This window comes from Bufo gargarizans, chromosome 4, assembly GCF_014858855.1.
Source record: "Bufo gargarizans isolate SCDJY-AF-19 chromosome 4, ASM1485885v1, whole genome shotgun sequence".
Lineage (NCBI taxonomy): Eukaryota > Metazoa > Chordata > Amphibia > Anura > Bufonidae > Bufo > Bufo gargarizans.
In genome coordinates, this window is record NC_058083.1 from 3,367,475 (window position 1) to 3,439,563 (window position 72,089).

At 47.9% G+C, this 72,089-nt stretch overlaps 1 protein-coding gene and 1 long non-coding RNA gene across 2 annotated transcripts; both read left to right on the forward strand.

Annotated features, from left to right (window-relative positions):
* Window positions 1-14,746: 14,746 nt before the first annotated feature.
* LOC122936077 lies at window positions 14,747-32,569 on the forward strand. The gene is made up of 3 exons (XR_006388877.1): window positions 14,747-14,839; window positions 32,317-32,411; window positions 32,491-32,569. It is a non-coding gene; the product is annotated as an uncharacterized LOC122936077 (long non-coding RNA).
* Window positions 32,570-32,957: 388 nt separating this feature from the next.
* LOC122934409 (gastrula zinc finger protein XlCGF26.1-like) lies at window positions 32,958-54,919 on the forward strand. The gene is made up of 2 exons (XM_044289845.1): window positions 32,958-33,014; window positions 53,223-54,919. The coding sequence occupies exon 2, from the start codon at window positions 53,255-53,257 to the stop codon at window positions 54,695-54,697; it is 1,443 nt and encodes a 480-aa protein (XP_044145780.1). The 5' UTR covers window positions 32,958-33,014; window positions 53,223-53,254; the 3' UTR covers window positions 54,698-54,919.
* Window positions 54,920-72,089: the final 17,170 nt, after the last annotated feature.

Below are 72,089 nucleotides of genomic sequence, written 5' to 3' on the forward strand. Positions count from 1 at the left end.
ATACCTCTACACTGTGCCCCACAATATACAGTATACCTCTACACTGTGCCCCACAATATACAGTATACCTCTACACTGTGCCCCTCAATATACAGTATACCTCTACACTGTGCCACACAATATACAGTATACCTCTACACTGTGCCACACAATATACAGTATACCGCTACACTGTGCCACACAATATACAGTATACCGCTACACTGTGCCACACAATATGCAGTTTCTTCTGTATGAACGTCCACAAATTAAATCTCCAGAGTCAATACGGGACGTTAAAGTCAGCAAGTGTCGGGGAGGGGCCCCTTATTGTTTTTCGCCCCTGGGCCCCATTTCACCTAGAACCGACCCTGATCTCTGTACTTTCCTTGTATGGATTATACTTACCTGCTCAGTGGCGCCTGCGTCGCTGCGGATTTCTGTATGGCCACTGCTGCATCTCCATGTCGTTCGGATCAAAACATCCAGTGACGGGGGAGCAGCCAATAGCAGGCCGCAACGGTGACCAGACCCAAGGGGGCCTGCTATTGCCTGCTCTCCCTGTTGCCAGATATTTTTATCCGAGTGACGGGGAGATGCAGCGGCGGCCATGCAGGGATCGGGAGCGACGTGGGTGTCCTGAGCACGTATAATCCATACAAGGGGCCCGGGCATTGGCGGAGATATTTTCGATATCAGATAACCCCTTTAACATTATTTGTTTAAAAAACAAATTAGAAATTTCCTATATACTCAAAAGGACCTTTTCCATTTATTTTGTACTAGGGAGGACTCATACTGCCGAGGTCCTTTTCAGGGATAGGATTTATCCGACTCACACTGAAGTGACTATTTCCCGTACCCCAAAAGGACCTTTTACCTGTATTATGGAGTATGGAGGACTCATACTGCTGTGGTTCTTTTCAAGGATAGGATTTAGCCGACTCACACTGAAGTGACTATTTCCCGTACCTTAAAAGGACCTTTTCCCTCCATCATGTACTAGGGAGGAGTCATACTGCCGAGGTCCTTTTCAAGGATAGGATTTAGGCTCCATTCACATGTCTGCGAAAAGAGTCCGCAATTTTGTGGAACGGGTGCGGACCCATTAATTTCCAATGGGAACGGAAAAGATGCAGTCAGCACACTATGTGCTGTCCGCATCCACACTTCCGTTTCCGCAAAAAAAAAAACATATTACTTACCGGTAATTGTCTATTCTTGAATCCTCCATGACGGCACACCATGAGAGATGACCGGCCTCCAACCAGGTAGGGACAGGAAGAAAAAAGGACCCTCCTCCGGCTCCTCCTCAGTGTCTTTCTGAACCGACAGCCTAGAGGTTTTTTTCCTTTTTTATTTTTTGCACTCACACCAATGTTTTTCCACACCTATATATACCAAATATCAGATTTATTTATTTTTTTCGAGGGGGGAACCCGTGCCATCATGGAGGATTCATGAAAAGGAAATTACCAGTAAGTAATATGGTTTTTGCCTTTGATCCTCCATGACGGCATACCATGATATAACCGATTAACCCTTTAGGGAGGGAGTATAGCCTGAAAAACTCGTAGTATCCACTCTGTAATGTCTGGGAAATGTGTGAGGACTTGACCATGTTGCAGCCCTACAGATTTGTTCTATGGAGGCATTTGCTTTTTCCGTAGACCCTGATCTTGTAGAATGGGCTGTTAGATTTCCTGGTGGGGTCTCACTCGGGGTATTGTAGGACTCAGATATAGGTATTTTTATCCATCTGGACAAGGAATTTGTTGTGGATTTATGACCCATATAAGTCCCTAGGAACTGCACAAATAGGTAGTCTGATCTCCTGAAGGGTTTTGTGGCTTCTAGATAAGCCGGGATGGCTCTCCGTACATCCAGTTGGGTTTTGTGGCTTCTAGATAAGCCGGGATGGCTCTCCGTACCTCCAGTTGGGTTTTGTGGCTTCTAGATAAGCCGGGATGGCTCTCCGTACATCCAGTAGGGTTTTGTGGCTTCTAGATAAGCCGGGATGGCTCTCCGTACATCCAGTAGGGTTTTGTGGCTTCTAGATAAGCCGGGATGGCTCTCCGTACATCCAGTAGGGTTTTGTGGCTTCTAGATAAGCCGGGATGGCTCTCCGTACATCCAGTAGGGTTTTGTGGCTTCTAGATAAGCCGGGATGGCTCTCCGTACATCCAGTAGGGTTTTGTGGCTTCTAGATAAGCCGGGATGGCTCTCCGTACATCCAGTAGGGTTTTGTGGCTTCTAGATAAGCCGGGATGGCTCTCCGTACATCCAGTAGGGTTTTGTGGCTTCTAGATAAGCCGGGATGGCTCTCCGTACATCCAGTAGGGTTTTGTGGCTTCTAGATAAGCCGGGATGGCTCTCCGTACATCCAGTAGGGTTTTGTGGCTTCTAGATAAGCCGGGATGGCTCTCCGTACATCCAGTTCTCCCGTCATGAAGAATGAAAGGGGAAAATAGAACATGTCCTATTCTTGTCTGCAATTGCGGACAAGATTAGGCATTTTCTATTATAGTGTCGGCGATGTGCAGTCCGCAGACTGCTGCACCCTGCGGATCCGCAAAACACTTACGAACATGTGAATGGACCCTTAGCCGACTCACACTGAAGGGACTATTTCCCATAGCCCAAAAGGACCTTTTCCCTTTATTATGGAGGATTCATACTGCTGAGGTCCTTTTCTGGGATAGGATTTAGCGACCCTTCCTGGCATACTGTGCAGGAGCGACGGTGTAAATGTCTCCTGTGTCTCCCCCAGTATTGATTTGTGTCTGCGCTGGCTCCATGTGTCTGCGCTGGCTCCATGTGTCTGTGTCAGCGCTGGCTCCATGAGTTTGTGTCTGCGCTGGCTCCATGAGTTTGTGTCTGCGCTGGCTCCATGTGTTTGTGTCTGCGCTGGCTCCATGAGTTTGTGTCTGCGCTGGCTCCATGTGTTTGCGTCTGCGCTGGCTCCATGTGTCTGTGTCTGCGCTGGCTCCATGTGTTTGCGTCTGCGCTGGCTCCATGTGTTTGCGTCTGCGCTGGATCCATGTGTTTGTGTCTGCGCTGGCTCCATGAGTTTGTGTCTGCGCTGGCTCCATGTGTTTGTGTCTGCGCTGGCTCCATGTGTTTGTGTCTGCGCTGGCTCCGTGTGTTTGTGTCTGCGCTGTCTCCATGCGTTTGTGTCTGCGCTGTCTCCGTGTGTTTGTGTCTGCGCTGGCTCCATGTGTTTGTGTCTGCGCTGGCTCCATGTGTTTGTGTCTGCGCTGGCTCCATGTGTTTGTGTCTGCGCTGGCTCCATGTGTTTGTGTCCGCGCTGGCTCCATGCGTTTGTGTCTGCGCTGGCTCCATGTGTTTGTGTCTGCGCTGGCTCCATGAGTTTGTGTCTGCGCTGGCTCCATGTGTCTGTGTCTGCGCTGGCTCCGTGTGTTTGTGTCTGCGCTGGCTCCATGTGTTTGTGTCTGCGCTGGCTCCATGTGTTTGTGTCTGTGCTGGCTCCATGTGTTTGCGTCTGCGCTGGCTCCATGTGTTTGCGTCTGCGCTGGATCCATGTGTTTGTGTCTGCGCTGTCTCCATGCGTTTGTGTCTGCGCTGGCTCCATGCGTCTGTGTCTGCGCTGGCTCCATGTGATTGTGTCTGCGCTGGCTCCATGCGTCTGTGTCTGCGCTGGCTCCATGTGTTTGTGTCTGCGCTGGCTCCATGTGTTTGTGTCTGCGCTGGCTCCATGAGTTTGTGTCTGCGCTGGCTCCATGTGTTTGCGTCTGCGCTGGCTCCATGTGTTTGCGTCTGCGCTGGATCCATGTGTTTGTGTCTGCGCTGGCTCCATGTGTTTGTGTCTGCGCTGGCTCCGTGTGTTTGTGTCTGCGCTGTCTCCATGCGTTTGTGTCTGCGCTGTCTCCGTGTGTTTGTGTCTGCGCTGGCTCCATGTGTTTGTGTCTGCGCTGGCTCCGTGTGTTTGTGTCTGCGCTGTCTCCATGCGTTTGTGTCTGCGCTGTCTCCGTGTGTTTGTGTCTGCGCTGTCTCCATGTGTTTGTGTCTGCGCTGGCTCCGTGTGTTTGTGTCTGCGCTGTCTCCATGTGTTTGTGTCTGCGCTGGCTCCGTGTGTTTGTGTCTGCGCTGTCTCCATGCGTTTGTGTCTGCGCTGGCTCCGTGTGTTTGTGTCTGCGCTGGCTCCATGCGTCTGTGTCTGCGCTGGCTCCATGTGTTTGTGTCTGCGCTGGCTCCATGTGTTTGTGTCTGCGCTGGCTCCACGTGTTTGTGTCTGCACTGGCTCCATGTGTCTGTGTCTGCGCTGGCTCCATGTGTTTGTGTCTGTCCTGGCTCCATGTGTTTGTGTCTCTCCTGGCTCCACGTGTTTGTGTCTGTGCTGGCTCCATGCGTTTGTGTCTGCGCTGGCTCTATGTGTTTGTGTCTGCGCTGGCTCCATGTGTCTGTGTCTGTGCTGGCTCCGTGTGTTTGTGTCTGCGCTGGCTCCATGTGTTTGTGTCTGCGCTGTCTCCGTGTGTTTGTGTCTGCGCTGTCTCCATGTGTTTGTGTCTGCGCTGGCTCCGTGTGTTTGTGTCTGCGCTGTCTCCATGCGTTTGTGTCTGCGCTGGCTCCGTGTGTCTGTGTCTGCGCTGGCTCCATGTGTTTGTGTCTGCGCTGGCTCCGTGTGTCTGCGCTGTCTCCATGTGTTTGTGTCTGCGCTGGCTCCGTGTGTTTGTGTCTGCGCTGTCTCCATGCGTTTGTGTCTGCACTGGCTCCGTGTGTTTGTGTCTGCGCTGGCTCCATGTGTTTGTGTCTGCGCTGGCTCCATGCGTCTGTGTCTGCGCTGGCTCCGTGTGTTTGTGTCTGCGCTGGCTCCATGCGTTTGTGTCTGCGCTGGCTCTATGTGTTTGTGTCTGCGCTGGCTCCATGTGTCTGTGTCTGCGCTGGCTCCACGTGTTTGTGTCTGTGCTGGCTCCATGTGTTTGTGTCTGCGCTGGCTCCGTGTGTTTGTGTCTGCGCTGGCTCCGTGTGTTTGTGTCTGCGCTGGCTCCATGTGTTTGTGTCTGCGCTGGCTCCATGCGTTTGTGTCTGCGCTGGCTCCATGCGTTTGTGTCTGCGCTGGCTCTATGCGTTTGTGTCTGCGCTGGCTCCGTGTGTTTGTGTCTGCGCTGGCTCCATGTGTTTGTGTCTGCGCTGGCTCCATGCGTCTGTGTCTGCGCTGGCTCCATGTGTTTGTGTCTGCGCTGGCTCCATGTGTTTGTGTCTGCGCTGGCTCCACGTGTTTGTGTCTGCGCTGGCTCCATGTGTCTGTGTCTGCGCTGGCTCCATGTGTTTGTGTCTGTCCTGGCTCCATGTGTTTGTGTCTCTCCTGGCTCTACGTGTTTGTGTCTGTGCTGGCTCCATGCGTTTGTGTCTCTCCTGGCTCTACGTGTTTGTGTCTGCGCTGGCTCTATGTGTCTGTGTCTGCGCTGGCTCCGTGTGTTTGTGTCTGCGCTGGCTCCATGTGTCTGTGTCTGCGCTGGCTCCACGTGTTTGTGTCTGTGCTGGCTCCGTGTGTTTGTGTCTGCGCTGGCTCCATGTGTTTGTGTCTGCGCTGGCTCCATGCGTTTGTGTCTGCGCTGGCTCCATGTGTCTGCGCTGGCTCCATGTGTTTGTGTCTGCGCTGGCTCCGTGTGTTTGTGTCTGCGCTGTCTCCATGCGTTTGTGTCTGCGCTGGCTCCGTGTGTCTGTGTCTGCGTTGGCTCCATGTGTTTGTGTCTGCGCTGGCTCCATGTGTTTGTGTCTGCGCTGGCTCCGTGTGTCTGCGCTGGCTCCGTGTGTTTGTGTCTGCGCTGTCTCCATGTGTTTGTGTCTGCGCTGGCTCCGTGTGTTTGTGTCTGCGCTGTCTCCATGCGTTTGTGTCTGCGCTGGCTCCATGCGTCTGTGTCTGCGCTGGCTCCATGTGTTTGTGTCTGCGCTGGCTCCGTGTGTCTGCGCTGTCTCCATGTGTTTGTGTCTGCGCTGGCTCCGTGTGTTTGTGTCTGCGCTGTCTCCGTGTGTTTGTGTCTGCGCTGGCTCCATGTGTTTGTGTCTGCGCTGGCTCCATGCGTCTGTGTCTGCGCTGGCTCCATGTGTTTGTGTCTGCGCTGGCTCCATGTGTTTGTGTCTGCGCTGGCTCCATGCGTTTGTGTCTGCGCTGGCTCTATGTGTTTGTGTCTGCGCTGGCTCCATGTGTCTGTGTCTGCGCTGGCTCCACGTGTTTGTGTCTGTGCTGGCTCCGTGTGTTTGTGTCTGCGCTGGCTCCATGCGTTTGTGTCTGCGCTGGCTCTATGTGTTTGTGTCTGCGCTGGCTCCATGTGTCTGTGTCTGCGCTGGCTCCACGTGTTTGTGTCTGTGCTGGCTCCGTGTGTTTGTGTCTGCGCTGGCTCCATGTGTTTGTGTCTGCGCTGGCTCCATGCGTTTGTGTCTGCGCTGGCTCTATGTGTTTGTGTCTGCGCTGGCTCCATGTGTCTGTGTCTGCGCTGGCTCCACGTGTTTGTGTCTGTGCTGGCTCCGTGTGTTTGTGTCTGCGCTGGCTCCATGCGTCTGTGTCTGCGCTGGCTCCATGCGTCTGTGTCTGCGCTGGCTCCATGCGTCTGTGTCTGCGCTGGCTCCATGCGTCTGTGTCTGCGCTGGCTCCATGCGTCTGTGTCTGCGCTGGCTCGTTTGGTTCCGCTTGGTTTTTACCCGATTTTGGCTGATCCGTCACTAGTCCGTTATTTTGACCCCACTGTACCTCCCCGTATAGGGGAATTAAGGAGTGACTGTGGACTAGGAGATCGTGCAGTTAGGAACATTGTTAGGTGAGCATCAGAATCGTCCTTTCTGTGACACGTGAAGCGCTGTACAATGCAGGGAGTCCCTCGTAGCAGTAGATGCTGCTGTGTAATGCGTGTGTCTGCTACATCATACATAGGCCCCGATTTATCAGAACTTCCAGGATTCTGGCATCAAAAAGTCGCAAAATATGGCTTTTGCAACTTGTTTTTTTCCATCAATTGCGCCAAATTTTGCAACTTTTTGCATTTTTACACAACTCATGCCAGTTTTGCAATATGGATGGAAAAGTGGGTGTGGCCAGCTATGTTACTGATTATTACTCCAGATTTATCACCGAGTCGCAATCTCAGGAGGAGCTTCTCTAGAAGAGTTGGGTGTAAGAACGAGCCCCGTTTATCAGACCGCCTGTGACGTGGGATTAATGCGGAATAAAGGTCTCCAACCCAGACTCAAATATCCTCCACCTCCCCCCAGAGCACCATCGGAAGAGACACATGCACACAGATTCCCTAAGTATACAGTCATCAACAAAATAAAAAGACTGGAAAATTTACACAAAAAAAACACGACAATTTTTGAAATGTTTACATATTTTATTCATCTAAAACATTAAATTTATTTAACCACAAATTATGGTTATCCCTATAAAAAATAAAAGTCAGCAGGATTGAAAATAGTAAAGTAAACAGCAGTGTAGGGCAGGTCCCACTCTATCAAACAGGAGCTTTTTTTAAATCTGGCGAGATGCTCCCATATTGAGACACATGTGCCGCCCGTTCCATGGACTGGGGACCGGAATAACCAACGTCACCTCGCCCATGTCAGCGATTTGTAATCTTCTACAGAGGAGTGGCAATATTCTAACACTTCTGGTCCCCCATGTACCCACAGACTATACCCACACTGTTACCAGCACCCCACTGGTCCCCCAGACTCCACCCACACTGTTACCAGCACCCCACTGGTCCCCCAGACTCCACCCACACTGTTACCAGCATCCCTCTGGTCCCCCATGTACCCCCAGACTCCACCCACACTGTTACCAGCACCCCACTGGTCCCCCAGACTCCACCCACACTGTTACCAGCACCCCACTGGTCCCCCAGACTCCACCCACACTGTTACCAGGACCCCACTGGTCCCCCAGACTCCACCCACACTGTTACCAGCACCCCACTGGTCCCCCAGACTCCACCCACACTGTTACCAGCACCCCACTGGTCCCCCATGTACCCCTAGACTCCATCCACACTATTACCAGCACCCCACTGGTCCCCCATGTACCCCCAGACTCCACCCACACTGTTACCAGCACCCTACTGGTCCCCCATGTACCCCCAGACTATACCCACACTGTTACCAGCACCCCTCTGGTCCCCCATGTACCCCCAGACTCCACCCACACTGTTACCAGCATCCCACTGGTCCCCCATGTACCCCTAGACTCCATCCACACTGTTACCAGCACCCCACTGGTCCCCCATGTACCCCCAGACTCCACCCACACTGTTACCAGCACCCCACTGGTCCCCCATGTACCCCCAGACTCCATTCACACTGTTACCAGCACCCCACTGGTCCCCCATATACCCCAGACTATACCCACACTGTTACCAGCATCCCACTGGTCCCCCATGTACCCCCAGACTCCACCCACACTGTTACCAGCACCCCACTGGTCCCCCAGACTCCACCCACACTGTTACCAGCACCCCTCTGGTCCCCCAGACTCCACCCACACTGTTACCAGCACCCCACTGGTCCCCATGTACCCCAGACTCCACCCACACTGTTACCAGCACCCTACTGGTCCCCCATGTACCCCCAGACTATACCCACACTGTTACCAGCATCCCACTGGTCCCCCATGTACCCCCAGACTCCACCCACACTGTTACCAGCACCCTACTGGTCCCCCATGTACCCCCAGACTATACCCACACTGTTACCAGCATCTCACTGGTCCCCCATGTACCCCCAGACTCCACCCACACTGTTACCAGCACCCCTCTGGTCCCCCATGTACCCCCAGACTCCACCCACACTGTTACCAGCACCCTACTGGTCCCCCAGACTCCACCCACACTGTTACCAGCACCCCACTGGTCCCCCATGTACCCCCAGACTCCACCCACACTGTTACCAGAACCCTACTGGTCCCCCATGTACCCCCAGACTCCACCCACACTGTTACCAGCACCCCACTGGTCCCCCAGACTCCACCCACACTGTTACCAGCACCCCTCTGGTCCCCCAGACTCCACCCACACTGTTACCAGCACCCCTCTGGTCCCCCATGTACCCCCAGACTCCACCCACACTGTTACCAGCACCCCACTGGTCCCCCAGACTCCACCCACACTGTTACCAGCACCCCTCTGGTCCCCCAGACTCCACCCACACTGTTACCAGCACCCATCCTGCAGCAGCGCTAACACTACACCGTCCCATCCTGCAGCAGCGCTAACACTACACCGTCCCATCCTGCAGCAGCGCTAACACTACACCGTCCCATCCTGCAGCAGCGCTAACACTACACCGTCCCATCCTGCAGCAGCGCTAACACTGCACCGTCCCATCCTGCAGCAGCGCTAACACTGCACCGTCCCATCCTGCAGCAGCGCTAACACTACACCGTCCCATCCTGCAGCAGCGCTAACACTGCACCGTCCCATCCTGCAGCAGCGCTAACACTGCACCGTCCCATCCTGCAGCAGCGCTAACACTGCACCGTCCCATCCTGCAGCAGCGCTAACACTGCACCGTCCCATCCTGCAGCAGCGCTAACACTGCACCGTCCCATCCTGCAGCAGCGCTAACACTGCACCGTCCCATCCTGCAGCAGCGCTAACACTGCACCGTCCCATCCTGCAGCAGCGCTAACACTGCACCGTCCCATCCTGCAGCAGCGCTAACACTGCACCGTCCCATCCTGCAGCAGCGCTAACACTGCACCGTCCCATCCTGCAGCAGCGCTAACACTACACCGTCCCATCCTGCAGCAGCGCTAACACTACACCGTCCCATCCTGCAGCAGCGCTAACACTACACCGTCCCATCCTGCAGCAGCGCTAACACTACACCGTCCCATCCTGCAGCAGCGCTAACACTACACCGTCCCCATCCTGCAGCAGCGCTAACACTACACCGTCCCATCCTGCAGCAGCGCTAACACTACACCGTCCCATCCTGCAGCAGCGCTAACACTACACCGTCCCATCCTGCAGCAGCGCTAACACTACACCGTCCCATCTGCAGCAGCGCTAACACTACACCGTCCCATCCTGCAGCAGCGCTAACACTACACCGTCCCATCCTGCAGCAGCGCTAACACTACACCGTCCCATCCTGCAGCAGCGCTAACACTACACCGTCCCATCCTGCAGCAGCGCTAACACTACACCGTCCCATCCTGCAGCAGCGGTAACACTACACCGTCCCATCCTGCAGCAGAGGTAACACTACACCGTCCCATCCTGCAGCAGCGCTAACACTACACCGTCCCATCCTGCAGCAGCGGTAACACTACACCGTCCCATCCTGCAGCAGCACTAACACTACACCGTCCCATCCTGCAGCAGCGGTAACACTACACCGTCCCATCCTGCAGCAGCGCTAACACTACACCGTCCCGTCCTGCAGCAGCGCTAACACTACACCGTCCCGTCCTGCAGCAGCGCTAACACTACACCGTCCTGCAGCAGCGCTAACGCTACACCGTCCCATCCTGCAGCAGCGCTAACACTACACCGTCCCATCCTGCAGCAGCGCTAACGCTACACCGTCCCATCCTGCAGCAGCGCTAACGCTACACCGTCCCATCCTGCAGCAGCGCTAACGCTACACCGTCCCATCCTGCAGCAGCGCTAACGCTACACCGTCCCATCCTGCAGCAGCGCTAACGCTACACCGTCCCATCCCTGCAGCAGCGCTAACGCTACACCGTCCCATCCTGCGCAGCGCTAACGCTACCACCGTCCCATCCTGCAGCAGCGCTAACACTACACCGTCCCATCTGCAGCAGCGCTAACACTACCACCGTCCCATCCTGCAGCAGCGCTAACACTACCACCGTCCCATCCTGCAGCAGCGCTAACACTACACCGTCCCATCCTGCAGCAGCGCTAACCCTACACCGTCCCATCCTGCAGCAGCGCTAACACTACACCGTCCCATCCTGCCAGCAGCGCTAACACTACACCGTCCCATCCTGCAGCAGCGCTAACACTGCACCGTCCGTAGCCGCGCTAACACTGCACCGCCCGTAGCAGCGCTAACACTGCAACGTCCCGTCCTGCAGCCCGCTAACACTCACCGTTTCCCGTCCTGCAGCAGCGCTAACACTACACCGTCCCATCCGGCAGCAGCGCTAACACTACACCGTCCCATCCTGCAGCAGCGCAACATCTACACCGTCCCATCCTGCAGCAGCGCTAACACTACACCGTCCCATCCTGCAGCAGCGCTCAACACTACACCGTCCCATCCGCAGCAGCGGTAACACTACCCGTCCCATCCTGCAGCAGCGCTAACACTACACCGTCCATCCTGCAGCAGCGGTAACACTACACCGTCCCATACTGCAGCAGCAGCTAACACTACACCGTCCCATCCTGCAGCAGCGCTAACACTACACCGTCCCATCCTGCAGCAGCGCTACACTACACAGTCCCGTCCTGCAGCAGCGCTAACACGACACCATCCCGTCACTGCAGCAGCGCTAACACTACACGGGCCACAGTCCTGACGCAGCGCTAACCTGCTACACCTGTCCCATCCTGCAGCAGCGCTAAACTAAACCGTTCCCAGTCCTGCAGCAGCGCTAACGCTACACACCGTCCCCTCCTGCAGCAGCGCTAACCTCACCGTCCCTCCTGCAGCAGCGCTAACGCTACACCGTCCCATCCTGCAGCAGCGCTAAGCTACACCGTCCCATCCTGCAGCAGCGCTAACACTACACCGTCCCATCTGCAGCAGCGCTAACACTACACCGTCCCATCCTGCAGCAGCGCTAACACTACACCGTCCATCCTGCAGCAGCGCTAACACTACACCGTCCCATCCTGCAGCAGCGCTAACACTACACCGTCCCATCCTGCAGCAGCGCTAACACTGCACCGTCCCGTCCTGCAGCAGCGCTAACACTGCACCATCCCGTCCTGCAGCAGCGCTAACACTGCACCGTCCCGTAGCAGCGCTAACACTGCACCGTCCCGTCCTGCAGCAGCGCTAACACTACACCGTCCCGTCCTGCAGCAGCGCTAACACTACACCGTCCCGTCCTGCAGCAGCGCTAACACTACACCGTCCTGCAGCAGCGCTAACGCTACACCGTCCCATCCTGCAGCAGCGCTAACGCTACACCGTCCCATCCTGCAGCAGCGCTAACGCTACACCGTCCATCCTGCAGCAGCGCTAACGCTACACCGTCCCATCCTGCAGCAGCGCTAACGCTACACCGTCCCATCCTGCAGCAGCGCTAACGCTACACCGTCCCATCCTGCAGCAGCGCTAACGCTACACCGTCCCATCCTGCAGCAGCGCTAACGCTACACCGTCCCATCCTGCAGCAGCGCTAACACTACACCGTCCCATCCTGCAGCAGCGCTAACACTACACCGTCCCATCCTGCAGCAGCGCTAACACTACACCGTCCCATCCTGCAGCAGCGCTAACACTACACCGTCCCATCCTGCAGCAGCGCTAACACTGCACCGTCCCGTCCTGCAGCAGCGCTAACACTGCACCATCCCGTCCTGCAGCAGCGCTAACACTGCACCGTCCCGTAGCAGCGCTAACACTGCACCGTCCCGTCCTGCAGCAGCGCTAACACTGCACCGTTCCGTCCTGCAGCAGCGCTAACACTGCACCGTCCCGTCCTGCAGCAGCGCTAACACTGCACCGTCCCGTCCTGCAGCAGCGCTAACACTGCACCGTCCCGTCCTGCAGCAGCGCTAACACTGCACCGTCCCGTCCTGCAGCAGCGCTAACACTGCACCGTCCCGTCCTGCAGCCAGCGCTAACACTACACCGTCCCGTCCTGCAGCAGCGCTAACACTGCACCGTCCCGTCCTGCAGCAGCGCTAACACTACACCGTCCCATCCTGCAGCAGCGCTAACACTACACCGTCCCATCCTGCAGCAGCGCTAACACTACACCGTCCCATCCTGCAGCAGCGCTAACACTACACCGTCCCATCCTGCAGCAGCGCTAACACTACACCGTCCCATCCTGCAGCAGCGCTAACACTACACCGTCCCATCCTGCAGCAGCGCTAACACTACACCGTCCCATCCTGCAGCAGCGCTAACAACTACACCGTCCCATCCTGCAGCAGCGCTAACACTACACCGTCCCATCCTGCAGCAGCGCTAACACTACACCGTCCCATCCTGCAGGCAGCGCTAACACTACACCGTCCCATCCTGCAGCAGCGCTAACACTACACCGTCCCATCCTGCAGCAGCGCTAACACTACACCGTCCCATCCTGCAGCAGCGCTAACACTGCACCGTCCCATCCTGCAGCAGCGGTACCTGCACCGTCCCATCCTGCGCAGCTTAACACTGCACCGTCCCATCCTGCAGCAGCGCTAACACTGCACCGTCCCATCCTGCAGCAGCGCTAACACTACACCGTCCCATCCTGCAGCAGCGCTAACACTACAACCGTCCCATCCTGCAGCAGCGCTAACACTACACCGTCCCATCCTGCAGCAGCGCTAACACTACACCGTCCATCCTGCAGCAGCGCTAACACTACACCGTCCCATCCTGCAGCAGCGCTAACACTACAAACCGTCCCATCCTGCAGCAGCGGCTAACACTACACCGTCCCATCCTGCAGCAGCGCTAACACTACACCGTCCCATCCTGCAGCAGCGCTAACACTACACCGTCCCATCCTGCAGCAGCGCTAACACTACACCGTCCCATCCTGCAGCAGCGCTAACACTACACCGTCCCATCCTGCAGCAGCGCTAACACTACACCGTCCCATCCTGCAGCAGCGGTAACACTACACAGTCCCACAGAGTCCTACAACAAACCTGGGCTTTACTGTGATGGGTGCCACAGCACGGCGTCAGTGAGGCGTCCGATAATGTGTATGGTGACAAAAAGCCACCCTTCCGTGCCCCATCACATACAACCAGATACCCCCCCTCAGCATCCACACAGCTGCCCCATCACATACAACCAGATACCCCCCCTCAGCATCCACACAGCTGCCCCATCACATACAACCAGATACCCCCCCCCCCTTAGCATCCACACAGCTGCCCCATCACATACAACCAGATACCCCCCCCCCTCAGCATCCACACAGCTGCCCCATCACATACAACCAGATACCCCCCCCTCAGCATCCACACAGCTGCCCCATCACATACAACCAGATACCCCCCCCCTCAGCATACACACAGCTGCCCCATCACATACAACCAGATACCCCCCCCCCTCAGCATCCACACAGCTGCCCCATCACATACAACCAGATACCCCCCCCCTCAGCATACACACAGCTGCCCCATCACATACAACCAGATACCCCCCCCCCCTTAGCATACACACAGCTGCCCCATCACATACAACCAGATACCCCCTCTCAGCATCCACACAGCTGCCCCATCACATACAACCAGATACCCCCCCCCCCCCTCAGCATACACACAGCTGCCCCATCACATACAACCAGATACCCCCCCCCTTAGCATACACACAGCTGCCCCATCACATACAACCAGATACCCCCCCCCCCCTCAGCATACACACAGCTGCCCCATCACATACAACCAGATACCCCCCCCCCCTTAGCATCCACACAGCTGCCCCATCACATACAACCAGATACCCCCCCCCCCCTCAGCATCCACACAGCTGCCCCCATCACCCCATCAGTCGCTGCCGGCGTTTTCTGCTTCACCCCCCGCGCTGCGGACCCGTCACCCGAGCGCCATGATGCGTGTAAAGAGAGCGGCTCCGAGTCATCTGTTTCCGATCCACGTGATGTGATGACGTCAGCAGGTCCTTTCCGAATACAGCATTTAGCCTTTCCCCATGGAGAAGCTGCCCCCGGCCGCCATGATGGAGGCTCCCCTCCCAGGTAACAGGAGCTGTGGACGGGTCTGGTCAGGGCTGACACTGCTGGATGTGCGGGGAGGTTCCCGGCGGCTCCCTCTCGGCCATGTTGGTTCCGGGCACATCTCGGGCAGACCCCCCGGGTTATGCCTGGCACATATCAGTCCTCCCAGACTGCGGCAGACATGGCTCCCTGGGAGATGTGAGGGGGAGGCCGGGCGGCCATCATGGAGACAGAGCGCGGGGCCGGCAGACCTTAGAGGCTCCTGTGCGGCCCCGGCCTCCGTCCATGTCTGGAGCAGGTCAGCTGCGGCCTCCATCCAGGGGAGTAATGCGGCCTCTGTGGCCTCCTGGTCTGTCAGGGCGGTCACCACAGCCGGAGGGGCTGCTCTCCAATATGGCCGCCGTCCAGCCCCCCGGCATTGTATATAGGCTTCCCTACAGAGCTCAGGAGGGCGACATCAGGGTCTACACCAAACACAGCCCTGGAGTCGTATAGATGTCCACCTCCTTGTCCTCCCCCAGATTACACCCTGCAGGGATGGAGATGTCCTCACCCAGATTACACCCTGCAGGGATGGAGATGTCCTCCCCCAGATTACACCCTGCAGGGATGGAGATGTCCTCCCCCAGATTACACCCTGCAGGGATGGAAATGTCCTCACCCAGATTACACCCTGCAGGGATGTAGATGTCCTCACCCAGATTACACCCTGCAGGGATGGAGATGTCCTCACCCAGATTACATCCTGCAGGGATGGAGATGTCCTCCCCCAGATTACACCCTGCAGGGATGGAGATGTCCTCCCCCAGATTACACCCTGCAGGGATGGAGATGTCCTCACCCAGATTACACCCTGCAGGGATGGAGATGTCCTCACCCAGATTACACCCTGCAGGGATGGAGATGTCCTCACCCAGATTACACCCTGCAGGGATGGAGATGTCCTCACCCAGATTACACCCTGCAGGGATGGAGATGTCCTCCCCCAGATTACACCCTGCAGGGATGGAGATGTCCTCACCCAGATTACACCCTGCAGGGATGGAGATGTCCTCACCCAGATTACATCCTGCAGGGATGGAGATGTCCTCCCCCAGATTACACCCTGCAGGGATGGAGATGTCCTCCCCCAGATTACACCCTGCAGGGATGGAGATGTCCTCCCCCAGATTACACCCTGCAGGGATGGAGATGTCCTCCCCCAGATTACACCCCGCAGGGATGGAGATGTCCTCCCCCAGATTACACCCCGCAGGGATGGAGATGTCCTCCCCCAGATTACATCCTGCAGGGATGGAGATGTCCTCGCCCAGATTACACCCTGCAGGGATGGAGATGTCCTCCCCCAGATTACACCCTGCAGGGATGGAGATGTCCTCACCCAGATTACACCCTGCACTGATGTAGATGTCCTCACCCACATTACACCCGGCAGGGATGGAGATGTCCTCGCCCAGATTACACCCTGCAGGGATGGAGATGTCCTCGCCCAGATTACAGCCTGCAGGGATGGAGATGTCCTCGCCCAGATTACACCCTGCAGGGATGGAGATGTCCTCGCCCAGATTACACCCTGCAGGGATGGAGATGTCCTCGCTAGTGATGAGCGGCAGGTGCCATATTCGATTTCGGCGAAATTCGCGAATATTCGATAGAATATTCGTTTTATATTCGTCGAAATCGAATATTCGTCATCATGCTAGTTATTGCGAATAATATGCGATTAAAAAAATCGCATATGCGATTTTTTAAATTTTTTTTTTTTTTTTTTTTTTTTTTTTAAACTTAAAGGCTACTCTCCTATTGAAATCGCAAATGCGATTAATATAACACGAAATAATCGCATTTGCGATTTCAACGTAATTCTCAAATCCGACAGTACATTCTAGTATATGGAGACGTTCCCATGGTGATGGGGACGCTCCATGAGCATGGCATATAGCAGGGATCAGCAACCTTCGGCACTCCAGCTGTGGTGCAACTACAACTCCCAGCATGCACACCTCCATGGCTGTTCTCAGGACTCCCAAAGAAGTGAATGGAGCATGCTGGGAGTCGTAGTTTGACAACAGCTGGAGTGCCGGAGGTTGCTGATCCCTGGAATATAGCATTACTAAGTAAAAATCGCAAATGCGATTATTTCGTGTTATATTAATCGCATTTGCGATTTTTTTTTTTTTTTTTTTTTTTTTTTTTTTTACTATGGTTGGCTTCAATGGTAGAATTAGCGAATATGACGAATATATTCGTTATATTCCACAAAACGAATATACGAATGTATTCGTTATATTCCACAAAACGAAGATAACGAAGTATTCTGCATCTCAGTTATATCTACCTATTCATCAACTTCGCTAATTCTAGCAATCATATAGGACAGTTTACTATAAAGACAGATAAGTATAATTCGCTATGCGATTATATGACTGCTTTTTTTTTTATATAAATAGAATAATTATAATACCTGATAATTATTATAATCTATTTATATAAAAAAGCAAAGTCATATAATCGCATAGCGAATTATACTTAGCTGTCTCTATAGTAAACTGTCCTATATGATTGCTAGAATTAGCGAAGTTGATGAATAGGTAGATATAACTGAGATGCAGAATACTTCGTTATCTTCGTTTTGTGGAATATAACGAATATATTCGTCATATTCGCTAATTCTACCATTGAAGCCAACCATAGTAAAAAAAAAAAAAAAAAAAAAAAATCGCAAATGCGATTAATATAACACGAAATAATCGCATTTGCGATTTTTAACTTAGTAATGCTATATTCCATGCTCATGGGAACGTCTCCATATACTAGAATGTACTGTCGGATTTGAGAATTACGTTGAAATCGCAAATGCGATTATTTCGTGTTATATTAATCGCAATTGCGATTTCAACGTAATTTTCAAATCCGACAGTACATTCTAGTATATGGAGACGTTCCCATGGAGATGGGGACGCTCCATGAGCACGGAAGGCGGCAGAAGCGGCAACGGGCACTGACTGGAGCAGCCAGGAAGCCAGGAATCCAAAGGATAGGTAAGAACAACTTTAGGGAAGTGGGAAAGAAAAAAATATAACAATTAAAAAAAAAACAAAAAAAAAACGAATATTCGAAATTGCGAATTTATAGCACTATATTCGAAATATTCGCGAATTAGCGAAGTGCCGATATTCGCGAAAAAAATTCGCGATTCGAATATTCGCGCTCAACACTAGTCCTCGCCCAGATTACACCCTGCAGGGATGGAGATGTCCTCGCCCAGATTACACCCTGCAAGGATGGAGATGTCCTCCCCCAGATTACACCCTGCAGGGATGTAGATGTCCTCGCCCAGATTACACCCTGCAGGGATGGAGATGTCCTCGCCCAGATTACACCCTGCAGGGATGGAGATGTCCTCCCCCAGATTACACCCTGCAGGAATGGAGATGTCCTCCCCCAGATTACACCCTGCAGGAATGGAGATGTCCTCCCCCAGATTACACCCCGCAGGGATGGAGATGTCCTCCCCCAGATTACACCCTGCAGGGATGGAGATGTCCTCCCCCAGATTACATCCTGCAGGGATGGAGATGTCCTCGCCCAGATTACACCCTGCAGGGATGGAGATGTCCTCCCCCAGATTACACCCTGCAGGAATGGAGATGTCCTCCCCCAGATTACACCCCGCAGGGATGGAGATGTCCTCCCCCAGATTACACCCCGCAGGGATGGAGATGTCCTCCCCCAGATTACACCCTGCAGGGATGGAGATGTCCTCCCCCAGATTACATCCTGCAGGGATGGAGATGTCCTCGCCCAGATTACACCCTGCAGGGATGGAGATGTCCTCGCCCAGATTACACCCTGCAGGGATGGAGATGTCCTCGCCCAGATTACAGCCTGCAGGGATGGAGATGTCCTCGCCCAGATTACACCCTGCAGGGATGGAGATGTCCTCGCCCAGATTACACCCTGCAGGGATGGAGATGTCCTCGCCCAGATTACACCCTGCAGGGATGGAGATGTCCTCGCCCAGATTACACCCTGCAAGGATGGAGATGTCCTCCCCAGATTACACCCTGCAGGGATGTAGATGTCCTCGCCCAGATTACACCCTGCAGGGATGGAGATGTCCTCGCCCAGATTACACCCTGCAGGGATGGAGATGTCCTCCCCCAGATTACACCCTGCAGGGATGGAGATGTCCTCCCCCAGATTACACCCTGCAGGGATGGAGATGTCCTCCCCCAGATTACACCCTGCAGCGATGTAGATGTCCTCGCCCAGATTACACCCTGCAGGGATGGAGATGTCCTCCCCAGATTACACCCTGCAGGGATGGAGATGTCCTCCCCCAGATTACACCCTGCAGGGATGGAGATGTCCTCGCCCAGATTACACCCTGCAGGGATGGAGATGTCCTCGCCCAGATTACACCCTGCAGGGATGGAGATGTCCTCGCCCAGATTACACCCTGCAGGGATGGAGATGTCCTCGCCCAGATTACACCCTGCAAGGATGGAGATGTCCTCCCCCAGATTACACCCTGCAGGGATGTAGATGTCCTCGCCCAGATTACACCCTGCAGGGATGGAGATGTCCTCGCCCAGATTACACCCTGCAGGGATGGAGATGTCCTCCCCCAGATTACACCCTGCAGGGATGGAGATGTCCTCCCCCAGATTACACCCTGCAGGGATGGAGATGTCCTCCCCCAGATTACACCCTGCAGCGATGTAGATGTCCTCGCCCAGATTACACCCTGCAGGGATGGAGATGTCCTCCCCCAGATTACACCCTGCAGGGATGGAGATGTCCTCGCCCAGATTACACCCTGCAGGGATGGAGATGTCCTCGCCCAGATTACACCCTGCAGGGATGGAGATGTCCTCGCCCAGATTACACCCTGCTGGGATGTAGATGTCCTCCCCCAGATTACACCCTGCAGGGATGGAGATGTCCTCACCCAGATTACACCCTGCAGGGATGGAGATTTCCTCACCCAGATTACATCCTGCAGGGATGGAGATGTCCTCACCCAGATTACATCCTGCAGGGATGGAGATGTCCTCACCCAGATTACATCCTGCATGGATGGAGATGTCCTCACCCAGATTACACCCTGCAGCGATGTAGATGTCCACCATCTAGGACCATCTACAGAACATTCAGTATAAGGATCAGTGGGACAGACATAGGTGATACTGTGTTAACCCTTCGATGTCTGACAACCATGTACATATATCATCACAAACTGCTCCTCCTCATCGGTGGTCTCTCGATGCCCCCCTTTATCAATGTCATTTCCTATCCCCCCCCTTTCTGACCCCACGGACAACAGCAGAGCTGGTTCACAGCATCACAGGATTGGGGGTTGTAATAAGTCACTGGAGAGGTGTCTGGGCTGGAAGGTCTATGAGAGGACCTCCGAGGACTATGTCCTCCATCTTCTTGATGAGTTCAGCTACAGCTGCTGTACACAGAGGATCCCAGCAGTATCCCGGGGGCTTCTGTTTACCCCTGTGCCCGAATCTGTATTTCCTCACGCTTCATGGTAACGAATCGTATTCTTTCCTAAAATGGTGACTACACGTGTGAGGACACGGAGCAAGGAACTCTGGGAAGGCGGGATCACCCACAATGCCATGCGTGCAGCCAATCAGCAGCCAGCCCTGTGATGTCACAGCCCTATAAATACGGCAGCCATCTTGGATTCTGCCCGTTTCCAGTGCACTTAGTGCAGGGAGAGACGTCGGCAGGCGCTAGGGACAGTGCGAGGAAAGACTTCAGGGAAAGAGTCTTCAAGGTGCAGGGAGAGGACAGGGAGGGATCATTCCGCAGCGTTTCTGTAGAACAGGGTTCAGTCGGGAGGTTACAGCCTGGGGAACAGGCACAATCCTATTACATCTCGCTGCACGGACTGCGGAGCCAGATTGCAGTTATTCTGCCGCTTTCCGGTTTGCGCTGTATGATACAGCAGTAATTTGCCTGTGATCGGGGTGCAGGCGCTGTGATACCGCCACATTAGGGACTATACCTACCTCCTATTGGCCGTCCTGCGGGGATTTACATTATTTTACTTTTCTGGGGTTTATTAATAGGGGGAAAAAAGAAAGTATATGTGATAATTGCCGTTCAGCGGTGAAGTTACGTTGTACTACAGCCATTTACCGGGTGTATTAACTAGGGATCGACCGATATTGATTTTTTAGGGCCGATACCGATAATTTGTGAGCTTTCAGGCCGATAGCCGATAATTTATACCGATATTCTGGGAATTTTTGAAAAAAAAAAAAAAATTCCCACAAATCTGCTGAAAATTAATGTTTATTGTTAATGTGTATTGTTTTTTTTTGTAAATCTTTCTTTTTCATTTATATTTAATATTTTGGTGTTTTTATTTTTGTAAAATTTTTTATTTTTTTTTTAACTAACTTTTAGCCCCCTTAGGGACTAGAACCCTTGTCCTATTCACCCTGATAGATCTCTATCGGGGTGAATAGGAGCTCACACTGTCCCTGCTGCTCTGTGCTTTGTGCACACAGCAGCATGGAGCTTACCATGGCAACCATGGATGGCTTCAGTAGCGTCCTGGCTGCCATGGTAACCGATCGGAGCCCCAGCATTACACTGCTGGGGCTCCGATCGGAGGAGCAGGGGAGGAGGGGATCCTGTGGGGGGGCGCACTGCGACTGGGGTGGGGGGCCCTATGCGCCACCACTGCTTAATACTGGGGGGGAGGGGGGGCGCACTGCGCCACCAATGCTTAATACTGGGGGGGGGGTGAGGGGGGGCGCACTGCGCCACCAATGTCTAATACTGGGGGGCTTGGGGGGGCGCACTGCGCCACCAATGAAGCTTAATCTCACATTTATTCATATACAGGAGGCGGGAGCTGCAGGATCACATAGCCGGCTCCCGACCTCTATGAGCAGTAGCTGCGATCCGCGGCACCTGAGGAGTTAACTACCGCGGATCGCAGCTACCGCTCATAGAGGTCGGGAGCCGGCTATGTGATCCTGCAGCTCCCGCCTCCTGTATATGAATAAATGAGAGATTAAGCTTCATTGGTGGAGCAGTGGCCATAGCTCCTCCCCTCCTCTTGTCCCCTGTCCTTTCATTGGCTGGAGCGGCAGCAGCAGCACAGGGGGAGGAGACACTGCTCCTTCTCCCCTGTGCTTCTAAGGGGAACACGGAGAGCGCTGACAGCAGCGCGATCTGTGTTCCCCATACGCTATCGGAATATCGGCAAAATAAATGCCGATACCGATAGAGTTCAAAATCCTGAATATCGGCCGATAATATCAGTAAGTCCGATAATCGGTCGATCCCTAGTATTAACCCTTTCGGTACTGGGCCACGTTTTACCTTAAAGAGGACCTTTCATGGGTCCAGACATTATGAAATAAGTAGCGGGTTATGTAGGGCATAGAGCAGGGATCTACGAGCGCTTCTGGGCGCCACTCCGTTCACCCGCTGTGCCCCCCTGCAGCACTCCTGGTATGCTAATGAGTACCATCGGAACAGGAGGAGGGGACGGCAGGGTTTTTCATTGGGCGTCTCCTTCTCCCTGGCTGTGACGCTCTGCGCTGTGATTGGACCACGGCACACAGCGCTCCGGTGTGAGCGCGAGCTGGAAACTTTAACCTCTTCAGGTACGCCCTGTGTATTTCTGATCACTGCCGCGCAGCGGGCAGTGATCGGAAGCCGGTGCCTGCTCAAATCATTGAGCAGGCACCTCGGCTAAATGCCCGGGGGGGTCCCGTGACCCCCCCGTGTCGGCGATCGCTGCAAACCGCATGTCAATTCAGACCTGCGGTTTGCAGATTTTACCTTATCCGGCGGTTGGGGGCTGCGGTGCCATCGGGTCCCTATGCGGCTGTAGGGGGGACCCGATGGAATGGAAGGCAGCGCGATGTCTAAGGAAGGCATCGCGCTGCCTTCCGGTGACGAGCCGGTGAGATCCAGCCCCCTGAATCTGTATGAGTAATACACACAGTATTACTCATACAGCCAATGCATTCCAATACAGAAGTATTGGAATGCATTGTAAAGGATTAGACCCCCAAAAGTTCAAGTCCCAAAGTGGGACAAAAAAATTAAGTATTCCCCCCAAATACATTAAGTTTCAAGTAAAAATAAACAAAAACGTCATTTTCCCCAAATAAAGTTAAAAAATGTTGTAAAAAATAGGCTGGGGGGGGGGGAGTGTACATATTAGGTATTGCCGCGTCCGTATGAACCGGCTCTATAAAAATATCACATGACCTAACCCCTCAGATGAACACCGTAAAAAATTTAAAATAAAAACTGTGCTAAATAAACTATTTTTTGTCACCTTACATCACAAAAAGTACAACAGCCAGCGATCAAAAAGGTGTTTGCCCACCAAAATAGTACCAATCTAACCGTCACCTCATCCCGCAAAAATCATACACTACCTAAGGTAATCGCCCAAAAACTGAAAAAATTATGGCTCTCAGACTATGGAGACACTAAAACATGACTTTTTTTGCTTCAAAAACGAAATCATTGTGTAAAACTTACATAAATAAAAAAAGTATACATATTAGGTATCGCCGCGTCCGTGACAACCGGCTCTATAAAAATACCACATGATCTAACCTGTCAGATGAATGTTGTAAATAACAAAAAATAAACGGTGCCAAAACAGCTATTTCTTGTTATCTTGCCTCACAAAAAGTGTAACATAGAGCAACCAAAAATCATATGTACCCTAAACTAGTACCAACAATACTGCCACCCTATCCCGTAGTTTCTAAAATGGGGTCACTTTTATGGAGTTTCTACTCTAGGGGTGCATCAGGGGGCTTCAAATGGGACATGGTGTAAAAAAAAAACAGTCCAGCAAAATCTGCCTTGCAAAAACCATATGGCGTTCCTTTTCTTCTGCGCCCTGCCGTGTGCCCGTACAGCGGTTTACGACCACATATGGGGTGTTTCTGTAAACTACAGAATCAGGGCCATAAATAATGAGTTTGGTTTGGCTGTTAACCCTTGCTTTGTAACGGGAAAAAATTATTAAAATGGAAAATCTGCCAAAAAAGTGAAATTTTTAAAATTGTATCTCTATTTTCCATTAATTCTTGTGGAACACCTAAAGGGTTAACAAAGTTTGTAAAATCTGTTTTGAATACCTTGAGGGGTTTAGTTTCTAGAATGGGGTCATTTTTGGGTGGTTTCTATTATGTAAGCCTCGCAAAGTGACTTCAGACCTTAAAATGGTCCCTTAAAATTGGGTTTTTGAAAAATTTCAAGATTTGCTTCTAAACTTCTAAGCCTTGTAACATCCCTAAAAAATAAAATATAATTCCCAAAATGATCCAAACATGAAGTAGACATATGGGGAATGTAAAGTAATAACTATTTTTGGAGGTATTACTGTGTATTATAGAAGTAGAGAAATTTAAACTTGTAAATGTGCAATTCTTTACAAATTTTTGCTAAATTTGGTATTTTTTTTATAAATAAAAATGAATTTTTTTTTACTTCATTTTACCAGTGTCATGAAGTTCAATATGTGACGAAAAAACAATCTCAGAACGGCCTGGGTAAGTCAAAGCGTTTTAAAGTTATCAGCACTTAAAGTGACACTGGTCAGATTTGCAAAAAATGGCCTGGTCCTTAAGGTGAAATAGGGCTGAGTCCTTAAGGGGTTAAACTTGAGCCGCGCTACCGGCCGGGGCGAGGTGATAAAACATGGATAGGGCTTCTCTCCTCATCAGACATGTGCAAGCGCGAAGGGAGGACAGAGACGTCCAGGACAGGGAAATAAATATACACGGTCTCGGACAGCACTGCCCACGCACATTGCTTTTCTCCGTTTATTTTGTCCGTTGTGTTTCCGTTCCGTACTTCTGCTAAAAATCTCCGTTTGGTTTCCATCCGCGATCCGTGTTTTGTGGATCGGAAACAGGAACTTATTCATCATATTTGGACACCAAACACATGCGCAAAATAGTCTGGGCCTAGCATTTCTACAGTATGGATCCGAAAAATACGGCAGACGTAAGTGTGTTCTATATGCATTCCGTATTTTTTGCAGACGCATTGACTTGGAGACACGGAACGTTATTTGCGGACAATAATAGGACAAGTTCTATCTTTTAGCGGAACGGAAATGGAATAACGGAAAGAAAATGCGTTTGTGTGCATGAGGCCTAAGACAGATAGTGATACCTCATAAAATAGTTATCAGTCGCCGTTCCCCGGACGTCTGCTTTATGTTTGGATCATTTTGTAAACGTCATTTTATTTTTTAGGACATTAGAAGTTTAGAAGCAATTTTTCACATTTTCTACAAAATTTCCCAAACTATTTTCTCAAGCTCCAGTTCAGTTACAAAGTGATTTTGAGGCGCTAACGTAAACACAAACGCAGTTAACCACAAGAATTTAAGGGAAATAGATGTGAAATTTAAAAAATTCACTTTTTTGGTAGATTTTTTTTATGTTAATACATTTTTTCCTTGTAACACAGCAAGGGTTAACAGCCAAGTAAACCTCAATATACATTACTCTGATTCTGCAGTTTACAGAAATACCCGTATGTGGCGGTAACCTGCTCTATGGGCACGTGGCCGTGGTCTGAAGGGAAGGAGCGCCGTATGGGTTTTGGAGGCAGATTTCGCTAGAAGAGATCCTGACCTACCCTACAGGGGAAACCTCCAACAAGTGACCCCATTTAGTAAATTACACCCCTTAAAGAACATACAGGTCCTTCTCAAAAAATCAGCATATTGTGATAAAGTTGATTATTTTCTGTAATGTGCTGATAAACATTAGACTTTCATATATTTTAGATTCATTACACACAACTGAAGGAGTTCAAGCCTTTTATTGTTTTAATATTGATGATTTTGGCTACAGCTCATGAAAACCCCAAATTCTAAAAAAAATTGCATATTTCATCCGACCAATAAAAGAAAAGTGTTTTTAAAACAAAAAAAGTCAACCTTCAAATAATTATGTTCAGTTCTGCACTCAATACTTGGTCGGGAATCCTTTTGCAGAAATGACTGCTTCAATGTGGCGTGGCATGGAGGCAATCAGCCTGTGGCACTGCTGAGGTGTTATGGAGGCCCAGGAGGCTTCAATGCGGCGTGGCATGGAGGCCATCAGCCTGTGGCACTGCTGAGGTGTTATGGAGGCCCAGGATGCTTCAATGCGGCGTGGCATGGAGGCCATCAGCCTGTGGCACTGCTGAGGTGTTATGGAGGCCCAGGATGCTTCAATGTGGCGTGGCATGGAGGCAATCAGCCTGTGGCACTGCTGAGGTGTTATGGAGGCCCAGGATGCTTCACTGCGGCGTGGCATGGAGGCAATCAGCCTGTGGCACTGCTGAGGTGTTATGGAGGCCCAGGATGCCTCACTGTGGCGTGGCATGGAGGCAATCAGCCTGTGGCACTGCTGAGGTGTTATGGAGGCCCAGGAGGCTTCAATGCGGCGTGGCATGGAGGCAATCAGCCTGTGGCACTGCAGAGGTGTTATGGAGGCCCAGGATGCTTCACTGCGGCGTGGCATGGAGGCAATCAGCCTGTGGCACTGCGGAGGTGTTATGAAGGCCCAGGATGCTTCACTGCGGCGTGGCATGGAGGCAATCAGCCTGTGGCACTGCGGAGGTGTTATGAAGGCCCAGGATGCTTCACTGCGGCGTGGCATGGAGGCAATCAGCCTGTGGCAATTTTTTTTAGAAGGACCTGTATTATGGGTGGGTTCACATCTGCTCGTTTTTGCGGGATACGGTGACTGTTTGATTGGTACCATTTTAGGTTACATAAGACTTTTTGACCACTTGGTATTAAACGTTTTGTGAGGCAGGGTGACCAGAAAATTGCTTTTTTTTTTTTTTTTTTTTTTTTTTTTTTTTTTTTATACGATGTTCCCCTGACGGGGAGGGTCATGTGATAGCCGGTCGATACATATGTGGCAACAACTAATGTGTCTTCTTTTTTTCCCCTATTTAAAAAAAAATTGTATTATAATTTTTTTTATTATAGGAAACCGTTTTTTTTATTTATTTTTTTACTTTTTATACCACTCTGGGTTTTTAAACTTTTGGGGGTCTGATCCCCTGTAGAATACTTCTGTATTGTAATGCATTGGCTGTAAGTGTATTACCAGTGTAATACCGGGGGCTGGATCTAATAATAACGGATGGCATCGGGCTGCCGTCCAAGCCAAGGGGTCTTTCTCGCTATAATTAGTGTATGTATCACACTTTCGTAATAGGGTGTGTTTTTAGATTTCTTGATGCACTCTGTACCTTCTGATCAGTACCAGTATCATTAGGGTTGTATACATAGTTCATCCCTTTGTTGTGTATGTCCGTTCGGTAGTCTACCACCAGGCCAGTACCCTAGCCGTCGTCATTTTCCGAGGATTTAGTAGGAGGTGCTAGCCGAGGTTCGAGGACGGACAGGGAGTCCCCACCATTAGGGGCTGTCCCTGGGCTAAGGTGTAGATTAGGGTGTAAGTTTAGGGATATTCTTTCCCCCCCACCATTAAGTGGCTAGCCTTAGACGGTGGTATTCCTTCCGGAGTGATTGATGTTTGTCCATCATTTATGTAAAGTTATCAATAAATATAATTCTCTGTAAGGGTTAATATTTCTGCTGGAATTAGTACATCGGGTCCCTATCACAGCAGCACGGGGACCCCCTGTGCCTGGCAGGATACCGCATGTGCCGCAGTCAGCGCAGACCGCGGCAGTGCAAGGATTAATGTTTTCACCGATGCCGGCGCATATTACAGGGGGCCAGTTATCTGTGAGTGCCGGACCCCTGCAGCTTATTGGGCGGGCACAGCTCCTGCGCCCACTGATCAGAGCGCCTGATACCGGCACCGTACATGTTCGACGCTGCTATGCTATGGGTTGAAAGTAAATATATGTACGTCCCAATAACCGTTCTGCGGTGAATTGTGATACATTTTTTATGGGGGGGTTTTAATCAGAAAAAAATATGTCTTAATAGTTGTTCAGCGGTGAAGTAACATTGTACTACAGCCTTTTTTGGGGGTATTAATTTAAGGGAAGGGGCAGTGGCCAAAATGTTTGTCGCAGGAAGCTGAAGGTGGGGGGGGGGTGGCAGCAGGAGTCGCAGCGAGAGGCCTGAGCTCCCGCTGTCATCTAGCGGTCGTGTCTTGACCAGCAACCCAGCGATACTTGAATGATTGATCTGGAGGAGACATCCGCCGCGTCCTCCGGTAGGCGGGCAAGCAGTGTTGATGAGAGTGGCGTGGGAGCTGATGTTGTGAGCGACTAGGCTCCTGGCCCTGAGACCGTTGAGGGGAACATCAGTGACGTGCAGACAGTAGCGGATGATGATGATGAAGCCACTTAGGATCCGGGTAAGGAAGGGGCTTCATCATTATCAGGAGAAGAGTGTGGCAGCTTGCGGGAGCGAGCGGCTGAGCCAGCAGGGTGGCAGCAGTGGGAGGTCAGGAGCCAAACGTGCCCGGGGTAGACCACCTGCCTCACAGGAGCCTAGCGGCCTGAAAGGTAGCGGTGCAGGGGTTCATTGAGATAGCAGGCAGTCAGTGCGGAGTGTTGGGGGGAAAAAATGCCATACTCGGCAGTGTGGCAATTTTTTGTTAGGCCGCTGGAGAAGGTGAACATGGCCATTTGCCAAATTTGTGGGCAGAAGGTTAAGTGTGCCAATGTTGGCTCCACAGCCCTGCGTCAACACATGCAGCAGCACCATAAAGTGGCCTGGGAGAAATGGCCGGATGCATGCTCACTTGCTTGCGTAGTGACAGCTGAATTGTCACCATTCGGCAGAGGATGACTTCTGGCTCTCCACCATGTTAGGCCCTCACTACCGGTCGAAATTGGGGGCCTTTTTACAGCCACTGAGAGGAAGGACAAACTGGACTACTATAGAGACATCCTATGTAGTCAGTTGGCTGCTGCCTATCTGCGCCATTGCCCATCCTCATGCAGGTCTGCCCTGACCTTTGTGAAGATGAATCAGGCGTGGATCAGCCAGTGCCTGATGCATCAGACTAGATCATCCATGGTGCCACACCAACACTTTGACAAGAGACCTGTTTCTTCTAGCTACCTTCTTCAACTACTATTCTGATGCTGCCACCCGCCTGATGCCACACCTGCTGCCAGGTGCTCTTACTGCCAGCCACCATCTTCAGCTGGTATTGCCCCCCACCTCCCCACTATGTCACTGGGCCACTCTGTGGTCTCCTCATGCTGCTGACACCTCTCCACTCTGTGGTCTCCTCATGCTGCTGACACCTCACCACTATATCATAAGGTCACTCTGTGGACTTCTCCTGTGGTTCCCACCCTCCCCACTTCATGACTGGTCCACTATTTTGCCTTTCGGCCTGGCTGACATCATCATTTATTTGACCCTTCTTCTGATCTGTCAGAAAATCGGAAAAATGAGACGCACAACGGATCCTGTCTGTGTAGCAGCTGTAAGGCCTGTATGTTCCCATCAGAATTAGCTTATGATTTGGTAGCCAAAAGCAGGAGCTGGTACACAACACAGAAGACGTATAAGGGGTTAATAGAACAGGTTCTGTAGACATCTTTGTGGAATCAGCTGACGACGGTGTAAAAGGAGTGCGCTTCTTCTTGGCGCTAACATCGACCTGTAAGGCTGAGGTCACACTGGAGTTATTTGGTCAGTTTTGGCCCCGTGACTGCCCCAATAAGTGAGGTGTGCAGTGATTCTAAGAGCGACGCTTGTCATCTGCATGTCATACGGACTCACAGTATTATCTCACTACCACAGCAGACTCCCTATGTGTGTTACTGCAAGGTACAGTGTTCTACACCGCTATACAGGCACAGTGTTCTACACCGCTATACAGGCACAGTGTTCTACACCACTATACAGGCACAGTGCTCTACACCGCTATACAGGCACAGTGTTCTACACCCCTATAGAGGTACAGCGTTCTACACCCCTTTAGAGGCACAGCGTTCTACACCCCTATACAGGCTCTCTGCAGCCAGGAAATAGACGTTTTTTAACGCAATTCGCCACAAATAAATTTGGATCGAATCAAATCTTTTCGTAAAATTCGGCGAACCGACCAAATCAAATTATTGAGAAATTCACTCATCTCTAAAAGGGACCATTGTACCAGAGGCATTACGTATCCAGAGGGGACAATACTGTACGAGGCCTAAAAAGGCACATAATGACTTTGTCTATGGCAGGGCTGGCCAACCTGCGGCTCTCCAGGTGGTGTAAAACTACAATTCCCATCATGCCCTGCTGTAGGCTGAAAGTTGTAGACAGTCTGGGCATGCTGGGAGTTGTAGTTTTACAGCAGATGGAGAGTCGCAGGTTGGCCATCTCTGGGCTATGGCATCAAGTCTACCTAGGGTGCTCTCACGGTGGCGAGTCCACAGTCTCGGTGCTCTCACAGTGGCGAGCCCACGTAACACAAAGGGTTGCCCACTGTGGTTGTTGAATTTCAGTAGTCCCATGGGAGGTAGTGTCACGGGTGGTGTTGCAGAAAGCTGGAACTTATAAATAAGCATCCGATTGGCTTGATCCCAAACTAAGGAGCATATGGGTGAGCCCTATAAAACCCCTGGAGCTCTCCCTGACTGCTATGCCCATGCAAAGGTCTTTTTGGTAGACGATTGTATGCCCACATACCTAATACTATGTGACACCTGAAAACCCTATAATAGTGAGGGGACACGACCACCGGCTCCCTGCACTTAATACGGACGGAGTCAGGGTCACCTAGAATCAAGCCAGCAAGGAAACACAAAGGATACAGACTTATCTGAGGAATCAGCAATAGCAGCTTCCGGCAGTGAACAACTCATCCATGAAGTAGTATAAACCGCAAAGTGAGGCAGTATGGGAGGGAATATAATGGGAGACAATTAGAGTAAATAGGTGACAGCTGGGTGAAGGAAAGGAGATGACAAAGTGAAACCAAAACAAAGAACGTCATGCAAGAGGTAGAGAAGAACGTTTAACAGACCTTCTCACAGAACTGGCGGTGACAGATAGTCCTGGTCAGGTAAAATAATTCTGTTGACCTTCCTGGTTTCTAACACCATGGACTGTAGATGGAAGCCCTCTTCTCTGGAATTTGTACTTCAAAGGGCCTCAAGTCTGTCACTGATAGAAAGAAAGACACAGATACAATGTCTCCAGGTGTGTTTTATATGTCTATATAGGGGTCTACTGCCCCAGTACTATACCAGTATGAACTGGTCTTCCCCAGTAGTATGAACTGGTCTTCCCCAGTAGTATGAACTGGTCTTCCCCAGTAGTATGAACTGGTCTTCCCCAGTAGTATGAACTGGTCTTCCCCAGTAGTATGAACTGGTCTTCCCCAGTAATATGAACTGGTCTTCCCCAGTAGTATGAACTGGTCTTCCCCAGTAGTATGAACTGGTCTTCCCCAGTAGTATGAACTGGTCTTCCCCAGTAGTATGAACTGGTCTTCCCCAGTAGTATGAACTGGTCTTCCCCAGGAATATGAACTGGTCTTCCCCAGTAATATGAACTGGTCTTCCCCAGTATGAACCATCCTATGGACACAGTTTATGAACTCTAAATGACCCTACAATAAGGGAGATGAAGGGGTATGTGTGAGACATATGGGAAATGCAGAAGTCATCTTTATCAAGGATGTCAGTCCTGTTATCGGGGCACTCACGTGCCTCTATGGGGGTTCAGTCCTGATATTAGGGAGCGCTCTCGTCCCTCTATGGGGGTTCAGTCCTGATATGTGGGGTGCTCTTGTCCCTCTATGGGGGTTCTGCTCTGATTTCGGAGGTGCTCTCCTTCCTCTATGGGGGTTCAGCCCTGATATCCGGGGCGCTCTTGTACCTCTAGGGGGGTTCAGCCCTGAAATCAGGGAAGCTCTCGTCCCTCTAGGGGGGTTGAGCCCTAATATCGGGGGTGGGTGCGCTCTCGTCCCTCTATGGGGGTTCAGACCTGATAATTCGGAGGGGGTGCTCTTGTAAATCTGTGGAGGTTCTGCCTGGATATCGGGGTGTGCTATCGTTCCTCTATGGGGGTGATACTTTGGCAGGATTTTTCGGTCTCTTCATTACTATGGGGGTTCAGCCCTGATATCGGAGGGCGCTCTCGTCCGTCTATGGGGGTTCAATCCTGATTATCGGGGGGCGCTCTCGTCCCTCTATGGGGGTCACACTTTCTGAGGATTATTTTTTTTTCCATTAGAATCAGAAAACTGAAGGGTCAGAAATTCTCCTGGAAACTATAAAATGCCCGGTGAATCTGCGGCTCATAAACTGCTGCCGGCTGCCCATAGACTTCCAGGCTGCTGACTGCCACACCCCAGTCATCCGGACACTCAGAGGGCAGCGGGGGGAACTCCAACCTAATCCAACTGCAGGTTCCTGCTCTCCTCTGCCGCATTTCAGGATCCACAAGAGGATTTACAAAGATGGCGGCTGACAGCAGAGTTCCTCCTCTTGTTTGTGATGCTCAGTATTGTATTCAGTCTGTGTGTTATCTCTTATAGGTTCTGATTCCAGGAGGAGAAGTCCCCCCAAGAGGTGTCCCCATTCTATGTATTCCCAGGACTGTCCAGAGGAGAAGCTCCCAGAGAACCATCAGGTAGATGGAGCTGAAGTCTCCCCAGAATCTGACCAGAAAGGGACTGAACCAAAGATCATTTTACATTTCTCTTCTTCAGGATGAAAATCTGATGGATATTAAGGCTGAGGTTAAAGATGAAGCAGAAGAGGAGACGGATTTATGGGGCGATCAGCAGGGTAAGGAGGGGGCTGTCATGGGTCATCTGGATACTACTCCCATCATCTCATCATCACATGTAGTGATCTCTCCTGCCCCTGTATGTTTCCTACAGATGGACTCGTAGAAGGAAATCCCCCCGAGAGATGTCCCCGTCCTCTGTATTCCCAGGACTGTCCAGAGGAGAAGCTCCCAGAGAGCCATCAGGTAGATGGCGCTGAACCCTATACACATCTATATAGGAGGGCTCCTGCAGTCATATAGGGGTCATAGATGGTGGGGGTCTCTTATGTGGATCTGTTAGATTTCCCACCTGTCTGCTGTATTGTCCTGAATTGTTACAGATGACAAATCAGGGGGAAGATGTGACTGATATTAAAGTGGAGGATGAAGAAGAGCGGATGATGGGCGATCCCCCATGTAAGAGTGAGGTGGAGGAGGACATTCCAGTCCATGTGACCACAGGTATGGAATAATGAATGGAGGAAGGGAATTAGGAGGTTTCTTCAGGTGAGGCTCCACCTCAGAGCTGCAGTAAAGGAGCCCTCCGGGCAGTGACCCAGCTTTGAGTCTTGAAATAGCAGTCTAATGGTTTTATACTAGTAAAGGCACTGGAGACATGTAGTAATGGCTGTTATACCTCAGGTAGGTGTCATCAGATGCCAGGTGTTATAGATGACATTACTTCTACATTATAAAGGCTGGAGACATGTAGTAATGGCTGTTATACCTCAGGTAGGTGACATCAGATGCCGGGTGTTATAGATGACATTACTACTACACTATAAAGGCTGGAGACATGTAGTAATGGCTGTTATACCTCAGGTAGGTGTCATCAGATGCCGGGTGTTATAGATGACATTACTACTACGCTATAAAGGCTGGAGACATGTAGTAATGGCTGTTATACCTCAGGTAGGTGACATCAGATGCCGGGTGTTATAGATGACATTACATCTAAACTATAAAAGCTGGAGACATGTAGTAATGGCTGTTATACCTCAGGTAGGTGTCATCAGATGCCAGGTGTTATAGATGACATTACTACTACACTATAAAGGCTGGAGACATGTAGTAATGGCTGTTATACCTCAGGTAGGTGTCATCAGATGCCAGGTGTTATAGATGACATTGTACTTATTTTGAGCTAAAAATCTTTTTTTCAGTATTTAAAATATGGAGTCCTTTTCTCTGTACAGAGCTGAGATGCTCTACTGGCAGGATATGAGTTTTCTCTCTGCTCCGTCAGGCAGGGAGGTGACGGGCTCCTTATCTCTGACATTATAGACCCTCATTATAGATCAGTTCTTATCTTACTGATGGCCTCTAAGGCCTGTATTACACCAACAGATTATCTGACAGATTTTCTGACCATTCATTGGTCAGATGGCCTATTACACACACAGATCTTTTGTTATACACACCAACTATTGGTCTCATTGGACAGATATTGGTCAGATAATCTGTTGGTGTAATACAGGCCTTAGTAATTTAGAGATCAGGATTATTAGATGACCAGCACAAGTACCAGTCACACAGCTAGAAAAACAATTAACCCTTTGTGACAGAACGGCTCAATATTTTTACTAAAGACCAATTGAAAATTATTTTTTTTGCCCTAAATGAGTAAAATGCAATCATAAAATAATGTTCCCCATACATAGTCTTTAAATGTATTTTATTGGGATTTTATGTGATCGACCAACACAAAGTACAAGTCTGTGTGAGGTTTCTCTGCAGAAGCGTCTGTGAACAGCAATTTTTAAGTCTTGTCACAGACAAGACTAAACCCTTCCATTGTAGCTCTGGCTGGATGTTTAGGGTTGTTGTCCTGCTGGAATGTGAACCCCTGCACCAGTCTGATGTCTTCTGCAGCCTCTTCCAGGTTTTCCTCCAGGATTGCCCTGTATTCAGCTCCTTCCATCTTCTCATAAACTCTGACCAGCTTTCCTGTCCCTGCTGAAAAGAAGCCCCCCCACAGTATGATGCTGCCACCATGTTTCACGGTGGGTATGGTGGGTTCAGGGTGATGTGCAGTGGTAGTTTTTGTCGCACATAGCATTTTGCATTTGTGCCAAAAAGTTCCACTTTGGTCTCCTCTGACCAGAGCACCTTCTTCCACGTGTTTGCTGTGTCCCCTACATGGATTATGGCAAACTGCAAACAAGATTTCTTATGGCTTTCTTCTTGCCACTCTTCCATAAAGGGCAGATTGGTGGAGTACACAACTAATAGGTGTGCTGTAGACAGATTCTCCCACCTGAGCTGTGGATTTCTGCAGTGTGACCATGGTCCTCCTGGCTGCTTCTCTAATTGGTGCTCTCCTTGCCTCGTCTGTCAGTTAAGGTGAACAGTCATGTATTTCTAGATTTGCAGTTGTGCCATACTCCTTCCATTTTCGGATAATGGATTGACCAGTGCTCCATGAGATGTTCAGAACTTTGTATATTTTTTATAATCTAACCCTGCTTTACACTACTTCACAACTTTATTCCTGACCTGTCTGGCGTGTTCCTTGGTTTTCATGATGCTGTTTGATCCTTGATGTTCTCTAACAAACCTCAGAGGCCTTCACAGAAGAGCTGGAGTTATACTGAGAATACATTACACACAGGTGGACTCTATTACTAATTAGGTGACTTCTGAATGCAAAGGTCACAATAGATTTTATTTAGGGGGATCAGAGTACAGGGGGCTGAATACAAATGCATGCCACACCTTTCAGATATTTATTTATTAAACATTTTGGAACCATGTCTCATCTTCTTCTCACTTCACACAGACTTGTGCTTTGTTGGTCGATCACATAAAACCACAATAAAATACATCTAAGTTTGTGAGTGTAACGTGAAAAAATGTGGAAAAGTTCACAGGGTATGAATACTTTTTATGGCACTGTATAAGACCTACATTCCGAATACTGCGCCTTCTTTATGAAAGAACCCAGCCAGCCTACATCGCTTCATGGAATGTTCACTACGCCTTGCCACCAGGATGTATGAGGAGGGGGCTGAGCGAGCTGAAGTTTAAAGGGGAGCTATACCCTGTGGTTTATATACTTCATGGGTTACCTGAAATGCTTTTATTTTGTCGAGTTAAGACCAAGAGGATAGAGTGTTCCTCAAGAAACCTGCCCCCGCATGGCTTACACCATTGTATAAGCAGTGAGTGGATAAGGTTATGGAGGAAGAATCCCCATCTCTCAGTCAGAACATTAGACGTGATTAGGATGGAAGTATCTACTTCTTTTAAAGCTTTTGAGAATCTTCCACATTATCTGGGAAGTTAGCATCTTCTATTACTGTATCCGACTCTGCCTCCTCTGATGAGGAACTCCACTTCATCTTCTGACTATGAACTATTCTTCAGAATACAAGGGCGGACTGGCAACTTAAAGTGGCCCCATGTTGTAGGAAGGTCCGAATTACCAGAAGACGGGGCAACACAAGTAGACGGGATCAACAATACCATAGTGCAAAACACCATCCCAGCAGAACCAAATAACACAATGTAGCACAATATAGAGGATTATAAGGCACTCTCACCTGCAATGGTAGAATCACCTGAGGTGCACGGATGCCGCCCCTGGGTGCGGTAAAATCCAAAATAAAAAAGAGAAAAATCCGTCTCTCTTCAGATGAAGTATAATAACTTTATTCCAGCGAAGTAAAATCCGTACAGGTGTACATGAAACAATCTACGCGTTTCAGACCTCTGAGGTATATGGGTCCTTCCTCATGACAAACATGTATATGAAATGGGATCTCCCTCTTAAGTATCCCAGACTAACCCCTGGTTAATGAGTATCACCTGGGAGGTGGAGACCCAAGAGGGCGTTCCCATGCAGATGACAGAAACAAAAAAAACTTTTTAACCAAAAGCAAAAACAAGCATGAGGAAGAGACCTAAATATAAATCATGTCACTAAAACAGCGATCATCAAAATGAATAAAAATTCTAAGAGAGCAATAGTCATAATGGCAATGAGTATATATAGCAAGGAAACGCCATGGTCCCATATCAATATTGTAAAATGAGATCATGGCGTTTATTCAGCCCACAGGGCTGGCGAGATTCTAACTGGAAGATCCAGAAGGCCTCCCTGTTAGGAGTTTCCTCCTGTGATCTCCCCCCCCTGGGCGGCAAAAAAACTCTTCCCATGCCCTTGACTTGTAAGTGGGACACATCACCAGCATGTACGACTGCGAAATGCAGGCTGACTGCAGAGACATTGCGGTCTCTGTAATGTGGCACATCGGATATGTGGCTGCGAATCCGATTTTTTTATGGATTGGTGGTGCAGCCCACATACAACAGGGAACATATTGTGCATGTGTTGAGATACACCACGTGTTTGGTGTTACAATGGATATAAGATTGGATATTATATACCCTTTCATTGTTCATGGATTTAAAACGTTTTTTCAGTAGTCATGTGATGACAACAAATACACTTTTTTTGGCCGCACTTGAAATTGCCTTTGTGTTGTAACCAGGTGGCTTGTGATTTTTTTCCTACTGAGAAAACGCTGGGGCTAATGCTATTGCCTAGGGTGGGCGCCTTTTTAGCTACACACTTAATGCCGTTAGACACAATGTCAGACCAATCGCCATCGAAGTTAAGTACATGAAGATATTTCTTCATAATGTTACATATGGCAGAGAACTCTCGGCTTGTTGGCTGTGATTGGTATCCACTGATTGCCTGCATGCCAGGGACTGTCTGGGGAAGATGAGAGACTGTCTATTCATTTGTAAGGCCATTTTTTTGGCATATTGTATATCCTTCTGTAAATAATCCCTACGTAACAGTCTGTCAGTTATGTTAGAAGCTTCTCTTTCAAATGCCCTCTGGTCGGAGCAATTCTGGCGGCACGTATCAGTTCACCCCTGGGGATACTATGGATAGTGTGGGAGGGATCACATGACTGGGCCAATAATATGGTGTTCCCAGCCAGTTGTTTGCGGTGGGTGAATGTGTTAACTGCACGAGTGGAGGGCTCCCCCCTCAGGCATAGATTCAAAAACTGGATCTCAGTTTGATGAGTATGAAACACAAATTGTATATCATCCACCTTGGAGTTGAAATATTCCATGAGCTCCGGTATGGACGTCACATCACCAGACAACACCATCAGTAGGTCATCGATGTAACGTCCATACCAGAGTAGGTGGTCCAGGAGTGGGAAGGTGTCGATGAGGAGAAAGTGTCCCTCCCACCACGCCATAAATATATTAGCAATGGAGGGAGAGAACTTGGCCCCCATCGACACCCCCGACACCTGGAGATAAAAATTCTCACCAAACAAAAAATAATTGTGCCTGAGGAGGAAATCCACCACGTGGACAACATATTCCCTGAGTACAATCACTGTAATGGTCAAAAAACCACCTCAACGAAATAACAGCCAGATTATGGGGACTATTAGTATATAAGGAAGTAATGTCCGCTGTTATCCACGAATAGTTATCCCTCCACTCAAAGTCAGCAAAAGCTTGTAACACCGCCCTGGTGTCCTTGAGAAACCCTGGAATGAGTGGTATCAGCGGTGTGTAGCTAAAAAGGCGCCCACCCTAGGCAATAGCATTAGCCCCAGCTTTTTCTCAGTAGGAAGAAAATCACAAGCCACCTGGTTACAACACAAAGGCAATTTCAAGTGCGGCCACAAAAAGTGTATTTGTTGTCATCACATGACTACCGAAAAAACGTTTAAATCCATGAACAGTGAAAGGGTATATAATATCCAATCTTATATCCATTGTAACACCAAACACGTGGTGTATCTCATCACATGCACAATATGTTCCCTGTTGTATGTGGGCTGCACCACCAATCCATTAAAAAATCGGATTCGCAGACACATATCCGATGTGCCACATTACAGAGACCGCAATGTCTCTGCAGTCAGCCTGCATTTCGCAGTCGTACATGCAGGTGATGTGTCCCACTTACAAGTCAAGGGCATAGGAAGAGTTTTTTTGCCGCCCAGGGGGGGGAGATCACAGGAGGAAACTCCTAACAGGGAGGCCTTCTGGATCTTCCAGTTAGAATCTCGCCAGCCCTGTGGTCTGAATAAACGCCATGATCTCATTTTACAGTATTGATATGGGACCGTGGCGTTTCTTTGCTATATATACTCATTGCCATTATGACTATTGCTCTCTTTGAATTTTTATTCATTTTGATGATCGCTGTTTTAGTGACATGATTTATATTTAGGTCTCTTTACCTCATGCTTGTTTTTGCTTTTGGTTAAAAAGGTTTTTTTGTTTCTGTCATCTGCATGGGAACGCCCTCTTGGGTCTCCACCTCCCAGGTGATGCTCATTAACCAGGGGTTAGTCTGGGATACTTAAGAGGGAGCTCCCATTTCATAAACATGTTTATCATGAGGAAGGACCCGTATACCTCAGAGGTCTGAAACGCGTAGATTTTCATGTACACCTGTACGGATTTTACTTCGCTGGAATAAAGTTATTATACTTCATCTGAAGAGAGCCGGATTTTTCTCTTTTTTATTTTGAATGCACAATATACTGCCCCAAAAGATGTCCCTCTGTGGTGGCCATCAATAGCTATCTGTCCTCCTCCTCCTCCTCCTCCAGTCATCTATGGAGCAGGGGGCTTAGGAGGTGAGGTGCTGGCCATGTGTGGTCGCTGGCTGGGTACCAGAGTACCTGATTCTCACAGCATTAGTTACTGTTGACACCTCATTAGGTACCCGGTCAGCAGCAGAGAGGAGAACTTGAGTGGCTCCCTGGGGTATCCGCCCACCGGGAAATTTCCCTAATGCTAATCTGCCCATGGACAGGGATACTCTGATGATAACTGAGGGATTTCTTTGTAAGAGCCAGTCAAACTAAAAAAACAAAAAAAAAGTCTAATTAACAAAGACGCAGGATCACTCGGCCTGAGAAAAAGGGGCACTCTGCTTTTCTCACTCATATCATTGGGGGACACAGGACCGTGGGTATAGCTTGCTGCTGCCACTAGGAGGCGACACTAGGCTGAAAGCTGTTAGCTCCTCCCCTGCCAGCTATACCCCCTCCAGTCTGGAGAGAGCATATCAGTTTTTAGCTTATTGTCGTAGGAGGCAGACCTCCCTGCTTAGCAGGGTGGCTCTGTGATTTATTTTATTTTACTCTTTTTCTCTCACAGGTTTCACACAGAGCTGCTCTGTATCCCCGGGAGGCTTGCCGGTGTCAGTTGTCCCACCGCCTTGCCTCCCCCAAGAAGACAAGTGGACCAGGGCAGCCTAGCTCCCATGCTTCCCGCCAGCAAGAGGGCCACCTGCTCCAAGCCCTTTATTGCCCGGTCCCCTACCACTTCGGTGCCAGCAGCCGTAGAGGTGGCACTGCTGGTCTGTCTTGGAAGGGGGAAGACCACAGATGAAGGCAGGTGAGGGGTTAATGTCACCACACGTTTGCGGTGATCGGCGGCGGTCTCCTACCACTTGCCCTTGCAGTCACGGTGGCAATTCGATTCAGTTTTGTTGTCCTTTATCGGGCATACTGAGCGGGCATTCAGGAGGCGTGGCTTGAGGTTCTTCCTCGTTCAGGCTCCTCAGCGTCCTGGGGGGGGCATCTTTCCCGCCGCGGAAGCGTCCCTCCCCTCTTCTTCTCGGCTCTCCTCCACGTTGGTGTGACACAGGACCTGGGTTACGGGCATTCTGGTAGGAACATCTCTACCCCCTCCAGCCTAGAGTATCTGTGGCACTCGTGTGACCCGGCCAATAAGTCCCCTCAGGTACCCTGCAGGGCCAACTACTATGCCTGCACTTCGTGCAGGGTAAAATTGCCTCGTGGACAGGCAACATCTCTGTGTTCTGCATGCCATGTGCCTGCACAAAGCCATCCCTCCCCTCCACAGCCAACAGAAGTACAGGACCATCCTGGCTGTGTAGAACCTGACTTGGCAAGGTCCCTGTCCCGGACAGTGGAAGACCTTTCTAAAATCTCCCACTTCACCCTTTCTCTATTGGGTCGTTTGATTGAAAAATCACCACCGGTGCAGTCTACACCGTCTCAGGGTCGTACAACCCAGGAGCAGGCTTCCCAGCAAGCGTCCCAGAGCAGGTCGCCGTTCCTCCTCTGACTCATCAACATCCCCACCTCCTCCCGGTTCCCATTCCTCCCTTGGTGACGCGCTGTCGGAGGGGGAGATTGTGGATTCGGATGCGGCAATAGACCCGGAGCAAACTTTCCAGATTGCATCCATGGTAGATAGTCTAGTATCTGCTATCCGGGATACTTTTCAGGTACAAGAGGACCTTCCCTCCACTAGCCACCAGGGGGTGTCTCTTTTGCGTGCGAGATAGGCCTCTAAATCTTTTCCCTTACACGACGATGTTTCTGTGGTTGTAGCAAAAGCTTGGGAACAGCCAGGTCTGCGCTTGCTGGTTCCAAAGCGGCTGGACCTGCTCTATCCTTTTCCAGCTGATTGCGTGATGAAATGGTCCTCTCTTCCGAATGTGGATCCACCGGTTGCTTGCCTACGAAGAACATGGTCCACCGGGTCTTGAAGAGAGGAGCCATCTGCCATCAGAATGGCCGTCGCATTACACCAAGACCATCTCCCTAATGCAGAGCTCCAATCCTTGGCAATCCAAATCTTTCAGGCAGGAAAGTACCTCTGCGAGGCGGCTTTGGATGCTGGTACTATGGTCGCGCGTTTTTCCGCTCTCGTAGTCTCTATTCGCCGGGAGCTCTGGCTTAAAGTTTGGGCGGCAGATTCCTCCTCTAAGCGCTCGCTTTCGAGCCTCCCTTTGGCACCCGTCCGGCAGCTACCTCGGCGGCCAGACTGCCCACACAGGACCAGCGAAAAAAGCCATCCTTTCAGCCCCAGCTGGCCTAGCGTCCGTGGGCTCAGCCACCACGTTCCTCTTCAGGAAAACAATCTTCTGCATGAAGGTGTGCTTCCCCCTCGCTGGTGGGGGGTGGTCTCCTCCTCTTTCAGGAGACCTGGCGAGCTCACATCTCGGATGCATGGACACTCGAGGTCATCACCTCAGGTTACAAAATAGAATTCAAGCCCATCCCTCCCAACCCGTTTTTTCCTCTCTCAACCCCCCATCGATCCAGTTCGGGCTGCGGCATTCTTTCAGGCAGTTCAATCCCTTCTCACGCGGGGGGGGGGTGATTAATTCCCCTAGAGGAAAGATTTACGGGTTTCTATTCAAACTTGTTTGTGGTTCCCAAAAATAAAGGCGAGGTCCGCCTGGTGCTGGACCTCAAGGTGGTAAACCACTTCCTCCGAAGTCCCTTCGCTCCGTGGTTGCTTTGTTGGTCCAAGGGGAATTCATGGCCTCCTTAGGCATTCAGGACGCCTACCTTCGCGTTCCCATCGCAGCTGTTCACCAACGTTTTATTCATTTCGCTGTTCAGTCGTGCCATTACCAATTCGTCACCCTTCCATTCGGTCTGGCGACAGCTCCTCGGGTGTTCACGAAGGTACTCGCTCCCCTCCTGGGCCTTTTGCGGTCCAGTGGCATTACTCTTCTCCCGTATCTGGATGACATTCTGATCAAGGCTCCGAAAGTCTTGGGATCACCTTGGACACTCTCGCCCGATTCGGTTGGTTAGTGAATCTGAGAAAGTCCTCCCTCAGTTTTTCCACCCAGATCAGAGTCCTCAGCATGACGCTGGACTCGGGTGCGGCATTGGTACACCTTTCGCAGGACAAGAGATTGTACATCCAGTGGTCAGTGCGTCTGCTACTTCGGCGCCGCAGTACGTCAATCCGCAATTGTATCCGTGTACTGGGAATCGATGGTGGCAAATTTCCGGATTCACTGGATCGGGAGATTCACCTGTCTAGGCAGGTACAGTCGGCACTCGGTTGGTGCATCCTTTCTCCCAGTCTCATGGACGGTTGTTACAACAGACGGCAGTCTTCACGGTTGGGGGGGCGTCTTAGCCACTCGGACAGTCCAGGGCGTTTGGTCTCAGAGTTCAAACTATCCATCAACATCTTGGAGCTCGGGGGGCGGAGCCTGCACCGGAGCGAGATGGCAGCCTGAAGTGCAGCTCTGCTGTATAAGAAGCCTTCATAGCCTTTTCAACCCTGCTTTTTGGACCCAGAATGGTCAAAATAGGTGACCAAAGATCTGTGGACACACAGGGGACCAGTAAAGAAAGGATTCCAACGGAGGGAATGGACAAATTCCTAAAGAAAGCTGCACAGGCACATGTTGCCAAAGAATCTAAGATGGCGCCCGGAACGCCGAGAGCGGCGGGGAGCAATGTGAAAACTGCGGCGTCCTCTGAGAAGGTAAGGGAGGCTTCCCCTGGAGCCGATTCCCTGCCTATATCAAGATCTTTCTTGAAAGAAGCTTTAAGTGAAGCGCTAGTCCCTCTGAAATCGGACCTCACTTCTATAAAGGAAGATATGCGGCACATTGGGAGGAGAGTTGAAGCGCTAGAAGACTCACAAGTCGCGATCATTTCTCATCAAAAGGAAACTGCATCCGCTCTGTCCCTGCACCAAAGGCACCTTAACTCCTTATACACACTCCTGGAAGATCAGGAGAACAGAGGGAGACGCAATAATTTGCGATTTAGAGGCATACCTGAATCGGTGGGAGCAGGAGAGGTACAGGAAGCGGTGATGAATATCTGCCTGCAGCTGCTGGGCCCAGATTCCTCTCATGAGATCAGCATAGAGAGAGCACACAGGGCGCTGCGCCCTAAGCCTTTACCTACAGAACCACCAAGGGACGTGATCTGTAAATTCTTACATTACCCTGTCAAGGACGCAATCCTGACCAAAGCAAGGAATGCCCCACAAGTTAGTGTGGATGATTGCCCTATCTCTATATTCCAGGACTTAGCTCAAACCACCTTAAAGAAGAGAAGAGCTCTAAAACCACTAACTGAATGGTTACGCAACAACAAAGTGATGTATAAATGGCTTTTTCCGTTTGGTCTGTCCTTTGTTTTCAATGGTCAGAGATTCTCCATCTCCACTTCTCAAGATCTGAATAAAGCCTTTGATGTCCTACAAATCGACCACCTTCATGTTGAAAATTGGGACATTATTCAAGGAGATATCTCTTCATCCAATCTCCCTACATATATGTTTATGTCCATTCAGTATAACGCCTTATTTCCTCATCTGTGCTTTATTTCTAATAGTGGTCCAACCCATTAGCCTATTTGAAGGTGATACACATGGACACAATATGTTGTGTACTTTTCCCCCCCTACTCCTTATTCTGAGCTTTACAGTTCTAACTTCTAATTTGATGACATTTATTTGTTATCACTGTTTTTATGTTTATGTTGTTCTTCTTATTATGATGACAGGTTACTCCTACTGCCAAGGATACAATCCCACAGAGAGGGGGGGCGTTTCTGGAACCCGAATGCTCCGCCGTGAAAGGCTAAGTACCCTTATATTACACTCACATGAGATTCCACAGGGCTTACATGGATTTAACATTATTTTGAACAATGGCTGATTTAAAAGTTGCTTCATTTAATGTTAAAGGATTCCACGCCCCCTCCAAACGCTGCCAAATATTCTCACAAATGAAGAAAGAGAATTGCTCTGTATTGATGCTCCAGGAGACGCATTTTAAATTCAATAAATATCCCAACCTCTCCAGATCCCTGTTCCCTCTTTGGTTCCATTGTGGATCTAATTCAGCCGCGTCTAGAGGCGTGAGCATTGGGTTCCGGAAGGGCCTTCCCTTTTCCTATTTAACATCTTGGAGCTCCGGGCAATTTATCTATCCCTTCGCAATTGGACTCCCCTACTGCAGGGCCATCCGATCCGAGTGCAATCAGACAATGCCACTGCGGTGGCTTATATCAACCACCAAGGGGGGACCCTGGCAGTGATGAAAGAATCCGCGAAGATTCTGCAGTGGGCGGAAGACCACGTTCCGGTGATATCTGCTGTCTACATTCTGGGAGTGGAAAATTGGACGGCGGATTTTTTCAGCCGGTTAACGGTGGACCCGGGGGAGTAGTCTCTCCATCAGGAGGTGTTCGAGGCTCTCTGTCTCCAGTGGGGACGGCCAGTTGTGGACTTAATGGCGTCCAGGCTGAATCACAAGCTCCCTTGCTTCTTCTCTCGCGCAAGGGACCCCGAGCCACATGGCGTGGATGCTCTTGTGGAGCCATGGGACGACTTCTCTTTCCTGTACGTCTTTCCACCCTTACCTCTCCTGCCCAGGATTCTGCGCAGAATCAGGATGGAGAACATCCAGGGGATCCTGATTGCTCCAGACTGGCCTTGTCGAGCCTGGTATTCAGAGCCCATTCTTCCTCTAGGGGATGCGCCGTGGCCCCTTCCACTCAGGGCCAACCTTCTTTCACAAGGTCCAGTCTTCCACCAGAGTTTGGATACGCTACGTTTAACGGCGTGGCTATTGAAACCTTCATTTGGAGACAGAAGGGTTTCTCTGATGCAGTCATTAGGATTAGGATTAGAACCAGGAAACCCTCATCATCCAAGATTTATTACAGGACTTGGAAGTCCTTCCTGCGCTTCTGTGAGGAGCGCGATCTCCCTCCCAGACGTTTATTCCTTCCTAATATACTGGCAGCGTTTCTGCATTCCGGATTGGAGCTGGGTCTGGCACATAGTTTGTTGAAAGGGCAGGTCTCTGCCCTGTCCATTTTTTTCCAAAAGCCCCTGGCCGGGTTAGCTCCGATCAAGACGTTTATGCAGGGGGTGGCTCACACAGTGCCCTTATCGTCCCCCTTACATGCTTGGGACCTGAACTTGGTTCTGGGTTCTGTCCAGGCCATTCCGTTTGAACCTCTGAGGGAGGTCTCTCTTCGCTTGCTCTCCTGGAAAATAGTCTTTTTGGTGGCCATCATCACATCTATCCGGAGAGTTTCAGAACTGGCAGCTGTTTCTTGCAAGGAACCCTTCTTGGTGTTCCATCAGGATAAAGTGGTGCTTCGCCCCATGCCATCTTTTCTACGTAAGGTAGTATCAGCTTTTCATGTTAATGAGGACATTGTTCTGCCCTTGTTTTGTCCGCAGCCTTCTCATCCAAGGGAGATCTTGCTCCATCGTCTGGATATGGTGCGGGCTTTGAAGACGTACCTATCAGTCGGGGCCCCCTTTTGGGGTACGGATGCTTTGTTTGTCATCCCAGAGGGTCCTCATAAGGGGTTGGCGGCCTCCAAGGTGACGATTGCCCGGTGGATTCAATCGGCGATTGCTGAGGCTTATCACTCCAGGGACAAGGCGCCTCCTCCTGGGTTCACTGCTCACTCTACCAGAGCAGTCAGAGCTTCTACACCACGTTTCTGCGTCTCAATCTTGCAGGCCGCAGTGTAGTGACTTCCATGAGGGAGTTGTTTTCTTGGAGGTGGTGTTTTCCTCCCCGGGGACTGCTTTAGGACGTCCCACGGTCCTGTGTCCCCCAATGATATGAGCGAGAAAACAAGATTTTTGTGAACTCGCCTGTAAAATCTCTTTCTCGCTTTATTCATTCGGGGACACAGCACCCACCCATTGTTCTTAGTGCGGCAGGTGGGGTTCATGGATTGCCAGTTGGGACCTTGTTTTGCTTTGGTCTTATGACAGTGTGCAGTTCTTGTTTGGTTTTCAGTTTACTTCTGCTTCTCCTACTGCTGGAGAACAAACTGATATGCTCTCTCCAGACTGGAGGAGGTATAGCTGGCAGGGGAGGAGCTAAGCTTTCAGCTTAGTGTCGCCTCCTAGTGGCAGCAGCAAGCTATACCTACGGTCCTGTGTCCCCTAATAAATAAAGCGAGAAAGAGATTTTACAGGTGAGTTCACAATCTCGTTTTTTTTCCCCAGGCTTGTGAATACATTTTGGCAAGCTGTTAGATGAAAAGCATTGTAAAGCATGGTTACCACCTTCAGTCCCGGCCCCAGAAAAATACAAAATCTCAGATTTACATGCAAATTCAGAAAGAGCTTTTGCAGTAAACAAGGAGAAACCTCAGTGAGATAAATCCATACCTGGCGTGTAAGGAAATTCAGGACTGAGTCCATCCAATCCGCAATCAAGTATCGTTTCAAGGACTGTGTGATGGGCACAATAGTTACGAAAGATGCTTAGTATCGCGTGCCGATTCTTCATTTTCATTTTTTTTTATTTTTTTATTTTTTTATTACAGGGTTACAGGGGAAAAACAAATTTGGGTTTCTTTATTTTCAATATCGTGCCCTATCGTTTTGGAGTCTGCCAAGCCCCCAGAGTGTTCACGGGGAGACCCGTGTAACCCTTTGAATAGGCCACCATAAAAAGGCATATTGGCGGTCATTGGGTTAAAGAGGTTTTCAGGTTTAATGTTTCCTCCGCTCCAGATAAATAGCATGGGATGCATTTAAGGCTTTTGTTGGGGGTTTGGGTTAAAGGGGTTCTCCAGGCTTTTACTATAAATATCAGATCAGCGGTGGTCCGACGCTTGGCACCCTCGCCGATCAGCTGTATGAAGGGAAGGCGCGTGCATTGCGCACATGCCGTCTCCCTTCCTGGTCACCGCTGCTGCTGTCTATGGCAAAGCTCTCCTGTGAGCGGCATCACATCTTCTGTACTTTATTTCACACCATCAACACGGATCCATCTTCAATATCTTTTCTTACGCGTTTCGATCATAACGTCTTAGTCACAGCCGGGGTTACACTAATAAATGCCATCTTTACATACTGTCCAGTCTGAGACTCCCAGCATGCACCTCTCACTATGGGGGGAGCGCCGGCCCCTGTGGTTACCAAACCTGAGTGAAAACAGATGGAATTGGAAACCTGAGCATGGTGGGAGAGTCACTCCTGAAGTGTTAGTAGGTGAGCGATGGTGGGATGTTATGTCCGTCAGTACGCCTCTCCTTCCTCATCTGAAACCATCTGGATTGTTCTTGTGATGTTGTATGAAATGTTTGGAGGCCGAGGAAGGGTTAACTGCACTTTTGCTGGTGACAAATGCTTCCGCAGGGCAGGTTGTGCGGCCACGTACTGGACACTGCAACACGTGCGAGTTATTCCCTAGGTATGTAGTGGAGCAGTGGATGTAGGACTGGATCTGCGGTGCAAGATGGAAACAGATGCCGCACTTCCAAAAACCTGCAAGCTTTGCAGATATTGTGTCCACACTTATGGGAACCATTCACACTAAGCCAAGTAGCCGCAAACAAACTGGGTGAACCGGAGCTGATAAAGCGTCTCATATCTAATGCTTTACATCTACAATTACTGCACATTTTCATTCTTTTTTAATCAGTTTTTTGGATGTAAATATTTACAGTGGTTTTGTCTGAGGTGAAATCCGTCCGTCCACGTAGCGTAAACCCGTCTCGTGTCATCCAATACACCGTAAAAAAGCCGCCCCTATGAGTGAACTTTTATAGGGCAAAGAGAAACTGCTTCACTGAAGGTGGGACTACAAGTACCAGACTAACTGAGCGAGGCTATCCCGGGTGGGCTGTCCATCGGGCAGCGCAGAATTAACATGATCAGCGGTGATGGTAAATCCAAAGCACAGAGCGAGACGCAGTCAAATACCGTGAACAATTCCAGGAAATACAGAGGATATTTGATCATTTCTCCCCATTCTGAGACAAGGCCACGTGCCGGATAAAACTGCCGCAGAAGGAGCGCAGATTGTGCCTAAGAAGCCCCAACATTGGGACCGCAAAAATTTGCGGCTACTTGGCTTAGTGTGAATGGTTCTCATAAGTGCGGACACAATATCTGCAAAACTTGTCGGTTTTTGGAAGTGGTGCATCTTCTTTATGGCTCATGCACACGAACATGCCATGTTTTACTGTCTGCAAATTGTGGATCCTCAAAATACAGATGCTGCCCATGTGCCAAATTTTGGCGGGGCCACGGAACGGAGTAACGGATTCGGACAGCACACAGAGTGCGGCCTACTATAGTGAATGGGTCTACACCCGAGCCGCAAAACATGTGTCTTGGGTGCGGAACCAAACCACGTTCATGTGAATGCGCCCTAAGGCTACTTTCACATCTGCGGTTTTGCAGGATCCGGCAGGGTTCAGCAAAAACACTTCCTTTAGGATATTACAACCGTCTGTATCTGTAATAAACTGATCCGGTTCGATTATCTTCAAAATGACCAAGATGTAAGTCAATGGTGCCGGATCCGTTTTCTCCTACACATTATCCCATGACCACTGCATGCAGCGTTTTCTGTCCGGCCAAATGGGACGCAATGTAATCTGGTGACTCCGTTCCGTTTTGTCCCCATTGACAGCGAAGGGACAGAACTGAAGCGTTTTCCTCCGGTAGTGAGATCCTACGACATATCTCAGTCCGGAGAATCCTGCAGCACAGGGGACACTACATTCCTAGTCCAATAACTTGTACTTCCTGCAATGTCCAGTACGTGGCTGCACAGCCTGCCCTTTAACCCTTTCTACCTCTGCCTTCCCAGAGCCATAACTTGTTTGTCTGTTCACATCGCCAGATCTGGGCTTGGTTTTTCAGGACAAGTTGTACTTTCCAACCCACCATTTAATATTGCGTATGATGTAGAGGGAAGCCGGAAGTAAATTCAGAAAAGGGGTCAAATGTAAAAAAAAAAAAGTTTATTTTTTTTCTTTACAACGTTCGATGTGCGATAAAACTGACCAGTTAATATTACTATAAGAAAGAGAAGAAAATCCAGCTCTCTCCGGTGAAAAAATGAAAAACTTTATTCCAGCGAATTAAAATCCATACAGGTGTACATATAACAGTCAACGCGTTTCAGACCTCAGAGAAATACGGGTCCTTCCTCATGACAAACGTGTTTATGAAATGGGAGCTCCCACAAACTAACCCCAGGCTGATAGGTATCACCTGGGAGGTGGAGACCCAAGGGGCGTTCCCATGCACATGACAGAATAAAAACCTTTTTAACCAAGGGCAGTCACCAGCAAAAAGGGAAAAAAAAACTCACATACAGGTAAATTAAGTCACTAAAACAGTGATCATTAGACTAAATAAAAATACAAATACAAAGAGAGCAAAAGTATTGGTAGCAAAGTGTGTGTGTAGTAGAAAAGACGGCATGGTCCCAAATCAGTACTGTAAAATGAGATCATGACGTCTGTTCAACCCACAGGGCTGGCGAGATTCTAGCTGGAAGATCCAGAAGGCCTCCCTGTTAGGAGTCTCCTCCTGTGATCTCCCCCCAGGCGGCAGAAAAACTCTTCCTATGCCCTTGACCTGTAAGTGGGACACATCACCAGCATGTGCCACTGCAAAGTGCAGGCTGACCGCAGAGACATTCCGGTCCTTATAATGGGGCACATCGGAAATGTGTCTGCGAATCCGATTTTTTAAGGGGGTAGTGGTGCAGCCCACATACAACAAGGAACAGATTGTACATGTAATAAGATACACCACGTGCTTGGTGTTACAGGTAATGTAGGACTGGATGTTGTAAACCCTTTCGTTGTTCATGGACTTGAACGTTTTCTCAGTGGTCATGTGTTGGCAACAGATGCATTTTTTGTGACCGCACTTAAAATGACCTTTGTGCTGTAACCAGGTGGCTTGTGGTTTTTTGGACACTGAAAAAAGGCTGGGGCTAATAATATTACCCAGGGTGGGTGCTTTCTTGGCTACACACTTAATTCCGTTAGACACAATATCGGACCACTCGCCGTCAAAATTGAGTACATACAGATATTTCTTCATAATTTTACATATGGCAGAGAACTCTTGGCTATATTGTGTCACGAAATAGGTTGCTTGCTGGCAGTGATTGGAATCCACTGATGGTCTACGTGCCTGGGACTGTCCCGGAAAAATCAATGACTGTCTATTGATTTGTGAAACCATTTTTTTGGCATGTTGTATATCCTGCTGTAAATAGTCCCTACGTAACAATCTATTAGTGATGTTAGAGGCTTCTGTCTCAAAAGCCCTCTGATCGGAACAATTGCGACGGGCACGTATAAGTTCACCCCTGGGGATGCTGTAGATAGATTGGGAGGGGTGGCATGACTGGGCCAGAAGTATGGTATTACCTGCTAATTGTTTGCGATGAGTCAATGTGTTAACTGCACTAGTGGAGGGCTCCCCCCTCAGGCACAGATCCAAAAATTGGATCTCAGTTTGGTGAGTATGAAACACAAATTGTATATCATCCACCTTGGAATTGAAATATTCCATGAGCTCCGGTATGGACGTCACATCACCAGACCACAACATCAGTAGGTCATCGATGTAACGTCCATACCAGAGTAGGTGGTCCAGGAGTGGGAGGGTGTCGATGAGGAGAAAGCATCCCTCCCACCACGCCATAAATATATTAGCTATGGAGGGAGAGAACTTGGCCCCCATCGACACCCCCGACACCTGGAGATAAAAATTCTCACCAAACAAAAAATAATTGTGCCTGAGGAGGAAATCCACCACGTGGACAACATATTCCCTGAGTACCTGGGTGTAATCACTGTAATGTTCAAAAAACCACCTCAACGAAATAACAGCCAGATTATGGGGACTATTAGTATATAAGGACGTAATGTCCGCTGTTATCCACGAATAGTTATCCCTCCACTCAAAGTCAGCAAAAGCTTGTAGCACCGCCCTGGTGTCCTTGAGAAACCTTGGAATGAGTGGTATCAGGGGCTGTAGTAGAGAGTCCACCCACAGGTCAGTACGAATCCGGCGATACTTTATATGTATAGTTTTTCTTGCGTTTTGATGGTGATAAAATAATTTTAAAAAAGTGGGATAAAATCAGTTTTATTTTTTCGTCTTTATATTTTGACCCCTAGATCTTTTTTGTAATTATGTGCACGGAGCTGTATGGGGGCTCATGTTTTGCGGGGCGAACTGAACTTTTAATTGATGCCTTTCTGGGGGTGTATGACTTTTTGATCACTTTTTATATAATTTTTTTGTAGAAAATAAAGCGACCAGAAATGGTGAATCAGCCATTTTGGCGCTTTTTTCTGTTTTGCTGTTTGCCACATGGGGAAGATATTTTTATACTATAGACGGTTTCGCACATCGCGATACCCATGATGTAATTTTTTTAATTTGTTTAGTTTTTATTTTGGGAACTATAACCAGCAGTCATTAGATTGCTGTTCTCATAGACCGCAGTGCACTGGCCTTGGAGTCTATGAGAAAATTGCTTCTTTCCTATGGAGCCCTATTACAGGTTAGAGCTCCACAGGAAAGACTGTGCAGCCGCCTCCGGTCATGCACAAAGACGGGGGCTGCTGAACGCATGCTCGGCTTCTCCGATCGCTGCAGGGGGGAGCAGGAGCAGCACTGGCAGACGCGCGCTTCCAGTATTTTACAAGCTCAGATGCCGTGGTCAGGATTGACCACGGCATCTGAGGGGTTAAATGCTGGAAGCGGGTATTAGCCGTGGGTGTCTGCTATAAGAAACAGGCGGCCATCCGCAGCTATGGTGCCCACTCCTCTCATTAGCGGGCGTCCTCTTTAAAGACCCGCCCCATGCCATACTATAATGGCGCTGGTCGGGAAAGGGTTAAAGGGCTCATGCACAAAACATACTTTTGGTCTGCATCTGTTCAGCAGTTTTTGTGGGTCGGATGCAGACCCATTCACTTCAGTGGGGCTGTACAAGATGCGGACAGCACACCATATGTGTCCACATCCGTATGTCTGTTCCGTGGCCCTGCAAAATAATAGAACATGTCCTACTACACAAATTGTTTAGATGTATGGTAACTGAAGAAGTTAAACGATGGGGGGGGGATTCAGAAGAGAAGATGACTGAACGAGAGGCGTACTGAAATCTAGATATCCAGAAGGATGGAATGACGGATAACAGCCCCCTATTGCTAATAGTGATGAGTGAAAGCTGCGGATCCTAGAACCAAAGTCGCTTCCCTCAAAACTTCTGAATAATGCTGTACGGAGATCAGTCTTCTTACAGTATTAAAATGTACGGCCTCCGATGAGGAGAAGTCTATCAAGAGTTTATGGAATAACTGCGGCATTTAAAGTGGAAAACGACTTTAAAACTTAGATCCGAACTCGGCTTAAGATCCGAGGTACCAGTCAGAACCATAGGAGCACAGTGTGATTGTACTAGTGTATTAGACTCCAATGCATACATGCCCCGACATGAGCCCTCGTACAGCTCCGTGCATATAATAATTGTATTATAAATGAATCCTAAATAAGGGTAAGAATATGCTGATGCAAAGAAAAAAGTTTGTTTTTTTCCAAAATGTTTCGTCCCCCCCAGTATTAAAACACAAAAAAAAACTATACACATTTGATATCATAATCGTAGTGACCCGGTGAATGGAAGTGACAGGTCAGTTTTACCTCATAGGAAATGCTGTAAAAAGAAAAGCCATAAAACTTTGGCAGAATTTTTACTTTTTTTTTTACAATTCCACCCCATTTGTAACTTTTTCCCTGCTTAGCAGAGAAAAGGAAAAGGTGTATTCCTAACATTCCTGATGGATCCACTTCTGACTTCTGGCACAAAGAATGTATTTTATATTGTATGTGTCTCTCCAGCCTAAGGCCAGATTCATATGAGGTTATTAGAGGTTAATTCGGATATATTATCCATCTGTATTGTGCACATGTGTCCTCAACTCACAGCATCATAGATACATGTGCACGTAACATAGATGGATATGTCTGTAACATGTGAATTCGGCCTCATTGGAATGCGATACATTTATCAAATTGTTTTTACCAAAAAATCATAAAATCTATTCTTAATCTTAACAGAAAATCCCTGTGAGAAGCCTGAAGGAAACATCATGTTATCTCTAGATTATAAAGAAGATGAAGACACCAGGCAGCGCTCTTCAGGAGAAAACTTAATTACCTGTAATGTACATCCAGGACTTCACAATGCAGAGCCATCAAATAATTCCCCCAAGGATGAGGAACTTTCTAATGACCAATCACAGATTATCAACCCAAGTACAAATCTATCACATAATCATCCTAAACATGAGGAATCATCTCCTGACCAATCACAGATTATTACCCCAAATATAGGGCAGAAACAGGGTAAAAGGTTTCATTGTGGGGAACGTGTAAAACATTTCAGATATAAGTCAGAGCTTTCTGTAAACAAAAGTAGTCACACAGAAGAGAAGCCTTATACATGTTCAGAATGTGGGAAATTCTTTACCTTAAAATCAAGATTTGATCAACATAAAAGAATTCACACAGGAGAGGAGCCATATTCTTGTTCAGAGTGTGGTACATGCTTTAAGTGGAAATCAAGCCTTGATATACATAAAAAAATCCACATAGGAGATAAGCCATATTCATGTTCAGAGTGCGGTAAATGTTTTATAGATAAATTACGTCTGGTTACACATCAGAGAATTCACACAGGAGAGAAGCCATATTTCTGTTCAGAATGTGGCAAATATTTTACAGATAAATTCTATCTGGTTGCTCATCAGAGAATTCACACAGGAGAGAAGCCATTTTCTTGTTCAGAATGTGGGAAATGCTTTAACATTAAATCAAGACTTGTACAACACAAAAGAATTCACACTGGAGAGAAGCCATATGCATGTTCAGAATGTGGGAAATCCTTTAACCGGAAATCAAGCCTTGATCTACATAAAAAAATTCACACAGGAGAGAAGCCATATTCATGTTTAGAGTGTGGTAAATGTTTTATAGATAAATTACGTCTGGATACACATCAGAGAATTCACACAGGAGAGAAGCCACATTCATGTTCAGAATGTGGGAAATGCTTTCTCCATAATGGAAGCCTTCATATACATATGAGAATTCACACAGGAGAAAATCCATATTCATGTTCAGAATGTGGGAAATGCTTTAAGATGAAATCAAAACTTGATGAACATAAAAGAATTCACACAGGAGAGAAGCCATATTCATGTTCAGAGTGTGGTAAATGCTTTATCCGGAAAGGAAACCTTGATATACATAAAATAATTCACACAGGAGAGAAGGCATATTCATGTTCAGAGTGTGGTAGATGTTTTACATATAAGTCATATCTGGTTGCACATCAGAGAATTCACACAGGAGAGAAGCCATTTTCATGTTCAGAATGTGGGAAATGCTTTAGCCAGAACTCAACCCTTAAATCACATTTAGTAATTCACACAGGAGAGAAGCCATATTCATGTTCAGAATGTGGGAAATGCTTTAACCAGAACTCAAGACTTAAAACACATAAAAGAATTCACACAGAAGAGAAGCCATAATCATGTTCAGAGTGTGGTAAATGTTTTATATATAAGTCATATCTGGTTGCACATCAGAGAATTCACACAAGAGAGAAGCCATTTTCATGTCCATGATCCGGGAAATGCTTTGTCTCAAAATCAAATTTTAATCAACATAATAGAATCCACACATTAGAGAAGACATGTTGATGTTTTATTTAAGAATAATGTTTTACAAAGAAATTAGTCTTTCAAACTTGCAGACTTGTGTGTTCATTTTACCTCATTGTGCCAATATTTTATGCAAGTGAGCAACAGAAGTTATACTCGCAAGTCACTGGTGAAAAACCTTTTTTGTTTCTTTTATTTCTTTTTACTTTATATCAATATAAAATGGTATATCATGAGGGGGATTTTTATAGCACCAACAGCTGATACATATATTCAAACCATATTGTTTTATACAAAATCATAGCTATAACTAACGCTAACACATGAAAGTGGTCAAACATATAAATGCACTAAAGCTATAAATTTCATTTAACCCTTTAGGTATTAAAGACTAGAGTTTCACTATCCATAAGGTCTCCCTTTGTAACAATCTTCTACTGTTATCCTCCTCATGGACTCCACTTTTTATCACCTACAGAACCAGCCACCTGAGATTTGACACCTGATGGGCCCGATCATAAAAATGTTGAGCGACCATAGTTTCACCTTGTTTTTTCACCTCCACTTTTTCCATCTTACTTTCCCTTCTGAGTTCCTTCCTAATGCTGGACGTATGGTCATTGATTCTGAACCTTATAGCCCGAGATGTTTGCCCAACATATATCTTACCACATGGGCATTTCAAGCAGTATATGACATTACATGTCTCGCGCGTTGCAAAGTCTTTAATTTGTATCCTGTGTGGGGGTGCACTACAGTATCACCTTTAATTATAGCACTACAATTCCCACAGAACGTCCCCTTCTCTTGAGTTGCAAGGAAACTCTGTCTTTCCATTTTTTTAGGGTGCATGTCACTTCTAATCAGCATGTTATTCAGAGAGGCAAAAAGGGGGTTATCAACAAACATTCTCCCAAATTTTTGATCATGTTTTAATATCTACCAATATTTCAGACTTTTTGCTTCTCCCTCTTTTTAACCTGTCTGATGTCCTGTCTTTTTTTTTTTTTTTTTACCAGCCTCTGTGTTAATTTATTACCCATCAATAAGCGATATTTTTCGTATTATTTGCCAGTACTAGATATCCTTCTGGCCCGTGTGAACTGGCTCCTAGGGATACTAGAAAAAATGTGAGGAACGTGGGGGCTGGAATGAAGCAGCAGGTTATTTCGATCTGTGAATAGTGTGGTCTCAAATCCTTCCTCTACGTGCCGTAATTCAACATCCAAGAAATGAATAACCTTTTCATCATAACTCAGTGTAAGTTTGATGGTATTATGGCACTCATTTAAATAGGTAATAAACTGTAGAAGGGAAGATTGATCATCCCTCCACAGCATGAACACATTGTCCACATAGAGAAGCCACCCACACAAAATACATGCCATGTCTCAAATGCTTCCATGAATATATTAGCGAAACTCGGAGAAGCTGAAAGTAAAAATAGCTATCAAACCGAAAATAATTTTTCAATTCAATCCACCATGATGGCCACAATGCGAGATGACCCTTGACCTCTGTAGGGGCAGGAATACACAGTTTAAATTGCCCCCACCCCATCTCCCCCTCAGTGTTTTCCTTCCACCTACGGGGTTAGCACGCAGAGAGAGTACTCCTTGTTGGGAGGTGAAGATCAGGAAGATTTCACCTTCATCTCCTGCTGCCTTTCCGCGGCAAGGGCTAAGGCTGGGCAGCAGTGGGTAAAGTGGACGCTTGCCCTGGCTTATGCTGAGATCTGCGCTCTGTCTTAGATCACGGTCTTCCCCTGCATATCGAAAGCAGACCGCTGACGCTGGATCCACGTGAGGTCCCTTTGATCTCACTGCGGGAGAAGGCAGAACCAGGGCACATTGCACAGGGAAGCGCTGGTGGATGATGTCAAATGCCAGGAAGCGTTTTAAAAAGTAGCGCTCATGCAGCATAAGGCTGAGCATCACCGCCACTATGACAAATCCCGAGACTACAGCTTCCCGTCAGGAGGTTTCGGACCCCTCTCCGGCTGCTCCTACCGTGAGTTCCCCAAAGGGGAGTATGTTATCCTTATGTTTAATAACATAATAATCAAACTGATATTTGGTTGCTCTTCTGTTCCTTAGGGAGCAAGAGATACTAAATCTAAGTCAAGAGCTCTAAAGTGCGCTACCTGTGCCAAGAGACTGCCTGATAACTATAAAAAGAAATTGTGCAAGGGATGCATTTCTGACGTCTTCAAAAAGGAGCAACCATCTATCCTTTCTGAGATGAAATCTTTTATTCAGGATGAGATTATGTCCTCCCTAGCATTTCTTACTACTCCTAGTACTCCTCTCCTGCCTGCCAAAAAACCGAGACTATCCATTCAATCCTCCTCTGATGCTGAGGACATTGATGAGGATACCTCTAGACGAGTGCTTGAGGAAGAACTTCTCTCAGAGGGTGAAATTGTAGAGGACGATAAAAAGTACTTTTCCTCGGATGAAATGGAAGATTTACTGAAAGCAGTTAGATCCACTATGGGCATAGAGGATACTCCCAAGTCGCGTACAGTTCAGGATGAAATGTTCGGGGGTTTATGTATTCCCCATTAATGAGAATGTCAAAGAGATGATAATGGATGAGTGGATTGAACCTGAGAAAAGACTAGGGGTGTCCAGAGAATTCAGGAATAGATTAGCTGAATGGAATTTTTTTGGATGAGATACCTTTTGAGGATTCGTCACAATTAAGTGATCCGATGGAACGCAAAGCGGATCCTTTATTAAAGCCTGGGAGGCAGCAATGTTTTGGGTAAAATCCAACATTGCGGCTAGATGTGGCAAGAGCTATGTACTTCTGTTTATCTGACTTACAGGAACACCTAAAGAACAAAACTCCAAGGGAGGATATCATAAATTCCCTACCACCATTAATATCAGCAATTGCTTTTCTGGCCTATGCCTCGGTAGAATCGGTACATTTTGCTGCAAAAGATGCAGGCCTTTCCAATGCATCCAGAAGAGCTTTATGGATGAAAGCATGGTCGGGGGATAAAGACTCCAAGACTAAACTATGTTCTATTGCCTTCTCGGGAGAGTTCGTTTTTGGTCCAGTATTGGATAAGATACTGGAGAAAGCAGGTGACAAAAAGAAAGGGTTTCCGGAGGTCAAAGAAATAAAAACAGAGGCCCTTTCGTCAATTCCCTTCACAATCTAGACCCTACGGGGGTAAGGGTAAGTAGGGCCGCTGGAGCTACCCAAAAGGCGGAAGGGGTAGAGAATTTATCCTCAATCCCCAAAATAAACAGAACAACAGACAATGACGCCAGAGTGGGAGGCAGATAGAAGAATTTTCTAAACCAGTGGAATCAGGTAACGTCAAATCCATGGGCATTAAACATAATAGCCCAGGGATACAGAATAGAATTTTCTTCAATGCCTCCAGAAAGATTCTCAGTTTCCACCCAAAACAGGGGTATAAGGGAAAAAATTTGTCAGGGAGTTCAAGGTTTAATCAAATCGCGTGTAGTCATAGAGGTACCACACTCCGAAAAGGGAAAAGGTTTCTTCTCAGGCCTCTTTCTAGTCAAAAATCAGACAACGGCTTCCGCACAATAATAAATCTAAAACCTTTGAACAGATCTATAGTGCACAGGAGATTCAAGATGGAGTCAATCGCATTCACTGATTCCAAAGTTTGCCTTTATGACATCAGTAGTGAAGCGTACATATTAGTCATCAGAAGTGACAGGTGCCACGCCCCCATTTAGACTCCACCCCCAACTGCCAAAACCCCACTCGTCAACACAACACGCCCCTTTCATCCTCTTGACAGGTCCCCCTTCGCCCCCCCAAACTGAATAATGCATGCCTGGACACGTCTAGAGAGCAGTTCACCATACCCCTTAATGTCAGTATACAAATTGAGCACAAACAAAAACGCATTTTAAAATAGAAATACAGAAATAGGAGGCAGTGGCGTCTCTCAGTCTATTATCAGCCTAGATCAACCAGCAGTAATCTATTTGAGACTCGCAAGATACTTGTCCAGTTAAGGCCTCTTTCACACTTGCGTTGTCCGGATCCGGCGTGTACTCCACTTGCCGGAATTACACGCCGGATCCGGAAAAACGCAAGTGTACTGAAAGCATTTGAAGACGGATCCGTCTTCAAAATGCTTTCAGTGTTACTATGGCACCCAGGACGCTATTAAAGTCCTGGTTGCCATAGTAGTAGTGGGGAGCGGGGGAGCAGCATACTTACCATCCGTGCGGCTCCCGGGGCGCTCCATAATGACGTCAGAGCGCCCCATGCGCATGGATGACGTGTCCATGCGATCACGTGATCCATGCGCTTGGGGCGCCCTGACGTCACTCTGGAGCGCCCCGGGAGCCGCACGGATGGTAAGTATGCTGCTCCCCGCTCCCCGCTACACTTTACCATGGCTGCCAGGACTTTAGCGTCCCGGCAGCCATGGTAACCATTGAGAAAAAGCTAAACGTCGCATCCGGCAATGCGCCGAAACGACGTTTAGCTTAAGGCCGGATCCGGATCAATGCCTTTCAATGGGCATTCATTCCGGATCCGGCCTTGCGGCAAGTGTTCCGGATTTTTGGCCGGAGCAAAAAGCGCAGCATGCTGCGCTATTTGCTGCGGCCAAAAAACGTTCCGTTCCGGAACGGAAGACATCCTGATGCATCCTGAAGGACGGACTGTCCATTCAGAATGCATTAGGAAAATCCTGATCAGTATTCTTCCGGCATAGAGCCCCGACGACGGAACTCTATGCCGGAAGACAAGAACGCAGGTGTGAAAGGGCCCTAACACACAACCTTGCGGCAGATCATCCATAAATCTAAGTAGTTATTTATCATGCATTTTTTATGTATCATTTTACGGCTATTGTTTTACATTTGTTTTTCAGTTTTGTGTATACAAAATTGGTTAGCAATAAAGTTATTTGTAAAAATGTATTTTATTATCTCTTTATTTATATTTTGCGAGACAGCCTGTGACCCCATACTATACAGTTTAACTTAAATTTGACAATTTTTTAGTAGAGCTCGAAGTTTGTATAGTATAAGGCATAGATGTATTTTCCTGCACTGGAAATGTATTGAAACATAGCGTTTAGCGTTGTTATTCTATATTTCGTAATCCGCTGTGGTATTATCAACTAACTGCACACGTGCTAATTGTTTTACGTTCGGTAATATTTGAAAGTTAACTTGTGATGTGAGCACTGTAGTAAACCTATGTTAATAAAATATTAATTTTTAGATGTCGCAACTGATTCACTGTGGTTAGAGACGCCGCTTATATACCTTGTAACAGGTGACGCCCACTAGGGGTGATAGTGATCAAGCATACACGCCCCCCCTCCCACCAGAAGTGTACACACGGAATTAATGTATCAATAGATTATTCCTCTATAGTGTAAAACTGAATATAAAAGCTGTGTTGGTATATACGCTGTGATAGCTTTGCTGATATAGCAAACACGTATGAAATAAACACGCATAAGGAGTCTTCTTCACGGATCTCGAGGCAATAATGACGACGCAGCAGTCTGAAAAATATTTGCAAAATACATTTTAATCCTAAACCACGATACAATCCTGTGCAGACCTGTTGACGTAACAAAAAGCAATTCTTTAAGAATATTTAGGATCGTTTATGGCAAATGCATGAGTCTTAAACCAGCAAGACCTACTTAAAAAATTGGTGACCATGTCAAAATTACTCAGTATAAAGGGACTTTCGTTAAGGGGTATGAACAGTCTTACACGGAGGAAATTTTCATTGTCTCGGGCGTTAACACAAGATTTCAAAAACCTATGTATAAACTGGTTGATTTGGGTAATGATCTAATAGCAGGTTAGTTTTACAAAGAAGAGTTACAGAAAGTCCCAGCAGTTGCTGAACGTGTGTACGGAATAGAAAAGATACTGATAAAAAGACGCGTGAGGGGTGAAACTCATTTTTTCGTAAAGTGGCGTACTTAACCCTGCAAAATTCAATAGCTGGATCGGTGAAAAGCAACTGACTTCTCTATAAGCCATGGAATCTGGGTCCTTTTATATAACGCAGCCTTGTAACGCGTCTTCCAAAATTTACACTGAAAATTCAATATCTGTTTATACAACAAAAGTCGCAAAAGCCATTCCTTTGTCGGGTCCTTATGCTGTCGCTATGACCGAAATCCAGTATCCGTATAGCTGGTATACCGTCGGATCGCAAGAAGGTACCTTCTTTTTTAGGAAAAAAGGTGTAACGTTAAACTGAATACCGCATCAAATCAGTTTTTTATTCTACCAAAGCGGATGTTGTAAAATCTATTAATGAGGTCCTTGAAAACGTAAAATTTTGGAGCGAGCCCTTTAGATTGACCCTAACCCATAAAAGTCTGTTTATACACCAGAATCACAGACACATTTTTAAGCCTGGTGAAAAGCTTGGGCCTATTTTAGGAATACACAGCTATGAAGACTCTATCGAAAACAATCAGATGGAGAGGAGCGGCATGTATGCAGACATATATTCTGGTTTTTATGCGCTATTTGTTTATTCAGACATTGTTCAGCATTCGCTCGTTGGAAATTCGTACGCTCAACTTTAAAAAACTGTGGAAATTACCGGTAGAAACGAGATTGTCACCCTAAAGTATATGCGACCCGACTATATCCTGCTATCCAATCATAATTTTGATACAATTTCAATAGCCATCCAAACGGACCCATCTCGACCTGTTAAATTCAGGTAAAAGTATAAATTTTGAAATGCCTTTTTGTCAAGTACAAAAGAGAGCGGGTTGGTCAGGAGCACTGTAGATCCGTGTGTTCTTGGGAAAGGATAGGAACTCATGTCGGAAAAAAGTGATGTCCGAATCATGTTAGGGTTATCATCTTTTACAAATGTTTAGGATGTTAATCGAATTTTTAGTTCAATGTATTTTGTTGAAATGTTATAAGGGGGAGTTATATACATCTCGGTTTAAACATATGCTTAAAATCGGTAGAAAAGCTTGTAGGTCAGCCACTATGCATCACAACATGGTACCATGACAAGGATCATTTCATGGAATGTCAAGGGACTAAAGTCCCCACATAAGAGATTGATGGTGCTAAAACGCCTGAAAGCAGACATAGCCTTGCCCCAAGAAACACACCTACCTGAGTCAGATTTTTTTCGAATGCAGAAATTGTGGGTGGGTGAAATTCAGGGCTCATCTTCTGTGGGTTCCAAAGGAGGGGTGTTGATACTATTACATAAGAAATTAATACACAAGGTGAAATCAATCACACAGGACCAGCAGGGGAGGCTGATACATTTGATCCTCGAATCTCCATCAGAGACTCTGAGCATTCATGATGTATATGGGCCAAACTACACTAACACTGGCTTCTTTGGAGACTTGAGAGATAGGATACACAGATAGGCGTATCAACACAAGCAGACAAATATTACCTAGATCCAGAGATAAAGTATTGATGAAACTGTCAGTAGAAACAGGTTTACGAGATGTATGGCGTAGCTTTCACCTGGAAGGTCGAGAATTTACTCATTTCTTGGTAGCATGCAATTCATGGTCATGACTTGATTACTTTTTAGCAAATGAGAAAGTTCTTCAGAGAACTATAGGTATAAACATAGGGGACTTGGTCATATCTGACCATGCTCCAGTGATCCTGGAAATCGCTGATAGTATTCCGAAAGGGTCAGATTTCCTGTGGAGATTCCCATCAGATCTAGATATGAATGAAAACTTTGCAGAAATGTTAAACCATTGGTGGTTGGAATATGGGGAGACAAATGACCAGAGTAATGACCCTCAGTTGTTTTGGAGAGCAGGGAAGGCTGTGTTGAGAGGGAAAATACTAGCATACACAAGAAACCTAAGAAAAAAGACTTTCACGGAACTAACAGCTTTAACTAATACTCTCGGAGACGCCTATACATACTTTACACTTCATCCCTCACCACATACTAAACAAAAAATGGATAGATTCAAAAACAGAATATGACGAATGGATCAGATGGAAAGAGGAGATAGATGAAACAAAAAGGGAAGCTCAATTATCCACATTTGGAAATAAGTCAGGCAGACTTCTAGCTAACCTAGCAAAAGGGTCCAAACCACCTTCGCTGATATCATCACTCAAAAACACACAGGGAAATACATGCCATCAACCAGTAGAAATAATGGAGATTTTGAGAGACTTTTATGAAAACGTATACAAATCACCTCCAGGAGGCTTTACCCCAGGGAAAACGGCTGAAAAACATCCCGTTATCAAAAATAACACCTGAAGACTTAGAATTACTAAATCAACCTATTACTCCTGGAGAAATTAAGAAAACAATAAGGCTGCGTTCACACGGGCGAGATTTCCACACGGGTGCAATGCGGTAGGTGAACGTATTGCACCCGCACTGAATCCCGACCCATTCATTTCAATGGGGCTGTTCAGATGAGCGGTGATTTTCACGCATCACTTGTGCGTTGCGTAAAAATCGCAGCATGCTCTATATTCTGCGTTTTTCACGCAACGCAGGCCCCATAGAAGTGAATGGGGTTGCGTGAAAATTGCAAGCATCCGCAAGCAAGTGTGGATGCGGTGCGGTGCGATTTTCACGCACGGTTGCTAGGAGACGATCGGGATGGAGACCCGATCATTATTATTTTCCATTATAACATGGTTATAAGGGAAAATAATAGCATTCTGAATACAGAATGCATAGTAAAACAGCGCTGGAGGGGTTAAAAAAAATAAAAAAAATTTAACTCACCTTAGTCCACTTGATCGCGTAGCCCGGCATCTCCTTCTGTCTCCTTTGCTGAACAGGACCTGTGGTGAGCATTAATTACAGGTAAAGGTACTTTGGTGACGTCACTCCGGTCATCACATGATCCATCACATGATCTTTTACCATGGTGATGGATCATGTGATGACCGGAGTGACGTCACCAAAGGTCCTTTACCTGTAATTAATGCTCACCACGGGTCCTGTTCAGTAAAGGAGACAGAAGGAGATGCCGGGCTACGCGATCAAGTGGACTAAGGTGAGTTAAATTATTTTATTTTTTTTTTTTAACCCCTCCAGCACTATTATACTATGTATTCTGTATTCAGAATGCTATTATTTTCCCTTATAACCATGTTATAAGGGGAAATAATACAATCTACAGAACACCGATCCCAAGTCCGAACTTCTGTGAAGAAATTCGGGTTTGGGTACCAAACATGTGCGATTTTTCTCACGCGAGTGTAAAACGCATTACAATGTTTGGCACTCGCGCAGAAAAATCGTGGGTGTTCCCGCACCGCACCCGCACATTTTCCCGCAACGCCCGTGTGAACCCAGCCTAAGTCAATCAAAAAATAGGAAAGCCCCAGGTCCAGATGGATATACTAACAAATTCTATAAGGTCCTTGCACCTAAGATTACGAAATCACTCACAGAGGTGTACAATATGATATTGAAGGGTCAACCCATACCACCGGACATGAACACAGCATACATTAAAGTCCTCCCTAAAGCAGGTAGAGATAATACCCTGGCATCCTCCTATCGCCCGATCTCTTTGATAGATAACGACATGAAATGTCTCTCAAAGATAATGGCAGACAGATTATCTATCTTTTTACCCAAATTGATATCAAGTCATCAAACGGGATTCATACAAGGTAGATCAGCTGACAATACTAGATGAGATAAACCTAAACCCACGTCTGTGCCCTAGTCCTGCACTCCCTGATGCTGAAAAAGCATTTGATAACGTAAGCTGGTTATGGATCAATGAAGTACTAGATGTCATGGGATTTCAGGGCCAATTTAGAAAATATATCAACTCCCTTTACAGCTCCTCAATGGCAAGAATTTCCTGGTTTCATTTCCCGTCCTTTGAGTCTACAAAAGGGCACCAGACAGGGCTGCCCCCTCTGACCTTTATTATTTAACATAGCGCTAGAACCTCCTTCAAGGGCAATTAACCTGTCAAACAAGACTACAGGTATCCAGATAGGAAAACTCTCCCTCAAACAGGCCTTTTTTTCAGATGATTTACTACTTTTTGTAGCAAAACCACAGGACGATTTACAGGCGGTTTTTTATCTTCAGGTTTTAAAGTCAACGCAACAAAATGTGAAATATTAGATCTGTCACCTCTACATTCCTTACACAAACGCCAGCTAATGATGGTGGTGTCGGGTTCCCAGATATCAGACAATATAATGTGGCAAGTCTGGTAAGACATTGTCTAGACTGGATAAATAGGTCTTCATACCGTGACACCAATTGAAGAAGAATTAGCTAGACCATGGAGCTTAAATGCTGTTCTGCACACTAAGTACTCGCACCTACCTCATACAATTAAACACAGTGTACTACTGGGAGATACGAAAGCTACATGGAAGGTATTTAGGAAGAAGTTCGATCTTCCTGTCATGATATAAAAAAAAATGACATTATGGAATCACCCAGAATTTCTCCACTGGCCAGAGAGAGGTATAACGGAGGTTAGCCATATGTGGAACTCAATAGAAAAAAGATAGTATACATTTCAGGAACTACAACAAGTATATCAGATTCTGACATTTTCTGGCCTATCACCAGACTAGGGCTAGATCTATCCAGGAAATTCTCAAAGGGCCCTTTCGACAATTATGTAAAACCGACAAGTGTTAAACACAACTTAGCGTCTATATATATATGGACATGAGGGATATAGATACCAAAAAAGGAGATGGATCTCTATTCAACACATGGCTTAGGGATTTCCCTGATTTAGATCTTCCAGAACAACTATTAAAGGGGTGGAATATAGTGCGGAAAAGTGTGAGAGGTGAAATATGGAGAGAGTCACAATTTAAGATAATCCATAGGGCCATATATGGTTTCCGGCTTCCCCCAAAACAGGCAGACATTAAGGGAGATAGAATCACACAGTGTCCCAAATGCAAAACGCCAAACACCGATATCACCCACGGCCTTTGGTCTTGTCAGAGGGTAGACATTTTCTGGCAATCTCTCATAACCGAGATAGATAAATGCAGCAAATTCAAAATTCCAATGGATCCGGAGATCTCACTCTTTCATATGAATAGATCCACTGATACAGGCAAGATCCCGGAAGCATTTCATGTCATGATCTTGGCAGCAAAAAGATGCCTCCTAACTTATTGGCTTCAGACGGATCTGCCTGCGATCATGAATGTTATACAGCAAACATCCAAATCTATGAAAATGGAACGTCTAGAAGCAGAAAAAACACAGTTCTAAATTAACAGCAAAGTTTTTGGGGAAATGGAAAACATATATGTTGGCCTTTTTTAATGAGGTGGAAATATCGGAAACCATTAGACCCTTCATATATACTGAATGGTACAATAAACTAGATATATCAGACCCATGGTATAAAATACAAACAAAACAATAGACACAAGCTTAATGATAAAGTTGCTTTATTTCAACTGTATAGTTTACCAAAATCAAGAAATGTTATTTCTGAGATGAAGTTTTGGGGTGGGGGAGGGAAAGTTCAAACAATATGCAAAACCAATACAATTGTCATATTGCTTGGTTATTTGGAAAATGTTATATATTTCTTGTGTAACATGTTTATTTTCTTATTGTTTCTGACATGGAAATGACAAAAATATCTATGGTTTTAAAACTGCCACATTATTTTCCAAAATGGAGTCACTTTTGTGGAGTTTCTACTCTAGGGGTGCATCAGGGGGGCTTCAAATGTGACATGGCAACTTAAAATGATCCCAGTGAAATCTGCTTTCCAAAAACCATATGGCGTTCCTTTCCTTCTGCGCCCTGCCGTGTGCCCGTACAGCAGTTTACGACAAACATATGGGGTGTTTCTGTAAACTACAGAATCAGGGCAATAAATAATTAGTTTTGTTTGGCTGTTAACCCTTGGGGTGATTTCTATTATGTAAGGCTCACAAAGTGTTAAAGGTGCCCTCAATCGGGGCTGATTACGTTTGCTCCACTTCTCCAAATTAATAGTAACCCAAGGGTTTTACGTGCACGGAAGAAAATAACTGTGACACACATACTGGGGTCAAAGCAAATTCTTGTTTATTACAGGAAGTCCAGCAGTTTATATAGACATCAGAGAGGCGCCCCCCTGAGGCATGTGGCAGTGTTACATTGGCTGAAATATGAAAATAAGAAAAGAGATAAGACTTGGCATCTGCGCAGTGTGCATTGTGTTACTAACTCTGGTATGTAAATATCTAGCTATAGCGGCCATCTTGTAATAGAGTCTGTACTAACAACAGAAAAGCATATATGACGCGTTCTCTTCGGTAGGATGGAACCTTTGGCTCTGGACAGGGGCGTAGCTATAGGCTCATGGGCCCTGGTGCAAGAGTTCAATTTGGGCCCCCCCTAACTCCCCCAGCAGAAGTATATGCCAATCGTCCACCAGCAAGGCAGCTGGCACTGGGATCTCCATGTTATTGGTCAGTTAATACATCAGGGACCCCCTGGCATGGGGCCTGATCATAGCTAAGTGCAAACCGGGTGATCCATAGGCAGGACCGGGTGGCTGCCCTCATCCACCAGCCCGTCCCTAGGAAATCTCTCATCAGATGTGAGAGCAGCAGCGATCGATCAGCCAGGATTAATGTGCACAGTGGGAGGCCCCCCCTTAGGCAAGTGACAAACTGCCCCCCCCTCATTCTTAGGCAAGTGACAAACTCATCTTTGCTACATCTACAATGAGCAACTACAACAAATGTAATGCCAAACTGCAGTTCCTCTGTGATGCCTTGGATAGCTTCCACTGGACTCACAGGGTGTGTGAGTCCAGAGGAAGCTATCCAAGGCATCACAAGGAACTGCAGTTTGGCATTACATTTGTTGTAGTTGCGCATTGTAGATGTAGCAGAGATGAGTTTGTCACTTGCCTAAGATTGGGGGGGGGGGGGGCAGTTTGTCACTTGCCCAAGACTGAGGGGGGTCAGTTTGTCACTTGCCTAAGGGGGGCCTCCCACTGTGCACATTAATCCTGGCTGATCGATCGCTGCCTGCTGCAGTCACATGATGAGAGTACTGAGATTTCCTAAAGGGTGTATTGACTGGTCTGGTCTGGGCTCATGATCTCACCGGCGCTCCCACCAGGCGGGTCAGAGCCCGGATTCACTCAGGACAGACACAGAGTCGCAGTCACTCACTCACTGGACCGACCGGACCAGGACCCCGCTCGGTCGGACGCTCACCTCAGTAAGTCAGTCAGGTCAGTCAGTGTGTCTCGCAGTCGCAGTCACACTCACAGGATAGGAGAGCAGTGGCGTAGCATGGGTTGCCTGCACCCTGGGCAAGCCAAAAATGGTGCCCCCCCCTACCCCGGGCACGCCCCTTTTAACAAATACTGTAGTAGATCACTAGCAGTCCTATGTAACACAGTGATAACTCTGAGTACAGATAATGTTGTAGATGGGTGTGAGGCCCCAGAATTCAGAACACACACAGTGTTACCTGAAGTCTGGGGCCGGGCTGAGGCAGTGTGGGTCACATTCTATATACCCCTTACCCTACCGAGAAACAGATATGTGCATGGATAATATTATTACAGGAGAATGCCGCACCATACCTGTTACATCCAGTGACGTCTCCTGTGATGCAGACTTTTCTCAACGTCTTCATCCAGAGATAAGACCGCCATGATACCTTCTTTCAGCCGCTTCTCGTCTCTGCAGAGTTTCACAGAAAAAAATGTAGGTTCCTCACTTTACTCTCATCCTCTCCTTCCTGGTGTCTCAACAACTCATCCTGCTGCCCCCCAATACTGTGCTAGAGCCAGACAGATAGTCCCCCATCCCCCATAATATTATTACCCCTGTATATTATTATGGCCCCCACTTTATTATTAATATAATGGTCGTCTCTCCACTCTTATTAATACTATAAAGTCCAGTCCACTGAGTACTGTCAGTGGTCCTCCTCTCGTGCCCCCAGTGCCTCTGCAATAAGGGTAGAACGTAGGGTACATAAAAAAAAAAAAAATTAATACTTACCTCTCTCTCCTTCACAGCTTGTGGCATCCTGGTACAGGCGGTCACCAATGCCTAGCGAGATCCGACACAGGAGGTCACAGTGAGGTACGTGACTAAGTCCTGCGTCGCACCTCAACTGAAGCCGCTCCCCCGGCCCCTCCTCACTTCGCCTGCCCAGCTGCCCTGCACAGTGCGCGTCACGCAGGGCCTCTCCTCTCGGCCTCCGCTCCGCCCCCTGTAAATCTTATTTTAGTTATGCGGCTGCGATCTTCTGGCTTGAGGGGGCCCTGTGGGCCCCCCTGACTCAGGGACCCGGTCGCAATTGCGACCGCTGCGACCCCTATAGCTACGCCACTGGCTCTGGAGAAGATAAGGTGTTGTCTGAGAGCTAAAGTATCTAGGAGCTTTCTTAGCTGAATTCAAAGAATATAGTCCACATCTCTATCAGTCCCCCCTTGGACTTCATCATTTCCCTAACAAAAGCCTAGCACATCTGTCCCCATGCTTCGAATCCTCTTCACCAGCATCCATGACAACCTAGCCTAGTGTATAGCCTCCCATGACACTGGACTTAGCATGGGAAAGTCATATATCAGTCCCTATGGTCGATGATCTCCAGGTGGCGTTGTAAGCAGGAAGGGGGACCAACAGAGCTAAGTGGACTTTGTCTCCCATCCTCACGGAGGTCTCCCATGAGCATCTCCGGGGTAGCCTCAGCTACGACTTTGAACAAAAACCTTCTAATGCAGGGGATACACATCAAACAATTAACGCAAATAGCAGAATTAAAGATAAAATTCAGGAATAGGAAGTAAGTCTTTTTAGGGCATTCATGACCTGGTCCTTGATTAGTGTGAACATAAGAACTATCAATACTGGGAGTCTTTGGGCTATACTATTAATGGGTCACTGGGCTAGAAGTATCGGACTGTAACAACTTTGTTCTTCCTTTTGCACACCTCTTCCCGAGCCCAGAAACCTATTTCTACTATCTCAATAAGAATCCATATTCTTTTAGTCAGGATCAGCAGTCACGCAAGGGGGAACAATAACCATCCTTTCAAATCTCCCGACTCAATACTTTCTTGAAATGACTCGAATTAGGCTTTCCTTCAAGCGTCACTGATGTGCTTGTGGTCAACAACACTTGGAATGGACCATCAAGCCCGGATTTGAGGACAGGACTTTTGTAACGTGTCTTTTTACCACCACCCAATCTCCAGACACAAGTGGGTAGGTTCCTGGTGCTTTATCAACATCTGGAAGTGAAGCAAAAACTCGAGAATGTATTTTAGTCAAATGTTTGTGCAAACTGATCACATAATCTGTCAGACAACCATGTTGTATCTGGAGCCACTGTGGGAAATACAATCCTGTCCTAGGGCCTGACCCACAAAGGACCTTATAGGGACTAAGGCCTGTCTCACGGTTAGGGATATACCTGACTGAAAATACGGCTACCAGCAGGCACTCTGTTCATGGCTTACCAGTCTCTGCCATGGCTTTTTTAATCTTTACCTTTAGTGTCCCGTTCAGTTCCTTTTAATTTCTCTACCGCTGCTTTGTGGATGGCACGAAGCATGTAAGGCCTGTTCTATACCTAAAACCTTCATTATCTTCTGCATCACTTCACCTGTGAAGTGAACACCTGTGTCACTTTCAATGGTCTCAGGTACCCCATTCCTGCATACAACTTCGGCCATAATCTTCTTTGCTGTGGTCTTAGCTACCGGGTATGCTTCTGGCCATCCTGAAAACAAGTCATCACACACCAATACATACTCATACATGCCCACCTTGGGTAGTTGAGGGTAGTCTGCAAGTGTTGAAACAGATACAAAGGGCAAGACGTGTGTTTCTGGGGTACCTTAACCACCTTGTCTCACATTGTTCTGGGCAAAAACCATACATCCTTGGTATATCTGACTGCTACAGTGCTAAACCCTGGGGCGTACCATGCGCTATGTACTAAATCACACACAGCAGCTTCTGACTGGTGCGTAACCCCATCGGTTGCCTGTGCCATCGTGGATTAGAGGGACCTGGGGAGGCAGAGTTTCCCTTGGAACTGTATTAGGCCTTCCTCATTCTCAGTCCCCCCTTTTTACATCCACTGGTCCCTTTCCTCCTTCCCCACCTGGTTCTGTAAGGTCTTAAGAACTTCCAGCGAGATAGGAGGAGTTATTTCAGGGACCTCAGCTGTGGCCACTTAAGGCAGGGGTCTGCCTAGGCAATTTGGCAGCCATTTTTGCCGCCTGATCTGCCTTGGCTTTTCCCTTTGCCTCCTCTGAGTCTGTTTTACAGTAACCTTTGTTTTTATCACCACCACTCAAGTTAGCGACATGAGGGCTTCTATAAGAGACCTCACTGCTTCCCCATTTTGATGGGTTTAACTGAAGCGGTCAGGAAGTCTCTGGCTTTCCAAATGGGCCCATAGTCATGGGCTGTACCTGGAATCAGCGTAAGTGTTGGCTGCTTTTCCATCTGCATATCTACAAGCCATCTCCAGAGCCCTTAGCTCTGCTTCTTGGGCAGATGTGTGGTGGTAAGGACTCCGCTTTTTACTGTCATATTTAATCCCCACTGCCCAATCTGTGTAGTACCTGCCATCCTGCCCATACCTCGATCCATCCACAAAGAGCACATGATCTGGATGATCTAATAGCTGATTTACCAAATCCCACTGTCCCTTGTGACATTTATCTGCAAACAGTCATGAGCCTCTTCCTCTGGATCTGGAAGTCTGGAAGAAAAGTTTAAGTGCCCTAACTCTTCCCTCCCCCCCCTGCTCCAGAGGCAACAGGGTGGCTGGATCCAAAATATTACAACTTTGAACATTTCAGATGTCATATGAATACCCTTTGCCAACGAAAACACATTACATTAATCAAATAAAGTGGATGATCAGACGTCAACACAACAATATCCCTGATGAGCACAATATTTTGATGAATAGATTGATGGAAAAAGTTACAATAGCTGGAATTCTGTGATAGAGAAACAATTCTATAAAGATAATATTATCTAGAGTGGTCCCATATATTAGTAATTAGGACAAATAGTCAACACGATGAATCCATGATAGCACATAAAACACTTGCTCTATAAGCTTCAGGAAATAAGTCTGTGATACGTCATGATCATCTGTAACAGTGTCAATTGTGAGAAGCCAAGAAAAGTAATACAATCTAGAATGAAGGTCCATGACATGATCCTGTGTTAGTAGTAGGTTAAGAAATCGACACAATAAACATATGGTCGGGATCAGTTATTAACTGTTAATTTAG

Coding starts and splice junctions, on each gene's coding strand:
- LOC122934409 (XM_044289845.1), top strand. CDS start 53,255: ATGTTATCTCTAGATTATAAAGAAGATGAAGACACCAGGCAGCGCTCT.